This window comes from Panthera pardus, unplaced genomic scaffold (genome assembly GCF_024362965.1).
Source record: "Panthera pardus isolate Hobbes unplaced genomic scaffold, ASM2436296v1 HiC_scaffold_324, whole genome shotgun sequence".
In the NCBI taxonomy this organism is placed as follows: domain Eukaryota; kingdom Metazoa; phylum Chordata; class Mammalia; order Carnivora; family Felidae; genus Panthera; species Panthera pardus.
Window position 1 is genome coordinate 1 of NW_026526904.1, and position 51,386 is coordinate 51,386.

At 48.1% G+C, this 51,386-nt stretch overlaps 3 long non-coding RNA genes across 7 annotated transcripts; all 3 read left to right on the forward strand.

Annotated features, from left to right (window-relative positions):
• The first annotated feature begins 6,198 nt into the window (after positions 1-6,198).
• LOC128774484 (uncharacterized) lies at positions 6,199-10,254 on the forward strand. Its single transcript, XR_008419032.1, has 2 exons — positions 6,199-8,956; positions 10,167-10,254. It is a non-coding gene; the product is annotated as an uncharacterized LOC128774484 (long non-coding RNA).
• A 6,648-nt stretch (positions 10,255-16,902) lies between these two features.
• LOC128774483 (uncharacterized) lies at positions 16,903-22,385 on the forward strand. Of its 3 annotated transcripts, none has more exons than XR_008419030.1 (3): positions 16,903-19,162; positions 19,534-19,671; positions 19,832-22,385. It is a non-coding gene; the product is annotated as an uncharacterized LOC128774483 (long non-coding RNA). The 3 variants fall into 3 exon arrangements; XR_008419031.1 differs by having other exon boundaries at positions 16,903-18,385; XR_008419029.1 differs by having other exon boundaries at positions 16,903-19,671.
• A 5,236-nt stretch (positions 22,386-27,621) lies between these two features.
• LOC128774482 (uncharacterized) lies at positions 27,622-33,114 on the forward strand. Of its 3 annotated transcripts, none has more exons than XR_008419027.1 (3): positions 27,622-29,881; positions 30,253-30,390; positions 30,551-33,114. It is a non-coding gene; the product is annotated as an uncharacterized LOC128774482 (long non-coding RNA). The 3 variants fall into 3 exon arrangements; XR_008419028.1 differs by having other exon boundaries at positions 27,622-29,104; XR_008419026.1 differs by having other exon boundaries at positions 27,622-30,390.
• Positions 33,115-51,386: the final 18,272 nt, after the last annotated feature.

Consider the following 51,386-nt stretch of genomic DNA (forward strand, 5'->3'; position numbering starts at 1 on the left):
CTCTCCTCAACCTACTGTACCTCTCAGATAGCTCTGGTACACTTAACAATTGCCTGGTTCTTGAAAGTGTCCCTCCCTCCCTCCCTTTCTTCTAATTTGTATTTTGGTCTATTTGAAAATTTACTCTTTGGGTGATGTTCTCCCAAACCCAGTGGCCACTGTGCTCCTTGTCAGTGTTTATTGCTCACTCCCTATTCCACAGGGCTTTTAACAGGGCCCTTCCCATCTACACTCTCTCTGTGGGTTGTTTCATCCTTGGTGCCAGCACAGAGCATGGACACAATCGGACCTCCCACATTCTTACCTCATGCATCAACGTGTCCCCTGAGATTCACATTTGTCTGTGTCTTTGCTGGATGACCAGAAGGGAGCAGACACTTAACATGTCCCAAGCATGCCTCTTCATGTGACATGTTCCTTTGGTCTCCACTGCAACCCAGCACCACGTCCTCTGGATTCGATCTTCTGAAAACATCCTGTATCCATCCCGTTCTGTGCTCATCTACTGCTACCCGTTTTCGTATCCAAATAATCTGCTCATCTCTTGTCTTCACGGCAGTAACTCTGGCCTACTCCTGTTCCTTGCACACGCTTCTTCCCTCCTTAGGACATTGGTGATCACAGTTGTCTCTGCCTGGGAGAGTCTCTCCCTGGATCCTTACATGGTGGGTTCCTTCTAACCTTCTGGTTTCTGCTCCATTATTGCCTCCTCAGAGAGGCTCTCCCTGACCCCCTTGTGTAAAGTAGGTTGTTCCTGGCCTAGGACCTGGGTTATTTTCTTCCTAACACTTAGCCCACTAATTTGCTTATTCCTTGGTTGGTTGGTTGGTTGGTATTCTCTCACTCCCCAGATAAGTGCTACGTGACCGGCTTGTACAAGAGCACCACACACCTATTAAGAGAGGCTCTCATTAATGTTATGGAATGCCGAATAAAAGGTCACCTGACACCTGTTGTTGCTTTGTTGTGGGTTACTGAAAGGGTATCACTGAGGTGGGGGAGGGTTCCTGGATAATCTCCCTTTAAACCCACAGGAACACGTGTGCCCCATGGTAACTCCTGCAGGTTTTGAGGTGTTTGTACTAATGACACACAAAAAAACCTTTCTTCTCAGTCGTTAAATTACTTCACTTGCTGCTTAAAATGAGATACCCATGATGAATGAGAGAAAGAAAGAGAAGAGGTCGGCCCATCATAAGGACACCTAGGGTGGGCAGCAGTGCTCTCAAGACTTCATCTAGTGAACTCTCAGGCTGCATAGCAGCAGGCGTGTTCCTTAGTGTCCCTGTGACTTGGTTTCTCCATCTGCACTTAGGACAGTCAGGGCATGTGCCCGTAAGGTGAATGAAACTATTTTCCGAACAAAGCTGGCACCAGGAGTTCTCAAGATGTTTCATAAATCATTGCTTCGCATTGTGAGTGACTGCCTGTGGGAGAATCAGGAGCCTGAGAAGAGCAGCCAGAGTGTTCCCACGTGTATTGTCTGTATGGGACCCACACCCATGGAACTAGCTAGGGAGAAACTGTCCTGGTTAGGACCGAGCCAGGAACCTGTATTGTAACTCCAGCAGGAAGGCCACTAAAGGCATTGTGCCCAGAATGGGAAGTTCTCAAGCAAACACTTTCATTTTGGGGATGTTACCTTTAGGGCAGTTGTTCTTTAATTCTGTTTTCCAGTCATGTAGACTGTGCTTCCCCCGGTAATGAGAAAAGTAGTTACTTTGAACGATTAAACTATGGAGCCAGTCTCCGTGCTGCTGTTTTAATTCATTATGTGGTAAATGGGAGACTGGAAAAAAGGTTGCCAAACCTCCAAATACTCCTGGACTAGTCACCTAGGAAGACACACCCAGATTTGCCCCAGAACTCCTGGAAGACATCACAAGCTTTGGGTAAGTTCATCTCTGCTGCCAAGTATCCAGGTGCTGGTGGGAGCAGAGGACTTAGGATTGAAGCTCTCTGGGTACTGATGTTACAATTGCTGACAAGCATCTCCTAGGACCCTTTTAAAACATGGTGTCTGTCTTTGAACTCTGAGCTTACTTTTATAGATCGTCCCTACTGACAATGGCACAAGGGTTCATGACTGACTGGTAATCCTCTCTCTTTTATGTTTCTTTCTCACTAGCCAATCTCTTTTTGCTTAATAATAATAATAATAATAATAATAATAAAAGCAAATCCTAAAGCTTTCCCTTTGGGATCTGGATATACTATGGGAGTCTTGTCAGCATGAAGGTCAAGCAAAGATGAATGTTGTCTCCCAGTACTGGAGGAGTACGTGACACAAAGAGGTGGCAGATGGAGGTAAGGCTCTCAGGTCAGACTCCCCTGAATGGGAGGGGACAAGCGAGATGTATCAGACAAGTGGAGGAAAGGATTTTGCACCTATTTGCATTTGGGACTCAGAGGAGTTCACTTCGCAGGCTGACCCAGCAGTCTCTTTGGGCAGAGGGATGGCTGAAGTTTAGGAACTTAGCTTACTGGAGCTGATCCTGGCTCCCGCTGTGCTGTCTCACCTCAGGGGCTGCATTCCCAGTAGAGGAAATGTGGAAAGTGACTGAGACCACATGAAAGGGTCCATGAAGGAGGTCTAAATAGGCAAAGGACTAGACCCTGCAGCTGAGGCTGTGAAGCAAAGGCCCTGTCAAGGGTGATGATGGAGGTTGAGACCAAGAATCCGAGAGGTCTACAGATGCCAGTACAGGTGAGCTGAGGCTAGGTGAGCCAGGGGGCATCCTGTGCCCATCAAAAGGAAGACAGGGACATGTAAGTTTCACTAGTGAAATGCACAGATGGTGCAGGTAACTTCACCAGGTGGACCAGGGAGACAAGAATCCTCCTTCCCTAGAAACCACCCAGAACACTGTGAGCAACTTAAGAATTTCAAAACCCCCCCTTCCAACATCACCCAGGAGACTTGTAAACCACAATACACCTTCCCCACCTTGGAGGCAAGTAGGGAGGTTTGGTGGAAATCTGAGAGAGTGAGCATCCTCAACTAGACCAGTCACATGATTGATATCGAACAAGCTTACCAGCTGAGCAATGAAATCTGTGCGCTTTTTGTTCCTTTTCTATGCAGTCCTAAGAGAGGACAGTCACGATAAAGATCACATCAGCCAGAGAGAATAAATTAACCACAGTGCCCTTGTGGTCCAGGAAGCACTAGTGAATATGTGATCCCAGCTCACCATCCCAACAGGTCCTGTCTGTCCACCCTCCAATCAGTCCATGTTAGGGGAGAATGGGGCATCCTTGCCTTTTCCTCTCACTTAACTAGGACAACGTTTCACGTCCATAAATGGATCCCAACAGTGGGGCACAGAAGGAAGAGCAGACCAGACAGACACACAGAGCGGAGTAACTCATGAGAGCTGTCACTGAGCTGAGCAGGTCCGACTCGACTCTGGCATTGTTCTCTCCACGAGCAATGCCAGGTTCCATTTTCCTTTAACAACACAGGCCCTGTTGTCCAGGGCCTGAGCGGTAGAGCTTGTCCTCAAAAAATGGTGTAGCCTCCTGTAGAGCTGGAGAAAATCATAAAAACACATTGGAGCCACTCTGCTTTCATAGCTTTCATAGCCTCCTGAGACCTCAGTGCTTTCTAGGATGGTTTCCTTGGGGCTGTGGTTCCTCCCCCAGTCCCTTCTGAGGGCATCCCAAGTTTACACCTCTCTCTTTGAATCCTCTACTGTACATCTATCCCTTCCCATCTAGCCCAAGCACATTTCCATTCTCGCAGGAGATCTAGCAGGCTGGGAGAGGGAGGGAGAAGGGCCTGTGTGCTGGAAGGGAGTGAAGGATTCTTTTGTCTTGGCAACATTCTTCTGCTCAACCTCAGGCATCAGACCCTCTGAAGGTCCGGTCAGATGAGAAAGCACTTGTCTCCATCCCCCTCTCTTTCTGTGATCAGACATTGAGATGATTAACAAAAACCAAAACCAAAAACAAAACCAGGGTAACTGAAGCTTCATCAATCTGAAGAAAAAAAACCCAAACCAGAAAAAGAAGTAGAAACGAAACCATAGGATGTATTGTCTGAGGCCGCCCCCAGACACCGGGTCCTGACTCCAATAAATGTGCTTGTTCCAAGTGTCCTGTGCACCGACAGACATGTGCACATGTGGATACAGAGGAGCACTGCTTCCAGCCCAGTGCAGCACAGTGACTGGGACAAAAGGTACCTACAGGGGATGAGACAATGAGGAGGGAATGCAGGCCGACCCAGATCAAGCAAGACAAGAGGGGTAATGTACCTTTTCAGTCGTTATCTATAGGTTCTTTCACGGCTTATTTGAAATCTGCATTTCATTTCCACCCATTTGTGCAACTACTTAATTAGACCAAAGTCTATGATTATCACCTTCACCTGAAAGATGTTTTTTCTCGCTTTTGTGGTGGCAAAATATCCGTCACAAAATTTACCATGTTAAGCATGTTTAAATGAACATCGATCGTTTCCACCAGGAAGTTCACGCTGTTGTGTAACTTTGATATCGCCAGTATCATCCATCTTCAGAGTTTTCATCACCCGACCTATATTTTTGTACCCTTTAAATAAAAACCCCCAGTACCGCTTCCCCTGGGTCCCTGTAATCACTACGTGGGAGGAGGGGGCGGGCGGGGGGGGGGGTGGTGAGGCAAAAGCCAGACGACTTAGAGTCGCAGATCCAAGTTGGCGAGGAACCTAGGCAGCAATTTAAGAAAGGCAACTTGAAAGGTAGAAAGATATCCCAGTGCTGCGCATTTTCTGTGGGTCCCTAACACCTAGAAGGAAGCAATTTTAGCAAGGGTAGCCAAACGCGCGCATGCGTAAAGGAAAGGCCTCCTCCCCCCCCCCCCCAAAGAAAATCATTCCGAGTTTTTTCAAACTCGAAGGGCGGGGGTGGAGGCAGTACTAACGGGTACAATGTGCAACACTGCCACCTACTGGTTAGAGAAACAGAGTGACACACATGGCGAAGGAAAATCGATCTTTTCCGCTGTTCGACTGTAACGAGCCCTGCAGATCGGAGCCTAGGGAACGAGGAGGAATGCAGCTGAGGGGCAGAGACAGCTGTAGCACGGTCGATGTGGCTAGGCCTAAGCGTCTTTGGCACAATAGCTTTCCGTGGTTCCGCCCCGGAATTAAGGCAACAAACAGAAGCAGGAAGTCCCGCCTCCGGAAATTCCGGAGTCCGGTAAGGGAAAGGCCGGTCTCAGGGGTTCCTTCCATTTGTAGGGTTTGAGCAGGCTTGTGGTGGCTGAGTGAGGTGTCCAGCAGTCTGTGTGTTGAGTACTGAGGACTCCTTCCATACTGGTCCAAAGCCCCGAACACCTGTTATGCGGGTGCTATTCGTCGATTCCCGGGAGCTCCGACTGTCCCTTGGGCGACCGAGTCCGGATTCCCTGGTCATTGTTCTGTCCACTCCGGCCTGCGTACACGTTCTTCCCGTGGCACAGTTGCTGTAGTCCTGTCAGCCTCCAGGAGACAAACCGGCCACCCCGGTCATCTCCGTCTTTAGTGTAGTTCTTCCCAACCCGGGCATCCCGCTGTCCTCGGACCTCCCCTGTGCCCTGGACTTCTGGAGACCCTGCTCCCCTTGCTGGTGTGACTATCTAGCATTCTCCTCTCTCATCACCACAAACAGGATGCCCTGTTCTCCAGCTCCCTCCCTGGAATGCCTGTACATCCACAGCTGTCAGCCCTTTTGAGAGCCACCAGTTTGAGGGCCACAGGGTTACTTCAGTGTAGATTATCCTCCCCTCATCCCCACGTAATGAGAAAAATTTTGTTTTTGAAAGATTAAAGTATTGAGCCAATCTCAAGTGCTTTTAAAAAAATGTTTATTTATTTTGGGGAGACACAGATAGAGCGCCAGCAGGGGAGGAGCAGAGAGAGGGAGAAAAGGATTCCGAAGCAGTCTCCAGGCTCTGAGCCGTCAGCACAGAGCCCTAAAGCCCCATGCAGGACTCAAACACACAAACCTGAGATCATGACCTCAGCCAAAGTCAGAAGCTTAACTAACTGAGCCACCTGGGCGCCCCAAGTGCTGCTCTTTTAATTGATTATGTGGTAAATAGGAGACTGGAAAAAAGGTTGCCAAACCTCCAAGATACTCCAGGACTGGTCACCTAGGAAGACACACCCAGATTTGCCCCAGAACTCCTGGAAGACATCACAAGCTTTAGGTAAGTTCATCTCTGCTGCCCGAGTATCCTTAATAGTTACCAGGCGCTGGTGGGAGCAGAAGACTTAGGACTGAAGCTTTCTGGGTACTGACGTTACAATTGCTGACAAGCATCTCCTAGGACCCTTTTAACACATAGTGTCTGTCTTCGAACTCTGAGTTTATTTTTATGGATCGTCCCTGCTGACGATGGCACAAGGGTTCATGATTGGTAATCTTCTCTTTTATGTTTCTTTCTCAGCTAGCCAATCTCTTTTTGCTTAATAAAAAAGAAAAAAGCAAATCCTAAAGCTTTCCCTTTGGGATCTGGATATACTATATAGGAGTCTTGTCAGCGTGAAGGTCAAGCAAAGATGAATGTTGTCTCCCAGTACTGGAGGAGTACGTGACACAAAGAGGTGGCAGATGGAGGTAAGGCTCTCAGGTCAGACTCCCCTGAATGGGAGGGGACAAGTGAGATGTATCAGACAAGTGGAGGAAAGGATTTTGCACCTATTTGCGTTTGGGACTCAGAGGAGTTCACTTTGCAGGCTGACCCAGCAGTCTCTTTGGGCAGAGGGATGGCTGAAGTTTAGGAACTTAGCTTACTGGAGCTGATCTTGGCTCTTGCTGTGCTGTGACACCCCAGAGGCTGCATCCCCGGATAAGGAAATGTGGAAAGTGAGTGACTCCCCATCAGGGGTTAATGATGGGGAGCATCAGCAGCATGCAGCAGACTAGGTGACCCTGCAGCTGAGGCTGTGGAGCAACAGCCCTTCCCGCAGAAGTGATGGACGTTGAGACCAAGAATCCAAGAGGTCTCCGCATGCCAACACAGGTGAGCTGAGGCTGGGTCAGCCAGGAAGCAGCAGGTACTGGCCAAGAGGAGAGAGAGGAAAAAGCTGGTTTCACCAGCCACATGCAAGGTGGTGCAGGTCACTTCACCAGGTGGACCAGGGACACAAGAGTCCTCCTTCCCTCAGAAACCACCCAGGAGACTGTGAGCAACATAAGGATTTCATACACCCCATTCCAGCACCACCCGGGGAGACTTGTAAAGCACACATACACCTTCCCCACTTGGAGGCAAGAAGGAAGGTGTGGTGGAAATCTGAGCGACTGAGCACTTCCTCAGCTAGACCAGTCACATGATTGATATCAACGATGCTTGGCAGATCATCAATGAATTCAGTGGGGTTTTTGCTCCTTTTCTGTGTAGTCCTGAGAGTGAATAATCATGAAGATCACATCAGCCAGAGAGAATCAATTACCCACCGTGCCCTTGTGGTCTGAGGAGCACCGGTGAATCTGTGATCCCAGCTCACCATCCCCACAGGCCCCTGCTCTGTCCACCCTCCAATCAGTCCATGTTAGAGGAGGATGGGGCATCCTTGCCTTGTCCTCTCCTTTAACTAGGACAACGTTTCATGTCCCATAAATGGACCCCCAAAGCAGAGCACAGAAGGAAGAGCAGACCAGACAGACACAGCGGAGTAACTCATGAGAGCTGTCACTGAGGTGAGCAGGTCCTTCTCAAGTCTGTCATGCCCTCCACGAGTGATGCCAGGCTCCATTCTCCTTTAACAACACAGGCCCCTTTTTCCAGGGCCTGAGCCATGCATAAAATGCTGTAGCATCCTTTAGGGCTGGAGAAAATCACAAACACATTAGAGCTACTCTGCTTTCATTGCCTCCGTAGCCTTCTGCGACCTCATTGTTGTGCAGGATGGTTTTTTGGGGGGCTGTGGTTCCTCCCCCAGTTCCTTCTGAAGGCATCTCAGGATTATACCTCTCTCCTTCCATCCTCTACGATACACCTATCCCTTCAGTCCTAGCCAAAGCACATTCCCATTCTGAAGTGAGATCTATCAGGCAGTGAGAGGGAGGGAGAAAGGGCTGTGTGCTGGAAGGGGGTGAGCCATTCTGTTGTCATGGCAACATTCTTCTGCAGCTCCTCACTGGGTCACTCAGTCTCAGGCGTCAGCTTGCCTGAAGGTCCAGGATAGATGGGAAAGCACTTGTCTCCCTCTCCTTGTCTTTTTGTGATGAGACGTTGAGATGATGTAAAAAGAGAAAAATGGTTACCAGGGTACCTGAAGCTTCACCCATCTGACTCAAGAGGAAAAAAACCCAAGCCACAAAAGGGAGTAGAAACTAAACCACAGGATGTATTATGGGAGGCCACCCATAGAGAAAGGGTCCTGACTGTCAATAAATGTGCTTGTTACACACGCACACGTAGATACAGAGGAGCACTGCTTCCAGCCCAGAGCAGCACACTGACTGAGGCAATAGGTACCAAGGGGGAGACCTGATGAGACAATGAGGAGGGAATGCAGGCCAACCCAGATCAAGCAAGGCAAGAGGGGCAATGTACCTTTTCAGTAGTTATCTACCGGTTCTTTCACGGCTTATTTGAAATCTGCATTTCATTTCCACCTATTTGTGTAACTACTTATTTAGGACAAACTCTATCCTATGTCACCTGTGTTTTCTCCCTTTTTTGGTACTAAAACCGATCACATAAAATGTACCATGTTAAGCATGTTTAAATGAACATCGATTGGTTCCATCAGGAAGTTCACACTGTTGTGCAACTATCGCCAGTATCATCCATTTCCAAAATTTTCATCATCCGACCTGTATCTTTGTACTCTTTAATTAAGAACCCCCCAGTACCGCTTCCCCTCCGCGCCTGGTAATCACTACGTGTGGGGAAAAGCCAAAAAGCAGACGACTTAGAGACGCAGACATCCAAGTTGGTGAAGAACCTAGGCAGCAGTTTAAGAAAGGCAGGTTGAAAGGTAGAAAGATTTTATCCCAGGGCTGCGTGTTTTATTGGGTCCCTAACACGTAGAAAAAACCTATTTCCAGCCAGGGCAGCCAAAAGCGCGCATGCGTAAAAAGAAGGTCCTGTTGTTGTTGTTGTTGTTGTTGTTGTTGTTGTTGTTGTTGTTTTAAAAGAAAGCAGCTCTGAGTTTTTTTCAAACTCGGAAGGCGGGGGAAGAGGTGGTCCGAGCTGGTACAGTGCGCAACACTGCCACCTACTGGCCAGAGAAACGGAACGACACACATCACAAAGGAAAATCCATCGTTTCCTCTGTTCGCCTGTAAAGAGCCCTGCAGATCATAGCTGAGGTGGCAAAGAGGAATGCTGCTGAGGGGGAGCGAAGGCTGTGGTACAATCGAACTGGCCCGGCCGAACGGTCTTTGGCACAATAGCCTTCTATGGTCCTGCCCCGGAACTAAGCCAACAGAAGCAGGAAGGCCCGCGTCCGGAAGTTCCGGCGCCCGGTAGAGGAAAAGTCAGGCTTCGGGATGCGTTCCAGTTGTGAGGTTCTGAGCCTGGTTCCGGCGACTGAGTGAGGTCCTTGCCAGTCTGTGTGCCCAGTTCTGAAGACGGTTTCCATACTCGTCCAAGGCCCCAAACCCCTGTTATCCGGCTGCTATTCCTCGATCCCCGGACTCTCAGACCGTCCTTTGGGCGACGCGTGTCCGAATCCCCTGGTCATTGTTCTGCCCACTCTAGCCTGTGAACGCTGGTCCCAAGGCACAGTTGCTATCCTCCTCTCAGCCCTCCCTCCCCTGCTGCCTCCAGGTCTATCAAGGCCCTAGAAGACAAACCGGCCACCCCCGGTCCTCTCCGTCCTCGGGGTTGTTCTCCCCAACACGAATATCCAGCTGCCCATGGACCTGCCTTGGACCCCGGACATCAGGAACCCCGCTCCCCTCCCTGGAGTCGCTGTCTAGCATTCCTCTCTCTCATCACCCCCAAAAAGCCTGTTCTCCAGCCCCCTCCCTCTACTGCGTCTACAGCCTAGGCATTAAGCCCTTTAGGGAGCCCCCGGTTCTGTGGCCACTTAGGTCATGTCACATCCTACTAGGCCAGCTTAAGGGGCTATAAATTGTCCCGCGCAAAACAGGTCTTTGCTCCTTCCTCTCTCCTCTCCTGGTACACCCTAATAAAGACGAAATCCTGCAACCTCCTGACCTGTATCTTTTCTCTATCTGCAGTAACCTTCTAGTGCTCCATGACCCACGCTTCTCAAGAAGTTCAATGGCAATACATTAAAAAGAAGAAGAAGAAGAAGAAGAAGAAGAAGAAGAAGAAGAAGAAGAAAAGAAAAAAGAGCAGTTATCAGACAGGAACTCTCACCGCTTCACAGCAACACCTGATCTGCACCTGTATCTCTGCTATCCCTGTGGAATAAGGGACCTTATCCTACCTGAGGCCAGGCCCTTCACCTGGATCCCATGCCCATCTTCTGGAGGAGGAGTAGGACTTTGCAATGATTCCAATTATCACCTATCCATTTATTTATTTCTCCATCATTCTGTTATCTATGATAACAAGAAGCAGTAAAACGTAAAGCCATCCCTTATCCCATATCTTTCTGAGACACTGCCACATTTCGCTTGCTGTAAACAGCAAGTCTTCCCTTGTTCTGTAACCATTTTTTTTTTTTTTTGCTAACTTCTCCAGTCCAGCTTCTATCAACCTGCCCCCCCCCCCCCAGATGAAAACAGCTATCAAGGGCACCAGTGAATCCCTTTGATGATGTCCTCTCCTCAACCTACTGTACCTCTCAGATAGCTCTGGTACACTTAACAATTGCCTGGTTCTTGAAAGTGTCCCTCCCTCCCTCCCTTTCTTCTAATTTGTATTTTGGTCTATTTGAAAATTTACTCTTTGGGTGATGTTCTCCCAAACCCAGTGGCCACTGTGCTCCTTGTCAGTGTTTATTGCTCACTCCCTATTCCACAGGGCTTTTAACAGGGCCCTTCCCATCTACACTCTCTCTGTGGGTTGTTTCATCCTTGGTGCCAGCACAGAGCATGGACACAATCGGACCTCCCACATTCTTACCTCATGCATCAACGTGTCCCCTGAGATTCACATTTGTCTGTGTCTTTGCTGGATGACCAGAAGGGAGCAGACACTTAACATGTCCCAAGCATGCCTCTTCATGTGACATGTTCCTTTGGTCTCCACTGCAACCCAGCACCACGTCCTCTGGATTCGATCTTCTGAAAACATCCTGTATCCATCCCGTTCTGTGCTCATCTACTGCTACTGTTTTCGTATCCAAATAATCTGCTCATCTCTTGTCTTCACGGCAGTAACTCTGGCCTACTCCTGTTCCTTGCACACGCTTCTTCCCTCCTTAGGACATTGGTGATCACAGTTGTCTCTGCCTGGGAGAGTCTCTCCCTGGATCCTTACATGGTGGGTTCCTTCTAACCTTCTGGTTTCTGCTCCATTATTGCCTCCTCAGAGAGGCTCTCCCTGACCCCCTTGTGTAAAGTAGGTTGTTCCTGGCCTAGGACCTGGGTTATTTTCTTCCTAACACTTAGCCCACTAATTTGCTTATTCCTTGGTTGGTTGGTTGGTTGGTTGGTATTCTCTCACTCCCCAGATAAGTGCTACGTGACCGGCTTGTACAAGAGCACCCACCTATTAAGAGAGGCTCTCATTAATGTTATGGAATGCCGAATAAAAGGTCACCTGACACCTGTTGTTGCTTTGTTGTGGGTTACTGAAAGGGTATCACTGAGGTGGGGGAGGGTTCCTGGATAATCTCCCTTTAAACCCACAGGAACACGTGTGCCCCATGGTAACTCCTGCAGGTTTTGAGGTGTTTGTACTAATGACACACAAAAAAACCTTTCTTCTCAGTCGTTAAATTACTTCACTTGCTGCTTAAAATGAGATACCCATGATGAATGAGAGAAAGAAAGAGAAGAGGTCGGCCCATCATAAGGACACCTAGGGTGGGCAGCAGTGCTCTCAAGACTTCATCTAGTGAACTCTCAGGCTGCATAGCAGCAGGCGTGTTCCTTAGTGTCCCTGTGACTTGGTTTCTCCATCTGCACTTAGGACAGTCAGGGCATGTGCCCGTAAGGTGAATGAAACTATTTTCCGAACAAAGCTGGCACCAGGAGTTCTCAAGATGTTTCATAAATCATTGCTTCGCATTGTGAGTGACTGCCTGTGGGAGAATCAGGAGCCTGAGAAGAGCAGCCAGAGTGTTCCCACGTGTATTGTCTGTATGGGACCCACACCCATGGAACTAGCTAGGGAGAAACTGTCCTGGTTAGGACCGAGCCAGGAACCTGTATTGTAACTCCAGCAGGAAGGCCACTAAAGGCATTGTGCCCAGAATGGGAAGTTCTCAAGCAAACACTTTCATTTTGGGGATGTTACCTTTAGGGCAGTTGTTCTTTAATTCTGTTTTCCAGTCATGTAGACTGTGCTTCCCCCGGTAATGAGAAAAGTAGTTACTTTGAACGATTAAACTATGGAGCCAGTCTCCGTGCTGCTGTTTTAATTCATTATGTGGTAAATGGGAGACTGGAAAAAAGGTTGCCAAACCTCCAAATACTCCTGCTGGACTAGTCACCTAGGAAGACACACCCAGATTTGCCCCAGAACTCCTGGAAGACATCACAAGCTTTGGGTAAGTTCATCTCTGCTGCCAAGTATCCAGGTGCTGGTGGGAGCAGAGGACTTAGGATTGAAGCTCTCTGGGTACTGATGTTACAATTGCTGACAAGCATCTCCTAGGACCCTTTTAAAACATGGTGTCTGTCTTTGAACTCTGAGCTTACTTTTATAGATCGTCCCTACTGACAATGGCACAAGGGTTCATGACTGACTGGTAATCCTCTCTCTTTTATGTTTCTTTCTCACTAGCCAATCTCTTTTTGCTTAATAATAATAATAATAATAATAATAAAAGCAAATCCTAAAGCTTTCCCTTTGGGATCTGGATATACTATGGGAGTCTTGTCAGCATGAAGGTCAAGCAAAGATGAATGTTGTCTCCCAGTACTGGAGGAGTACGTGACACAAAGAGGTGGCAGATGGAGGTAAGGCTCTCAGGTCAGACTCCCCTGAATGGGAGGGGACAAGCGAGATGTATCAGACAAGTGGAGGAAAGGATTTTGCACCTATTTGCATTTGGGACTCAGAGGAGTTCACTTCGCAGGCTGACCCAGCAGTCTCTTTGGGCAGAGGGATGGCTGAAGTTTAGGAACTTAGCTTACTGGAGCTGATCCTGGCTCCCGCTGTGCTGTCTCACCTCAGGGGCTGCATTCCCAGTAGAGGAAATGTGGAAAGTGACTGAGACCACATGAAAGGGTCCATGAAGGAGGTCTAAATAGGCAAAGGACTAGACCCTGCAGCTGAGGCTGTGAAGCAAAGGCCCTGTCAAGGGTGATGATGGAGGTTGAGACCAAGAATCCGAGAGGTCTACAGATGCCAGTACAGGTGAGCTGAGGCTAGGTGAGCCAGGGGGCATCCTGTGCCCATCAAAAGGAAGACAGGGACATGTAAGTTTCACTAGTGAAATGCACAGATGGTGCAGGTAACTTCACCAGGTGGACCAGGGAGACAAGAATCCTCCTTCCCTAGAAACCACCCAGAACACTGTGAGCAACTTAAGAATTTCAAAACCCCCCCTTCCAACATCACCCAGGAGACTTGTAAACCACAATACACCTTCCCCACCTTGGAGGCAAGTAGGGAGGTTTGGTGGAAATCTGAGAGAGTGAGCATCCTCAACTAGACCAGTCACATGATTGATATCGAACAAGCTTACCAGCTGAGCAATGAAATCTGTGCGCTTTTTGTTCCTTTTCTATGCAGTCCTAAGAGAGGACAGTCACGATAAAGATCACATCAGCCAGAGAGAATAAATTAACCACAGTGCCCTTGTGGTCCAGGAAGCACTAGTGAATATGTGATCCCAGCTCACCATCCCAACAGGTCCTGTCTGTCCACCCTCCAATCAGTCCATGTTAGGGGAGAATGGGGCATCCTTGCCTTTTCCTCTCACTTAACTAGGACAACGTTTCACGTCCATAAATGGATCCCAACAGTGGGGCACAGAAGGAAGAGCAGACCAGACAGACACACAGAGCGGAGTAACTCATGAGAGCTGTCACTGAGCTGAGCAGGTCCGACTCGACTCTGGCATTGTTCTCTCCACGAGCAATGCCAGGTTCCATTTTCCTTTAACAACACAGGCCCTGTTGTCCAGGGCCTGAGCGGTAGAGCTTGTCCTCAAAAAATGGTGTAGCCTCCTGTAGAGCTGGAGAAAATCATAAAAACACATTGGAGCCACTCTGCTTTCATAGCTTTCATAGCCTCCTGAGACCTCAGTGCTTTCTAGGATGGTTTCCTTGGGGCTGTGGTTCCTCCCCCAGTCCCTTCTGAGGGCATCCCAAGTTTACACCTCTCTCTTTGAATCCTCTACTGTACATCTATCCCTTCCCATCTAGCCCAAGCACATTTCCATTCTCGCAGGAGATCTAGCAGGCTGGGAGAGGGAGGGAGAAGGGCCTGTGTGCTGGAAGGGAGTGAAGGATTCTTTTGTCTTGGCAACATTCTTCTGCTCAACCTCAGGCATCAGACCCTCTGAAGGTCCGGTCAGATGAGAAAGCACTTGTCTCCATCCCCCTCTCTTTCTGTGATCAGACATTGAGATGATTAACAAAAACCAAAACCAAAAACAAAACCAGGGTAACTGAAGCTTCATCAATCTGAAGAAAAAAAACCCAAACCAGAAAAAGAAGTAGAAACGAAACCATAGGATGTATTGTCTGAGGCCGCCCCCAGACACCGGGTCCTGACTCCAATAAATGTGCTTGTTCCAAGTGTCCTGTGCACCGACAGACATGTGCACATGTGGATACAGAGGAGCACTGCTTCCAGCCCAGTGCAGCACAGTGACTGGGACAAAAGGTACCTACAGGGGATGAGACAATGAGGAGGGAATGCAGGCCGACCCAGATCAAGCAAGACAAGAGGGGTAATGTACCTTTTCAGTCGTTATCTATAGGTTCTTTCACGGCTTATTTGAAATCTGCATTTCATTTCCACCCATTTGTGCAACTACTTAATTAGACCAAAGTCTATGATTATCACCTTCACCTGAAAGATGTTTTTTCTCGCTTTTGTGGTGGCAAAATATCCGTCACAAAATTTACCATGTTAAGCATGTTTAAATGAACATCGATCGTTTCCACCAGGAAGTTCACGCTGTTGTGTAACTTTGATATCGCCAGTATCATCCATCTTCAGAGTTTTCATCACCCGACCTATATTTTTGTACCCTTTAAATAAAAACCCCCAGTACCGCTTCCCCTGGGTCCCTGTAATCACTACGTGGGAGGAGGGGGCGGGCGGGGGGGGGGGTGGTGAGGCAAAAGCCAGACGACTTAGAGTCGCAGATCCAAGTTGGCGAGGAACCTAGGCAGCAATTTAAGAAAGGCAACTTGAAAGGTAGAAAGATATCCCAGTGCTGCGCATTTTCTGTGGGTCCCTAACACCTAGAAGGAAGCAATTTTAGCAAGGGTAGCCAAACGCGCGCATGCGTAAAGGAAAGGCCTCCTCCCCCCCCCCCCCAAAGAAAATCATTCCGAGTTTTTTCAAACTCGAAGGGCGGGGGTGGAGGCAGTACTAACGGGTACAATGTGCAACACTGCCACCTACTGGTTAGAGAAACAGAGTGACACACATGGCGAAGGAAAATCGATCTTTTCCGCTGTTCGACTGTAACGAGCCCTGCAGATCGGAGCCTAGGGAACGAGGAGGAATGCAGCTGAGGGGCAGAGACAGCTGTAGCACGGTCGATGTGGCTAGGCCTAAGCGTCTTTGGCACAATAGCTTTCCGTGGTTCCGCCCCGGAATTAAGGCAACAAACAGAAGCAGGAAGTCCCGCCTCCGGAAATTCCGGAGTCCGGTAAGGGAAAGGCCGGTCTCAGGGGTTCCTTCCATTTGTAGGGTTTGAGCAGGCTTGTGGTGGCTGAGTGAGGTGTCCAGCAGTCTGTGTGTTGAGTACTGAGGACTCCTTCCATACTGGTCCAAAGCCCCGAACACCTGTTATGCGGGTGCTATTCGTCGATTCCCGGGAGCTCCGACTGTCCCTTGGGCGACCGAGTCCGGATTCCCTGGTCATTGTTCTGTCCACTCCGGCCTGCGTACACGTTCTTCCCGTGGCACAGTTGCTGTAGTCCTGTCAGCCTCCAGGAGACAAACCGGCCACCCCGGTCATCTCCGTCTTTAGTGTAGTTCTTCCCAACCCGGGCATCCCGCTGTCCTCGGACCTCCCCTGTGCCCTGGACTTCTGGAGACCCTGCTCCCCTTGCTGGTGTGACTATCTAGCATTCTCCTCTCTCATCACCACAAACAGGATGCCCTGTTCTCCAGCTCCCTCCCTGGAATGCCTGTACATCCACAGCTGTCAGCCCTTTTGAGAGCCACCAGTTTGAGGGCCACAGGGTTACTTCAGTGTAGATTATCCTCCCCTCATCCCCACGTAATGAGAAAAATTTTGTTTTTGAAAGATTAAAGTATTGAGCCAATCTCAAGTGCTTTTAAAAAAATGTTTATTTATTTTGGGGAGACACAGATAGAGCGCCAGCAGGGGAGGAGCAGAGAGAGGGAGAAAAGGATTCCGAAGCAGTCTCCAGGCTCTGAGCCGTCAGCACAGAGCCCTAAAGCCCCATGCAGGACTCAAACACACAAACCTGAGATCATGACCTCAGCCAAAGTCAGAAGCTTAACTAACTGAGCCACCTGGGCGCCCCAAGTGCTGCTCTTTTAATTGATTATGTGGTAAATAGGAGACTGGAAAAAAGGTTGCCAAACCTCCAAGATACTCCAGGACTGGTCACCTAGGAAGACACACCCAGATTTGCCCCAGAACTCCTGGAAGACATCACAAGCTTTAGGTAAGTTCATCTCTGCTGCCCGAGTATCCTTAATAGTTACCAGGCGCTGGTGGGAGCAGAAGACTTAGGACTGAAGCTTTCTGGGTACTGACGTTACAATTGCTGACAAGCATCTCCTAGGACCCTTTTAACACATAGTGTCTGTCTTCGAACTCTGAGTTTATTTTTATGGATCGTCCCTGCTGACGATGGCACAAGGGTTCATGATTGGTAATCTTCTCTTTTATGTTTCTTTCTCAGCTAGCCAATCTCTTTTTGCTTAATAAAAAAGAAAAAAGCAAATCCTAAAGCTTTCCCTTTGGGATCTGGATATACTATATAGGAGTCTTGTCAGCGTGAAGGTCAAGCAAAGATGAATGTTGTCTCCCAGTACTGGAGGAGTACGTGACACAAAGAGGTGGCAGATGGAGGTAAGGCTCTCAGGTCAGACTCCCCTGAATGGGAGGGGACAAGTGAGATGTATCAGACAAGTGGAGGAAAGGATTTTGCACCTATTTGCGTTTGGGACTCAGAGGAGTTCACTTTGCAGGCTGACCCAGCAGTCTCTTTGGGCAGAGGGATGGCTGAAGTTTAGGAACTTAGCTTACTGGAGCTGATCTTGGCTCTTGCTGTGCTGTGACACCCCAGAGGCTGCATCCCCGGATAAGGAAATGTGGAAAGTGAGTGACTCCCCATCAGGGGTTAATGATGGGGAGCATCAGCAGCATGCAGCAGACTAGGTGACCCTGCAGCTGAGGCTGTGGAGCAACAGCCCTTCCCGCAGAAGTGATGGACGTTGAGACCAAGAATCCAAGAGGTCTCCGCATGCCAACACAGGTGAGCTGAGGCTGGGTCAGCCAGGAAGCAGCAGGTACTGGCCAAGAGGAGAGAGAGGAAAAAGCTGGTTTCACCAGCCACATGCAAGGTGGTGCAGGTCACTTCACCAGGTGGACCAGGGACACAAGAGTCCTCCTTCCCTCAGAAACCACCCAGGAGACTGTGAGCAACATAAGGATTTCATACACCCCATTCCAGCACCACCCGGGGAGACTTGTAAAGCACACATACACCTTCCCCACTTGGAGGCAAGAAGGAAGGTGTGGTGGAAATCTGAGCGACTGAGCACTTCCTCAGCTAGACCAGTCACATGATTGATATCAACGATGCTTGGCAGATCATCAATGAATTCAGTGGGGTTTTTGCTCCTTTTCTGTGTAGTCCTGAGAGTGAATAATCATGAAGATCACATCAGCCAGAGAGAATCAATTACCCACCGTGCCCTTGTGGTCTGAGGAGCACCGGTGAATCTGTGATCCCAGCTCACCATCCCCACAGGCCCCTGCTCTGTCCACCCTCCAATCAGTCCATGTTAGAGGAGGATGGGGCATCCTTGCCTTGTCCTCTCCTTTAACTAGGACAACGTTTCATGTCCCATAAATGGACCCCCAAAGCAGAGCACAGAAGGAAGAGCAGACCAGACAGACACAGCGGAGTAACTCATGAGAGCTGTCACTGAGGTGAGCAGGTCCTTCTCAAGTCTGTCATGCCCTCCACGAGTGATGCCAGGCTCCATTCTCCTTTAACAACACAGGCCCCTTTTTCCAGGGCCTGAGCCATGCATAAAATGCTGTAGCATCCTTTAGGGCTGGAGAAAATCACAAACACATTAGAGCTACTCTGCTTTCATTGCCTCCGTAGCCTTCTGCGACCTCATTGTTGTGCAGGATGGTTTTTTGGGGGGCTGTGGTTCCTCCCCCAGTTCCTTCTGAAGGCATCTCAGGATTATACCTCTCTCCTTCCATCCTCTACGATACACCTATCCCTTCAGTCCTAGCCAAAGCACATTCCCATTCTGAAGTGAGATCTATCAGGCAGTGAGAGGGAGGGAGAAAGGGCTGTGTGCTGGAAGGGGGTGAGCCATTCTGTTGTCATGGCAACATTCTTCTGCAGCTCCTCACTGGGTCACTCAGTCTCAGGCGTCAGCTTGCCTGAAGGTCCAGGATAGATGGGAAAGCACTTGTCTCCCTCTCCTTGTCTTTTTGTGATGAGACGTTGAGATGATGTAAAAAGAGAAAAATGGTTACCAGGGTACCTGAAGCTTCACCCATCTGACTCAAGAGGAAAAAAACCCAAGCCACAAAAGGGAGTAGAAACTAAACCACAGGATGTATTATGGGAGGCCACCCATAGAGAAAGGGTCCTGACTGTCAATAAATGTGCTTGTTACACACGCACACGTAGATACAGAGGAGCACTGCTTCCAGCCCAGAGCAGCACACTGACTGAGGCAATAGGTACCAAGGGGGAGACCTGATGAGACAATGAGGAGGGAATGCAGGCCAACCCAGATCAAGCAAGGCAAGAGGGGCAATGTACCTTTTCAGTAGTTATCTACCGGTTCTTTCACGGCTTATTTGAAATCTGCATTTCATTTCCACCTATTTGTGTAACTACTTATTTAGGACAAACTCTATCCTATGTCACCTGTGTTTTCTCCCTTTTTTGGTACTAAAACCGATCACATAAAATGTACCATGTTAAGCATGTTTAAATGAACATCGATTGGTTCCATCAGGAAGTTCACACTGTTGTGCAACTATCGCCAGTATCATCCATTTCCAAAATTTTCATCATCCGACCTGTATCTTTGTACTCTTTAATTAAGAACCCCCCAGTACCGCTTCCCCTCCGCGCCTGGTAATCACTACGTGTGGGGAAAAGCCAAAAAGCAGACGACTTAGAGACGCAGACATCCAAGTTGGTGAAGAACCTAGGCAGCAGTTTAAGAAAGGCAGGTTGAAAGGTAGAAAGATTTTATCCCAGGGCTGCGTGTTTTATTGGGTCCCTAACACGTAGAAAAAACCTATTTCCAGCCAGGGCAGCCAAAAGCGCGCATGCGTAAAAAGAAGGTCCTGTTGTTGTTGTTGTTGTTGTTGTTGTTGTTGTTGTTGTTGTTTTAAAAGAAAGCAGCTCTGAGTTTTTTCAAACTCGGAAGGCGGGGGAAGAGGTGGTCCGAGCTGGTACAGTGCGCAACACTGCCACCTACTGGCCAGAGAAACGGAACGACACACATCACAAAGGAAAATCCATCGTTTCCTCTGTTCGCCTGTAAAGAGCCCTGCAGATCATAGCTGAGGTGGCAAAGAGGAATGCTGCTGAGGGGGAGCGAAGGCTGTGGTACAATCGAACTGGCCCGGCCGAACGGTCTTTGGCACAATAGCCTTCTATGGTCCTGCCCCGGAACTAAGCCAACAGAAGCAGGAAGGCCCGCGTCCGGAAGTTCCGGCGCCCGGTAGAGGAAAAGTCAGGGCTTCGGGATGCGTTCCAGTTGTGAGGTTCTGAGCCTGGTTCCGGCGACTGAGTGAGGTCCTTGCCAGTCTGTGTGCCCAGTTCTGAAGACGGTTTCCATACTCGTCCAAGGCCCCAAACCCCTGTTATCCGGCTGCTATTCCTCGATCCCCGGACTCTCAGACCGTCCTTTGGGCGACGCGTGTCCGAATCCCCTGGTCATTGTTCTGCCCACTCTAGCCTGTGAACGCTGGTCCCAAGGCACAGTTGCTATCCTCCTCTCAGCCCTCCCTCCCCTGCTGCCTCCAGGTCTATCAAGGCCCTAGAAGACAAACCGGCCACCCCCGGTCCTCTCCGTCCTCGGGGTTGTTCTCCCCAACACGAATATCCAGCTGCCCATGGACCTGCCTTGGACCCCGGACATCAGGAACCCCGCTCCCCTCCCTGGAGTCGCTGTCTAGCATTCCTCTCTCTCATCACCCCCAAAAAGCCTGTTCTCCAGCCCCCTCCCTCTACTGCGTCTACAGCCTAGGCATTAAGCCCTTTAGGGAGCCCCCGGTTCTGTGGCCACTTAGGTCATGTCACATCCTACTAGGCCAGCTTAAGGGGCTATAAATTGTCCCGCGCAAAACAGGTCTTTGCTCCTTCCTCTCTCCTCTCCTGGTACACCCTAATAAAGACGAAATCCTGCAACCTCCTGACCTGTATCTTTTCTCTATCTGCAGTAACCTTCTAGTGCTCCATGACCCACGCTTCTCAAGAAGTTCAATGGCAATACATTAAAAAGAAGAAGAAGAAGAAGAAGAAGAAGAAGAAGAAGAAGAAGAAGAAGAAGAAGAAAAGAGGCAGTTATCAGACAGGAACTCTCACCGCTTCACAGCAACACCTGATCTGCACCTGTATCTCTGCTATCCCTGTGGAATAAGGGACCTTATCCTACCTGAGGCCAGGCCCTTCACCTGGATCCCATGCCCATCTTCTGGAGGAGGAGTAGGACTTTGCAATGATTCCAATTATCACCTATCCATTTATTTATTTCTCCATCATTCTGTTATCTATGATAACAAGAAGCAGTAAAACGTAAAGCCATCCCTTATCCCATATCTTTCTGAGACACTGCCACATTTCGCTTGCTGTAAACAGCAAGTCTTCCCTTGTTCTGTAACCATTTTTTTTTTTTTTTGCTAACTTCTCCAGTCCAGCTTCTATCAACCTGCCCCCCCCCCCCCAGATGAAAACAGCTATCAAGGGCACCAGTGAATCCCTTTGATGATGTCCTCTCCTCAACCTACTGTACCTCTCAGATAGCTCTGGTACACTTAACAATTGCCTGGTTCTTGAAAGTGTCCCTCCCTCCCTCCCTTTCTTCTAATTTGTATTTTGGTCTATTTGAAAATTTACTCTTTGGGTGATGTTCTCCCAAACCCAGTGGCCACTGTGCTCCTTGTCAGTGTTTATTGCTCACTCCCTATTCCACAGGGCTTTTAACAGGGCCCTTCCCATCTACACTCTCTCTGTGGGTTGTTTCATCCTTGGTGCCAGCACAGAGCATGGACACAATCGGACCTCCCACATTCTTACCTCATGCATCAACGTGTCCCCTGAGATTCACATTTGTCTGTGTCTTTGCTGGATGACCAGAAGGGAGCAGACACTTAACATGTCCCAAGCATGCCTCTTCATGTGACATGTTCCTTTGGTCTCCACTGCAACCCAGCACCACGTCCTCTGGATTCGATCTTCTGAAAACATCCTGTATCCATCCCGTTCTGTGCTCATCTACTGCTACTGTTTTCGTATCCAAATAATCTGCTCATCTCTTGTCTTCACGGCAGTAACTCTGGCCTACTCCTGTTCCTTGCACACGCTTCTTCCCTCCTTAGGACATTGGTGATCACAGTTGTCTCTGCCTGGGAGAGTCTCTCCCTGGATCCTTACATGGTGGGTTCCTTCTAACCTTCTGGTTTCTGCTCCATTATTGCCTCCTCAGAGAGGCTCTCCCTGACCCCCTTGTGTAAAGTAGGTTGTTCCTGGCCTAGGACCTGGGTTATTTTCTTCCTAACACTTAGCCCACTAATTTGCTTATTCCTTGGTTGGTTGGTTGGTTGGTTGGTATTCTCTCACTCCCCAGATAAGTGCTACGTGACCGGCTTGTACAAGAGCACCACACACCTATTAAGAGAGGCTCTCATTAATGTTATGGAATGCCGAATAAAAGGTCACCTGACACCTGTTGTTGCTTTGTTGTGGGTTACTGAAAGGGTATCACTGAGGTGGGGGAGGGTTCCTGGATAATCTCCCTTTAAACCCACAGGAACACGTGTGCCCCATGGTAACTCCTGCAGGTTTTGAGGTGTTTGTACTAATGACACACAAAAAAACCTTTCTTCTCAGTCGTTAAATTACTTCACTTGCTGCTTAAAATGAGATACCCATGATGAATGAGAGAAAGAAAGAGAAGAGGTCGGCCCATCATAAGGACACCTAGGGTGGGCAGCAGTGCTCTCAAGACTTCATCTAGTGAACTCTCAGGCTGCATAGCAGCAGGCGTGTTCCTTAGTGTCCCTGTGACTTGGTTTCTCCATCTGCACTTAGGACAGTCAGGGCATGTGCCCGTAAGGTGAATGAAACTATTTTCCGAACAAAGCTGGCACCAGGAGTTCTCAAGATGTTTCATAAATCATTGCTTCGCATTGTGAGTGACTGCCTGTGGGAGAATCAGGAGCCTGAGAAGAGCAGCCAGAGTGTTCCCACGTGTATTGTCTGTATGGGACCCACACCCATGGAACTAGCTAGGGAGAAACTGTCCTGGTTAGGACCGAGCCAGGAACCTGTATTGTAACTCCAGCAGGAAGGCCACTAAAGGCATTGTGCCCAGAATGGGAAGTTCTCAAGCAAACACTTTCATTTTGGGGATGTTACCTTTAGGGCAGTTGTTCTTTAATTCTGTTTTCCAGTCATGTAGACTGTGCTTCCCCCGGTAATGAGAAAAGTAGTTACTTTGAACGATTAAACTATGGAGCCAGTCTCCGTGCTGCTGTTTTAATTCATTATGTGGTAAATGGGAGACTGGAAAAAAGGTTGCCAAACCTCCAAATACTCCTGGACTAGTCACCTAGGAAGACACACCCAGATTTGCCCCAGAACTCCTGGAAGACATCACAAGCTTTGGGTAAGTTCATCTCTGCTGCCAAGTATCCAGGTGCTGGTGGGAGCAGAGGACTTAGGATTGAAGCTCTCTGGGTACTGATGTTACAATTGCTGACAAGCATCTCCTAGGACCCTTTTAAAACATGGTGTCTGTCTTTGAACTCTGAGCTTACTTTTATAGATCGTCCCTACTGACAATGGCACAAGGGTTCATGACTGACTGGTAATCCTCTCTCTTTTATGTTTCTTTCTCACTAGCCAATCTCTTTTTGCTTAATAATAATAATAATAATAATAATAAAAGCAAATCCTAAAGCTTTCCCTTTGGGATCTGGATATACTATGGGAGTCTTGTCAGCATGAAGGTCAAGCAAAGATGAATGTTGTCTCCCAGTACTGGAGGAGTACGTGACACAAAGAGGTGGCAGATGGAGGTAAGGCTCTCAGGTCAGACTCCCCTGAATGGGAGGGGACAAGCGAGATGTATCAGACAAGTGGAGGAAAGGATTTTGCACCTATTTGCATTTGGGACTCAGAGGAGTTCACTTCGCAGGCTGACCCAGCAGTCTCTTTGGGCAGAGGGATGGCTGAAGTTTAGGAACTTAGCTTACTGGAGCTGATCCTGGCTCCCGCTGTGCTGTCTCACCTCAGGGGCTGCATTCCCAGTAGAGGAAATGTGGAAAGTGACTGAGACCACATGAAAGGGTCCATGAAGGAGGTCTAAATAGGCAAAGGACTAGACCCTGCAGCTGAGGCTGTGAAGCAAAGGCCCTGTCAAGGGTGATGATGGAGGTTGAGACCAAGAATCCGAGAGGTCTACAGATGCCAGTACAGGTGAGCTGAGGCTAGGTGAGCCAGGGGGCATCCTGTGCCCATCAAAAGGAAGACAGGGACATGTAAGTTTCACTAGTGAAATGCACAGATGGTGCAGGTAACTTCACCAGGTGGACCAGGGAGACAAGAATCCTCCTTCCCTAGAAACCACCCAGAACACTGTGAGCAACTTAAGAATTTCAAAACCCCCCCTTCCAACATCACCCAGGAGACTTGTAAACCACAATACACCTTCCCCACCTTGGAGGCAAGTAGGGAGGTTTGGTGGAAATCTGAGAGAGTGAGCATCCTCAACTAGACCAGTCACATGATTGATATCGAACAAGCTTACCAGCTGAGCAATGAAATCTGTGCGCTTTTTGTTCCTTTTCTATGCAGTCCTAAGAGAGGACAGTCACGATAAAGATCACATCAGCCAGAGAGAATAAATTAACCACAGTGCCCTTGTGGTCCAGGAAGCACTAGTGAATATGTGATCCCAGCTCACCATCCCAACAGGTCCTGTCTGTCCACCCTCCAATCAGTCCATGTTAGGGGAGAATGGGGCATCCTTGCCTTTTCCTCTCACTTAACTAGGACAACGTTTCACGTCCATAAATGGATCCCAACAGTGGGGCACAGAAGGAAGAGCAGACCAGACAGACACACAGAGCGGAGTAACTCATGAGAGCTGTCACTGAGCTGAGCAGGTCCGACTCGACTCTGGCATTGTTCTCTCCACGAGCAATGCCAGGTTCCATTTTCCTTTAACAACACAGGCCCTGTTGTCCAGGGCCTGAGCGGTAGAGCTTGTCCTCAAAAAATGGTGTAGCCTCCTGTAGAGCTGGAGAAAATCATAAAAACACATTGGAGCCACTCTGCTTTCATAGCTTTCATAGCCTCCTGAGACCTCAGTGCTTTCTAGGATGGTTTCCTTGGGGCTGTGGTTCCTCCCCCAGTCCCTTCTGAGGGCATCCCAAGTTTACACCTCTCTCTTTGAATCCTCTACTGTACATCTATCCCTTCCCATCTAGCCCAAGCACATTTCCATTCTCGCAGGAGATCTAGCAGGCTGGGAGAGGGAGGGAGAAGGGCCTGTGTGCTGGAAGGGAGTGAAGGATTCTTTTGTCTTGGCAACATTCTTCTGCTCAACCTCAGGCATCAGACCCTCTGAAGGTCCGGTCAGATGAGAAAGCACTTGTCTCCATCCCCCTCTCTTTCTGTGATCAGACATTGAGATGATTAACAAAAACCAAAACCAAAAACAAAACCAGGGTAACTGAAGCTTCATCAATCTGAAGAAAAAAAACCCAAACCAGAAAAAGAAGTAGAAACGAAACCATAGGATGTATTGTCTGAGGCCGCCCCCAGACACCGGGTCCTGACTCCAATAAATGTGCTTGTTCCAAGTGTCCTGTGCACCGACAGACATGTGCACATGTGGATACAGAGGAGCACTGCTTCCAGCCCAGTGCAGCACAGTGACTGGGACAAAAGGTACCTACAGGGGATGAGACAATGAGGAGGGAATGCAGGCCGACCCAGATCAAGCAAGACAAGAGGGGTAATGTACCTTTTCAGTCGTTATCTATAGGTTCTTTCACGGCTTATTTGAAATCTGCATTTCATTTCCACCCATTTGTGCAACTACTTAATTAGACCAAAGTCTATGATTATCACCTTCACCTGAAAGATGTTTTTTCTCGCTTTTGTGGTGGCAAAATATCCGTCACAAAATTTACCATGTTAAGCATGTTTAAATGAACATCGATCGTTTCCACCAGGAAGTTCACGCTGTTGTGTAACTTTGATATCGCCAGTATCATCCATCTTCAGAGTTTTCATCACCCGACCTATATTTTTGTACCCTTTAAATAAAAACCCCCAGTACCGCTTCCCCTGGGTCCCTGTAATCACTACGTGGGAGGAGGGGGCGGGCGGGGGGGGGGGTGGTGAGGCAAAAGCCAGACGACTTAGAGTCGCAGATCCAAGTTGGCGAGGAACCTAGGCAGCAATTTAAGAAAGGCAACTTGAAAGGTAGAAAGATATCCCAGTGCTGCGCATTTTCTGTGGGTCCCTAACACCTAGAAGGAAGCAATTTTAGCAAGGGTAGCCAAACGCGCGCATGCGTAAAGGAAAGGCCTCCTCCCCCCCCCCCCCCAAAGAAAATCATTCCGAGTTTTTTCAAACTCGAAGGGCGGGGGTGGAGGCAGTACTAACGGGTACAATGTGCAACACTGCCACCTACTGGTTAGAGAAACAGAGTGACACACATGGCGAAGGAAAATCGATCTTTTCCGCTGTTCGACTGTAACGAGCCCTGCAGATCGGAGCCTAGGGAACGAGGAGGAATGCAGCTGAGGGGCAGAGACAGCTGTAGCACGGTCGATGTGGCTAGGCCTAAGCGTCTTTGGCACAATAGCTTTCCGTGGTTCCGCCCCGGAATTAAGGCAACAAACAGAAGCAGGAAGTCCCGCCTCCGGAAATTCCGGAGTCCGGTAAGGGAAAGGCCGGTCTCAGGGGTTCCTTCCATTTGTAGGGTTTGAGCAGGCTTGTGGTGGCTGAGTGAGGTGTCCAGCAGTCTGTGTGTTGAGTACTGAGGACTCCTTCCATACTGGTCCAAAGCCCCGAACACCTGTTATGCGGGTGCTATTCGTCGATTCCCGGGAGCTCCGACTGTCCCTTGGGCGACCGAGTCCGGATTCCCTGGTCATTGTTCTGTCCACTCCGGCCTGCGTACACGTTCTTCCCGTGGCACAGTTGCTGTAGTCCTGTCAGCCTCCAGGAGACAAACCGGCCACCCCGGTCATCTCCGTCTTTAGTGTAGTTCTTCCCAACCCGGGCATCCCGCTGTCCTCGGACCTCCCCTGTGCCCTGGACTTCTGGAGACCCTGCTCCCCTTGCTGGTGTGACTATCTAGCATTCTCCTCTCTCATCACCACAAACAGGATGCCCTGTTCTCCAGCTCCCTCCCTGGAATGCCTGTACATCCACAGCTGTCAGCCCTTTTGAGAGCCACCAGTTTGAGGGCCACAGGGTTACTTCAGTGTAGATTATCCTCCCCTCATCCCCACGTAATGAGAAAAATTTTGTTTTTGAAAGATTAAAGTATTGAGCCAATCTCAAGTGCTTTTAAAAAAATGTTTATTTATTTTGGGGAGACACAGATAGAGCGCCAGCAGGGGAGGAGCAGAGAGAGGGAGAAAAGGATTCCGAAGCAGTCTCCAGGCTCTGAGCCGTCAGCACAGAGCCCTAAAGCCCCATGCAGGACTCAAACACACAAACCTGAGATCATGACCTCAGCCAAAGTCAGAAGCTTAACTAACTGAGCCACCTGGGCGCCCCAAGTGCTGCTCTTTTAATTGATTATGTGGTAAATAGGAGACTGGAAAAAAGGTTGCCAAACCTCCAAGATACTCCAGGACTGGTCACCTAGGAAGACACACCCAGATTTGCCCCAGAACTCCTGGAAGACATCACAAGCTTTAGGTAAGTTCATCTCTGCTGCCCGAGTATCCTTAATAGTTACCAGGCGCTGGTGGGAGCAGAAGACTTAGGACTGAAGCTTTCTGGGTACTGACGTTACAATTGCTGACAAGCATCTCCTAGGACCCTTTTAACACATAGTGTCTGTCTTCGAACTCTGAGTTTATTTTTATGGATCGTCCCTGCTGACGATGGCACAAGGGTTCATGATTGGTAATCTTCTCTTTTATGTTTCTTTCTCAGCTAGCCAATCTCTTTTTGCTTAATAAAAAAGAAAAAAGCAAATCCTAAAGCTTTCCCTTTGGGATCTGGATATACTATATAGGAGTCTTGTCAGCGTGAAGGTCAAGCAAAGATGAATGTTGTCTCCCAGTACTGGAGGAGTACGTGACACAAAGAGGTGGCAGATGGAGGTAAGGCTCTCAGGTCAGACTCCCCTGAATGGGAGGGGACAAGTGAGATGTATCAGACAAGTGGAGGAAAGGATTTTGCACCTATTTGCGTTTGGGACTCAGAGGAGTTCACTTTGCAGGCTGACCCAGCAGTCTCTTTGGGCAGAGGGATGGCTGAAGTTTAGGAACTTAGCTTACTGGAGCTGATCTTGGCTCTTGCTGTGCTGTGACACCCCAGAGGCTGCATCCCCGGATAAGGAAATGTGGAAAGTGAGTGACTCCCCATCAGGGGTTAATGATGGGGAGCATCAGCAGCATGCAGCAGACTAGGTGACCCTGCAGCTGAGGCTGTGGAGCAACAGCCCTTCCCGCAGAAGTGATGGACGTTGAGACCAAGAATCCAAGAGGTCTCCGCATGCCAACACAGGTGAGCTGAGGCTGGGTCAGCCAGGAAGCAGCAGGTACTGGCCAAGAGGAGAGAGAGGAAAAAGCTGGTTTCACCAGCCACATGCAAGGTGGTGCAGGTCACTTCACCAGGTGGACCAGGGACACAAGAGTCCTCCTTCCCTCAGAAACCACCCAGGAGACTGTGAGCAACATAAGGATTTCATACACCCCATTCCAGCACCACCCGGGGAGACTTGTAAAGCACACATACACCTTCCCCACTTGGAGGCAAGAAGGAAGGTGTGGTGGAAATCTGAGCGACTGAGCACTTCCTCAGCTAGACCAGTCACATGATTGATATCAACGATGCTTGGCAGATCATCAATGAATTCAGTGGGGTTTTTGCTCCTTTTCTGTGTAGTCCTGAGAGTGAATAATCATGAAGATCACATCAGCCAGAGAGAATCAATTACCCACCGTGCCCTTGTGGTCTGAGGAGCACCGGTGAATCTGTGATCCCAGCTCACCATCCCCACAGGCCCCTGCTCTGTCCACCCTCCAATCAGTCCATGTTAGAGGAGGATGGGGCATCCTTGCCTTGTCCTCTCCTTTAACTAGGACAACGTTTCATGTCCCATAAATGGACCCCCAAAGCAGAGCACAGAAGGAAGAGCAGACCAGACAGACACAGCGGAGTAACTCATGAGAGCTGTCACTGAGGTGAGCAGGTCCTTCTCAAGTCTGTCATGCCCTCCACGAGTGATGCCAGGCTCCATTCTCCTTTAACAACACAGGCCCCTTTTTCCAGGGCCTGAGCCATGCATAAAATGCTGTAGCATCCTTTAGGGCTGGAGAAAATCACAAACACATTAGAGCTACTCTGCTTTCATTGCCTCCGTAGCCTTCTGCGACCTCATTGTTGTGCAGGATGGTTTTTTGGGGGGCTGTGGTTCCTCCCCCAGTTCCTTCTGAAGGCATCTCAGGATTATACCTCTCTCCTTCCATCCTCTACGATACACCTATCCCTTCAGTCCTAGCCAAAGCACATTCCCATTCTGAAGTGAGATCTATCAGGCAGTGAGAGGGAGGGAGAAAGGGCTGTGTGCTGGAAGGGGGTGAGCCATTCTGTTGTCATGGCAACATTCTTCTGCAGCTCCTCACTGGGTCACTCAGTCTCAGGCGTCAGCTTGCCTGAAGGTCCAGGATAGATGGGAAAGCACTTGTCTCCCTCTCCTTGTCTTTTTGTGATGAGACGTTGAGATGATGTAAAAAGAGAAAAATGGTTACCAGGGTACCTGAAGCTTCACCCATCTGACTCAAGAGGAAAAAAACCCAAGCCACAAAAGGGAGTAGAAACTAAACCACAGGATGTATTATGGGAGGCCACCCATAGAGAAAGGGTCCTGACTGTCAATAAATGTGCTTGTTACACACGCACACGTAGATACAGAGGAGCACTGCTTCCAGCCCAGAGCAGCACACTGACTGAGGCAATAGGTACCAAGGGGGAGACCTGATGAGACAATGAGGAGGGAATGCAGGCCAACCCAGATCAAGCAAGGCAAGAGGGGCAATGTACCTTTTCAGTAGTTATCTACCGGTTCTTTCACGGCTTATTTGAAATCTGCATTTCATTTCCACCTATTTGTGTAACTACTTATTTAGGACAAACTCTATCCTATGTCACCTGTGTTTTCTCCCTTTTTTGGTACTAAAACCGATCACATAAAATGTACCATGTTAAGCATGTTTAAATGAACATCGATTGGTTCCATCAGGAAGTTCACACTGTTGTGCAACTATCGCCAGTATCATCCATTTCCAAAATTTTCATCATCCGACCTGTATCTTTGTACTCTTTAATTAAGAACCCCCCAGTACCGCTTCCCCTCCGCGCCTGGTAATCACTACGTGTGGGGAAAAGCCAAAAAGCAGACGACTTAGAGACGCAGACATCCAAGTTGGTGAAGAACCTAGGCAGCAGTTTAAGAAAGGCAGGTTGAAAGGTAGAAAGATTTTATCCCAGGGCTGCGTGTTTTATTGGGTCCCTAACACGTAGAAAAAACCTATTTCCAGCCAGGGCAGCCAAAAGCGCGCATGCGTAAAAAGAAGGTCCTGTTGTTGTTGTTGTTGTTGTTGTTGTTGTTGTTGTTGTTGTTTTAAAAGAAAGCAGCTCTGAGTTTTTTCAAACTCGGAAGGCGGGGGAAGAGGTGGTCCGAGCTGGTACAGTGCGCAACACTGCCACCTACTGGCCAGAGAAACGGAACGACACACATCACAAAGGAAAATCCATCGTTTCCTCTGTTCGCCTGTAAAGAGCCCTGCAGATCATAGCTGAGGTGGCAAAGAGGAATGCTGCTGAGGGGGAGCGAAGGCTGTGGTACAATCGAACTGGCCCGGCCGAACGGTCTTTGGCACAATAGCCTTCTATGGTCCTGCCCCGGAACTAAGCCAACAGAAGCAGGAAGGCCCGCGTCCGGAAGTTCCGGCGCCCGGTAGAGGAAAAGTCAGGGCTTCGGGATGCGTTCCAGTTGTGAGGTTCTGAGCCTGGTTCCGGCGACTGAGTGAGGTCCTTGCCAGTCTGTGTGCCCAGTTCTGAAGACGGTTTCCATACTCGTCCAAGGCCCCAAACCCCTGTTATCCGGCTGCTATTCCTCGATCCCCGGACTCTCAGACCGTCCTTTGGGCGACGCGTGTCCGAATCCCCTGGTCATTGTTCTGCCCACTCTAGCCTGTGAACGCTGGTCCCAAGGCACAGTTGCTATCCTCCTCTCAGCCCTCCCTCCCCTGCTGCCTCCAGGTCTATCAAGGCCCTAGAAGACAAACCGGCCACCCCCGGTCCTCTCCGTCCTCGGGGTTGTTCTCCCCAACACGAATATCCAGCTGCCCATGGACCTGCCTTGGACCCCGGACATCAGGAACCCCGCTCCCCTCCCTGGAGTCGCTGTCTAGCATTCCTCTCTCTCATCACCCCCAAAAAGCCTGTTCTCCAGCCCCCTCCCTCTACTGCGTCTACAGCCTAGGCATTAAGCCCTTTAGGGAGCCCCCGGTTCTGTGGCCACTTAGGTCATGTCACATCCTACTAGGCCAGCTTAAGGGGCTATAAATTGTCCCGCGCAAAACAGGTCTTTGCTCCTTCCTCTCTCCTCTCCTGGTACACCCTAATAAAGACGAAATCCTGCAACCTCCTGACCTGTATCTTTTCTCTATCTGCAGTAACCTTCTAGTGCTCCATGACCCACGCTTCTCAAGAAGTTCAATGGCAATACATTAAAAAGAAGAAGAAGAAGAAGAAGAAGAAGAAGAAGAAGAAGAAGAAGAAGAAGAAGAAGAAAAGAAAAAAGAGCAGTTATCAGACAGGAACTCTCACCGCTTCACAGCAACACCTGATCTGCACCTGTATCTCTGCTATCCCTGTGGAATAAGGGACCTTATCCTACCTGAGGCCAGGCCCTTCACCTGGATCCCATGCCCATCTTCTGGAGGAGGAGTAGGACTTTGCAATGATTCCAATTATCACCTATCCATTTATTTATTTCTCCATCATTCTGTTATCTATGATAACAAGAAGCAGTAAAACGTAAAGCCATCCCTTATCCCATATCTTTCTGAGACACTGCCACATTTCGCTTGCTGTAAACAGCAAGTCTTCCCTTGTTCTGTAACCATTTTTTTTTTTTTTTGCTAACTTCTCCAGTCCAGCTTCTATCAACCTGCCCCCCCCCCCCCCAGATGAAAACAGCTATCAAGGGCACCAGTGAATCCCTTTGATGATGTCCTCTCCTCAACCTACTGTACCTCTCAGATAGCTCTGGTACACTTAACAATTGCCTGGTTCTTGAAAGTGTCCCTCCCTCCCTCCCTTTCTTCTAATTTGTATTTTGGTCTATTTGAAAATTTACTCTTTGGGTGATGTTCTCCCAAACCCAGTGGCCACTGTGCTCCTTGTCAGTGTTTATTGCTCACTCCCTATTCCACAGGGCTTTTAACAGGGCCCTTCCCATCTACACTCTCTCTGTGGGTTGTTTCATCCTTGGTGCCAGCACAGAGCATGGACACAATCGGACCTCCCACATTCTTACCTCATGCATCAACGTGTCCCCTGAGATTCACATTTGTCTGTGTCTTTGCTGGATGACCAGAAGGGAGCAGACACTTAACATGTCCCAAGCATGCCTCTTCATGTGACATGTTCCTTTGGTCTCCACTGCAACCCAGCACCACGTCCTCTGGATTCGATCTTCTGAAAACATCCTGTATCCATCCCGTTCTGTGCTCATCTACTGCTACTGTTTTCGTATCCAAATAATCTGCTCATCTCTTGTCTTCACGGCAGTAACTCTGGCCTACTCCTGTTCCTTGCACACGCTTCTTCCCTCCTTAGGACATTGGTGATCACAGTTGTCTCTGCCTGGGAGAGTCTCTCCCTGGATCCTTACATGGTGGGTTCCTTCTAACCTTCTGGTTTCTGCTCCATTATTGCCTCCTCAGAGAGGCTCTCCCTGACCCCCTTGTGTAAAGTAGGTTGTTCCTGGCCTAGGACCTGGGTTATTTTCTTCCTAACACTTAGCCCACTAATTTGCTTATTCCTTGGTTGGTTGGTTGGTTGGTTGGTATTCTCTCACTCCCCAGATAAGTGCTACGTGACCGGCTTGTACAAGAGCACCACACACCTATTAAGAGAGGCTCTCATTAATGTTATGGAATGCCGAATAAAAGGTCACCTGACACCTGTTGTTGCTTTGTTGTGGGTTACTGAAAGGGTATCACTGAGGTGGGGGAGGGTTCCTGGATAATCTCCCTTTAAACCCACAGGAACACGTGTGCCCCATGGTAACTCCTGCAGGTTTTGAGGTGTTTGTACTAATGACACACAAAAAAACCTTTCTTCTCAGTCGTTAAATTACTTCACTTGCTGCTTAAAATGAGATACCCATGATGAATGAGAGAAAGAAAGAGAAGAGGTCGGCCCATCATAAGGACACCTAGGGTGGGCAGCAGTGCTCTCAAGACTTCATCTAGTGAACTCTCAGGCTGCATAGCAGCAGGCGTGTTCCTTAGTGTCCCTGTGACTTGGTTTCTCCATCTGCACTTAGGACAGTCAGGGCATGTGCCCGTAAGGTGAATGAAACTATTTTCCGAACAAAGCTGGCACCAGGAGTTCTCAAGATGTTTCATAAATCATTGCTTCGCATTGTGAGTGACTGCCTGTGGGAGAATCAGGAGCCTGAGAAGAGCAGCCAGAGTGTTCCCACGTGTATTGTCTGTATGGGACCCACACCCATGGAACTAGCTAGGGAGAAACTGTCCTGGTTAGGACCGAGCCAGGAACCTGTATTGTAACTCCAGCAGGAAGGCCACTAAAGGCATTGTGCCCAGAATGGGAAGTTCTCAAGCAAACACTTTCATTTTGGGGATGTTACCTTTAGGGCAGTTGTTCTTTAATTCTGTTTTCCAGTCATGTAGACTGTGCTTCCCCCGGTAATGAGAAAAGTAGTTACTTTGAACGATTAAACTATGGAGCCAGTCTCCGTGCTGCTGTTTTAATTCATTATGTGGTAAATGGGAGACTGGAAAAAAGGTTGCCAAACCTCCAAATACTCCTGGACTAGTCACCTAGGAAGACACACCCAGATTTGCCCCAGAACTCCTGGAAGACATCACAAGCTTTGGGTAAGTTCATCTCTGCTGCCAAGTATCCAGGTGCTGGTGGGAGCAGAGGACTTAGGATTGAAGCTCTCTGGGTACTGATGTTACAATTGCTGACAAGCATCTCCTAGGACCCTTTTAAAACATGGTGTCTGTCTTTGAACTCTGAGTTTACTTTTATAGATCGTCCCTACTGACAATGGCACAAGGGTTCATGACTGACTGGTAATCCTCTCTCTTTTATGTTTCTTTCTCACTAGCCAATCTCTTTTTGCTTAATAATAATAATAATAATAATAATAATAAAAGCAAATCCTAAAGCTTTCCCTTTGGGATCTGGATATACTATGGGAGTCTTGTCAGCATGAAGGTCAAGCAAAGATGAATGTTGTCTCCCAGTACTGGAGGAGTACGTGACACAAAGAGGTGGCAGATGGAGGTAAGGCTCTCAGGTCAGACTCCCCTGAATGGGAGGGGACAAGCGAGATGTATCAGACAAGTGGAGGAAAGGATTTTGCACCTATTTGCATTTGGGACTCAGAGGAGTTCACTTCGCAGGCTGACCCAGCAGTCTCTTTGGGCAGAGGGATGGCTGAAGTTTAGGAACTTAGCTTACTGGAGCTGATCCTGGCTCCCGCTGTGCTGTCTCACCTCAGGGGCTGCATTCCCAGTAGAGGAAATGTGGAAAGTGACTGAGACCACATGAAAGGGTCCATGAAGGAGGTCTAAATAGGCAAAGGACTAGACCCTGCAGCTGAGGCTGTGAAGCAAAGGCCCTGTCAAGGGTGATGATGGAGGTTGAGACCAAGAATCCGAGAGGTCTACAGATGCCAGTACAGGTGAGCTGAGGCTAGGTGAGCCAGGGGGCATCCTGTGCCCATCAAAAGGAAGACAGGGACATGTAAGTTTCACTAGTGAAATGCACAGATGGTGCAGGTAACTTCACCAGGTGGACCAGGGAGACAAGAATCCTCCTTCCCTAGAAACCACCCAGAACACTGTGAGCAACTTAAGAATTTCAAAACCCCCCCTTCCAACATCACCCAGGAGACTTGTAAACCACAATACACCTTCCCCACCTTGGAGGCAAGTAGGGAGGTGTGGTGGAAATCTGAGTGGGCACTTCCTCAGCTGGACCAGTCACAGTATTATAGAACCAGGCTGGAATGCTGGTCGAAAAACCAAGAGGTACTCGGAGATCTTGGTGGATCAGAGATTTATTTAACAGTTGCAGGCCCAGAGGAGATGATTTGTCCAAAGATCTGAGTCCCTAATGTGAGCGGGAAGGGTAAATTATAGTTGTAAGCGTCCATATTTGTGTGTGTGTGGGAGGTTTCGCAAGTGCAGCAAAGAACAACCCGGGGGAGGGGTCTCTAAGCTAGAGACCAGAGTTTGTTTTAGTCCCATCAGCCATCTTTGGTGTACTCTATTCAGTTCTCCAACATTCCCCCCCTTGATGTCTTTTAAAAAAACTTTTAGTACGCATCACCTTTCAGTTTTACAGGTTGGTACTCTAGGAAGGCTAAGATAGGTGCAGCAGTTTGGCAAGCAACAGTGTTTTCAATAAAACCTACCACAGCATTCAGTATATGGGGGCGGATGGATATAAGTAAAATTATGGAGATGAGGGGCCCCGCCAGGGCAGGAAGCCAGGATGCCCAATCCGAGAGATCCCATCCTTTCCATTTTTTAAAAATATTTTCCTGTTGTCTGTGTGGAATTCTTTCCTTGAGTTCCTTAACCTTAGTTGTAACTATTCCTGACTGGTTTACGAAATAGCAACATTACTCTCCCAGAAAGATGCAAGTTCCTCCTTTTTCTGCAATGAGGAGGTCGAGGGCTCGCTTATTTTGGAGGGTCACTGCCACCAGAGTGTTTATTTGGCTTTGTAAAGTTACCAGAGAATCTGCCACCTCTTCCATTTCTTTATTTAGCTCTTGGGATAGTCTATGGTATAGCACCATGGATGAACCTATGCCCCCATTCCAGTTCCTATTCCTGTCGCAATTCCTGCTCCTATCAGAACGGATATCTCTGGGATTAGGAAGATGGAATAACATATCTAGGTCCAGTTGGCCTCTAAGCATTGGTAGGCCAAATTAGAACACAGATAGAACACCCCAGGGGTTGAACATAGGGTTGTATTTCTCTTTAACATTGTATTTCTTCTGCATAGAGAGGTACCATTCATACCTTCAGGGACTGTACAGATTAGATTGTCAGCATTTGTGAAATGGATCCCAGTGGCCAAGGGTCCAATTAAGACAGAGGTGTTGGTTTTGAGATTTTAAGGAGCTTCCCAGGTCAAAGGGATAGGAGTGGCTAAATAAGCCCTTCAGCTGAGGGGCAAACACATCCAGCAGGTTTGGGTGTGATTACCTATTTTATGGGGGAGTTGTAGAGTAGTGTTGGCCCAACACTGGAGTGGAGAATTGGTAAGCATCTGATCGAGGGCTGAAAGGCTCAAACCCTGGTAGGCTGCTGGGAGAGTGGTCGCCTTTATGGCTTATATTACCCTGTCCTGGGTATTCTTTATAACCTTTTGAAGGGCCCTGTCTTGTACCCCTCCCCTGTCCAAGATCTCCCATTGAGAAAGGTAAGTGTAGTAAGCTCACTTCCCTCTCTGGAGGCCTTGTTGTGACATGGGTTCCTGACATTTTGGGTTATCTCTATGATCCAACACTTAGTTCTTGGGGCATGGGGTGACTGACAGAGAGCGGGTGTTTTTCCCTTGTAGCAATCTTTGTGGGGGGAGGTGAAGGCGCTGAACGCCCTTGACCCCCTTATCGTCATATAACAATCCTGCGGGCAAAGTTGGTAAGTGGCAGTTGTGAGGGTGAGAGAGGTTATCATAATATACAGGCAATACTTAATAATCCTCCCATCCAGAGGAGGTATGTGAGACCTGGCATGCACCTTTTGTCCCATGTCCAGCTTCTTGGTGCAGTCTCTATGGGCCCAACAGTAAGAAGATCAGGGCTATGACACCAGTAAGGGGCAAGGGCTGGCAGAGTTGCATCTAAACCCCTGGTTTCAGTCCACACGTTGATTCCTCAAGCTTCTGCCGTGCGCAGGCCAGCCAGCTTCCGGGGTGTGGCTGGAGCAGGGCTGGAGATCTCAGGGGCCAATGTCTTTTTGAGGGTCAGTTTAAGTGGGTTGACTGGATCTGGATCACTTCACCAGGTTGAGGGTTCCTTTGAGTTGGCCTTCTTAGCTCTGGAGTGATGGACCCATCACTCCATGGGACTCCCCATGGACTCCATGGGATGATACCTGAAACTGAATCCTCCATCCCCATGGACTCCATGGGATGATACCTGAAACTGAATCCTCTATTTGGTTGTATGTCTTGTAAGTCCACCTCCAAGTCTTTGAAAGGGGTGTGTTTCTGATAACTGTCAGATCAGGTTTAGGGAAGATATGGTTTGCATATTTAGAGATACATCCTGTTTTCCAGTTTAAATAATCATATACCCATGGGGTCTTATTATTATCCCCATACTATAACAAGCACAGAAGATTGCCTATATATGAAATACTGTGACAATTTTCTGAAGGTTATCTCAAGTTGTCTAGTTTAGGCAAACAACAAACATTTAAAGGCAATTATAACTAGAATTTAACATCCATAACGGTGCACTGTTGAAACATAGTTGTTCTCTCTAACTCCCCCCCCCCCCTTTCCAGAGATAGCCAAATTGAGACCAATGCATTTGTAGGATAAATCCAGTCTTAACAAATCTGGCCTAATTATTTACATAAGCTCACCAAGAATAGCGATTGATCACGAGGATCTTTTAAAGTTTGCTTTGTTGGAACCTTTTATAAGGAAGCTCTGAGTTGAACTTTTAGTAACCTCTCCAGGCCAGAAGCCAAGCCAAATACTTGCCATCAGACAGGCCTGCAATACCTGTAGAATTGGGCGAATTCCTCTTCATGAGGTCCCCAAGATATCCTGAGGTTCCTGCACCTTCCAGGAAGTGACCTTTTTTACTTACCTGGTGAGGCTGTTGGGAACTCTGTAAGCAAGGCACCAGGCCAACATTTTCAAGGGGCTTTATGGCTCTATGTTTTATAAAGCCAACCCTAATTCCTTAAAGCTGTCTGGTCATATCTGTTTCTATGAATGTCACTCTCAACTATGACATTCCAGTCAAAGCCTTGGTAAAATAACCAGTATTTCCAAATGGTGACCTGTTACAAGATGAACAGATTCTTATTGAACTTATGCAAACAATTGCAATTGCCATGAAAGAAAGAATACTTGTTGAGAGTTTTGAATTTCAGGGGACTTATGTAGAGAGAAAAGATAAATGCTTTAGTTTACAAATGCATACTTTATGAAATTTTTGTATATCATATATATCTTAAGAGAAAGTTTCCTTAATCTGGAAGAGGAAACATTAGGGAACCAGCAATATTTTTAACAAGAATCAGAAAACTATAATCTTCCTCAGTTCATTTAATCCCTTGCTCCTAATTCTTGTTTAATTTGAATGCAGCTTTTAGTTCTGGAAATTCTTACCCATTTTAGTTTTAATCTTAAAGATGCCAAATACCTGCATTTGTCCCCAAAGTCCTTTTTAGAAATCTCCTTGAAGAAGAAACACGTTTTGTGAGAGATAAGAACAATTATAAATGACAAAATCTCAGAAATAGACATCGTTAAAGATCTGGTGGGAGTTCATTATGATGTAATTGACAAAGAAATTCGGTTATTTCTGTGACACATAACATTTCAAATAATCAGAATATTAAGTGATGACCTTATATCAAAACATTAAAACTTTAGGAATTGTATATATTTGGGCACTTACAGTATTTACCTGTGCAATAGAACCTAAGGTTTACCATTGTATGACAGTGCTTTTCTAAGTAACTTAGCATCCTAAATAAAAGGGCCTAATTGGTCAAAAAGAGTTCATTTACTATTCAAATCCTGGGAAGTTTGTAAAAACCCCAGGAAGTCATAAGTGCATTCTAAATAGGATTACAGATCATTACAAATTTTTAAATTTTATTAATTTAACCAAAGTGGCAATAAAAGATTCCAAAGGTGAAAGTATAGCATTATACAGTTGTTATCAAAACCTAGCTCCTTTAACATTGAGAAGTTTTAACTAAGTATTCAAAGACCTGATAAAGATGAAACCTAAAACTTTGATTTTCCTGGAGGATAAACCTTTGTTTACATTGTCTTATAAGAGCAGATCAACAGTTCAAGAAAACTTTGTCATTTGAGTAGAGAGAAAAGCAGAATTTTAACCTTATACCAGCGTACTTTAAAAATTTTTATTTATCTCAACCTTCTACAACATTTTTTTTGCTTTTAAATTTTGTTTCAAAGCCATTTCTTTCCAAATAACCAGTCTCATTTAGGACAAAATTACTTTTTTTTTACCCTTACCAAAACTGTATTTTTATTTCTTATATCTTTTTTATATACCTCTTATTTTCCTATATACAGGGTTGCTTTCTTTATTTTCATCAGTCTTAAGTAAATTTAGCAGAATTTTAACTCTTAGGATATTTGGTCTCCAATTGAGGACTTAGTAACCAATCGAGAGGTGTTTACATCAGAAGTTTTGTAAATTCATGAACCAATTAAGATGGTAAATTCATGAACCAATTAAGTACAAAGCATGTTTTCCAGTAGGTCTTAATAGCCTTAATTTCTCAGCAATAAGAAGTTAAAAACACAAACCTATGTTCAATAATTAAAGCTTTAGCATTACACCATATTTGGAAAGTTTCAGGTTACCAAGGACCTTGAAAGTTATCTTAACAATTATCCATGAAAACTTTGAGACATACAAAATTAACTATCATTAAAAAATTGCAACAGAGATAACATGAGCTTATTTGACCTTTGCTGATAACTTTAAAGACAGGTCCAATAAACTTAAATTAGTTTAAACATTGAAAACGTTTCACCTGAGTCCACCTAAAAGTCAATCAATTTTTCTCCATTGTCAATTTTCATTTGGCGCTCCAGTGAAGATATCTGAAATGGGCGGTCCAAGGGGGGTGCACTTTGCTCCTTGACTTGGAGGGTGGGAGGAGGAACCAATGGTGCCTGAGACACTGGGGATGATATAGGGCCACACCCAAGTTGGTGCAGAAACATGAGGGGGAGGGGGAGGCAGAAGCAGCAACTGCTTGGGAATATTCCTTAAAGTCCCTGTCCTGAGGTAGACAAATCGCAGTTGGCTCCAATTATAGCTGTTAACCTGGGAAATGAAGAAGAATCCCTCACATCTATTAGGCAGAGGAACAGGGAGAGAGAGTCAGTGTCCCCTTTTAGTCTGATTCTATCTTGGCTAGACCGGTAAGGTCCCCTTCTCGAGGTTCCTCCTGATATTGGCTGGGTTTTTGGGACTTTCCCTGGTTGAGACACTTATTCTTTTTAATGTCCTTTCCCCTTGCAGTAGTTTCATTGACCCATTGCTAAGGAGGTTCTGGGCCTCCCTGCTTTTGGAGGCTAGACCTTTCCCCGTCCGTTTGTTGTGGCTCTCTTGTGCCTCTGGAGCAAACAGGGTATAAGCTTTGCATCACCTCTCATAATAATCCCCGTGAGAATCCCCTTGCTGCTGGGCATATTAATGGCCTTCTCAGCCCCCAGCTCTGATCCTCCGGAGTAGAGCCTCTTGATACTGGAGGATGTAAATGGGCATCCGGAGAGAGCCTGTGCCTGGCTGAGGGCAAGGGCGCAATCTGGCCACTGGTCTTTGTGGGGGAGGGTTCTCTGGCCAGGAAGGGGAGGAGAAATGGTGCCAGCAGAGACAGCAGCAAGACAAGGGAGGAGTTTCAAGCTTAGGGGAGGGGGAGGGAGCCTAATGAGTCATGAAAAGGCTGAACACTGGGGAGCAGTGGGTCTCTTCTTTGGATCCCTGGGTGAGTCTCCGGATAAAGCAGCTAAAACCTTTGCCTGGCTCTCCTTGCTCCATCCCAACCCCACAATGCCACAACCCCACAATGCTCCCATGAGGCGGAGTTGCAAAGACAGACAGAGGGACAGGGGAACCCCCTCCCATGAGGAGACCAGCCAGATGCCTGCCTGGCCATGTCCCAAAGGAACCCAGGCAACGCTCAGCCCCACAGGTCCCAGCCCTGCTACCCATGATCAGAAACCACTCTGATATCACCACAGACCAAGTGCCATCCATCATGGAATCGCAGATGGGCCCACTCAGACTCCGTGGGCCCCTGGGGACCCCAAGTGTGCCCGCCCGTGGAGCCACAGAATCGAACTCGGCAGGCAAGCTAGACCGAGTCGCACATTCACACTCACATACACACCAGAGGTTATTACATTCCCTCCCACAGAATTCCTACCTGTGAGACCTCTGAGGTCTCTGGGGAGTGATCAGGTCCCCCTTCCACTCTTGCGAATGGGCCTGACTAGTTTGGGCCCCAGCCTTACCGGTTCCGACGTCAGGTCCAGGCCCTCACCTGCCAAGTCTCCTCGAGTCCAGCCGGAACTGCGGAGCGGGTGCCGGCCTGTGGCAACTGAGCAGGAGACTGCCGAAATTCAGGCAGGGCACGCCTTCTCCCTTGCGATCCTTTATTCCGTCACCGTCTCCCAAACTCGTGGCAACAATGGGCCAGCGCGGTTGGGTTTCCTGGTCAGCGAACCAAATATGTTAAGGAACCAGCTGGTACACTGGCGGAAAAACCAAGCAGCACTCGGAGATCTTGGTGGATCAGAGATTTATTTAACACCGGCAGGCTCAGAGGAGACCATTTCTCCGAAGATCTGAGCCCTGAATGCGAGCGGGAAGGGTAATTTATAGTTGTAAGCCTCCATATTTGTGGGGGGAGAGGGTTTCGCGCGCGCAGCAAAGGAAGAAGAACCAGGAGGAGGGGTCTCTAAGCTAGAGACCAGAGTTTGTTTTAGTCCAATCAGCCATCTTTGGTGTACTTTATCCATTTCTCCAACAACATTATAGATATCGAACACGCTTACCAGCTCAGCAATGAATTCAGTGCGGGTTTTTTTGCTCCCCTTCTATCCAGTCCTGAGAGTGGACAATCATGAAAATCACATCAGCCAGAGAGAATCACTTAACCACCGTGCCCTTGTTGTCTGAGGAGCACTGGTGAATCTGTGATCCCAGCTCACCATCCCCACAGGTCCTGCTCTGTCCACCCTCCAGTCCATCCATGTTAGAGGAGGATGGGTTATCCTTGCCTTGTCCTCTCCTTTAACTAGGACAACGTTTCATGTCCCATAAATGGACCCCCAAAGCAGAGCACAGAAAGAAGAGAAGACCAGACAGACACACAGACTGGAGTAACTCATGAGAACTGTGACTGAGGTGAGCAGGTCCTTCTCAAGTCTGTCATTGTCCTCTCCAAGTGACGCCAGGCTCCATTCTCCTTTAACAACACAGACCCCATTTTCCATGGCCTGAGCTGTGGTGCTTGGCTTCAGAAAATGCTGTAGCATCCTGTAAAGCTGGAGAAAATCACAGAAACACATTAGATCTACTGTGCTTTCATAGCCTTTGTAGCCTCCTGGGACTTCAGTGCTGTACCTGATGCTTTCTTTGGGGCTGTGGTCCCTCCCCCAGGTCCTTCTGAGGGCATCCCAAGATTACACCTCTCTCCTTGCATCCTCTGCTATACATCTATCCCTTCCCTCCTAGCCAAAGCACATTGCTATTCTCAGGTGAGATCAGGCCTTGAGAGGGAGGTAGAAGGGCCTGTGTGCTGGATGGGGGTGAGCTAATCTGTTGTCATGGCAACATTCTTCTGCTCAACCTCACTGGGTCACTCACTCAAAGGCATCAGCGGGGCTAAAGGTCCAGGACAGATGAGAAAGCACTTGTCTCCATCTCCCTCCCTTTCTGTGTTCAGCTGTTTGATGAGGTTTTGGAGTGATGTTGGGCTTCCTGGGGTCTGGAGCACCCACCAGGAAGTCTTTTGTGCAAAAAGGTGATTTTATTAAAGCAGGGGACAGGACCCTTGGGCAGAATGAGTTAAGAGTGCCTCCTTATATACCTTGAAGTTGGGGAGGTAAAGTCAAATGAGAGGCCTCCAGAGAGATTTTGATACTTAAAGAGGACTCCTAAGATACCTGAGGCCTTGCTATTGTCTAGGGAAGGTTGCTTTTCTGTTTAGCAAAGCATTAGCATTAAGACTGCAGGGAGTTCCTGGAGAAATGTTTTACTCTGACTGCCTCAACTATCTGTCAATGGGCTGCATTTTATAACGAAATTTAATTTTACCTGCCATTTCCTTCTTGCCTTTGTTTACCATATCACTGTGGAGGGGAGGGTGATGTTGGGGCTCCAGGGAACTAAGTCTATTGGTTTCTGGAGATTAGGCTATCCATAAGATTGCCATTTTCTTGTAATTTACTAAGATATTTGTAAACTGATGGAGACCCAGGTCCTGTAGGACTGTGATCTCTCTCAGTTGGCCATTTGTTTTCTTTCCTTCCCTTTGTCCTTGGACAGCCACTAGTGCTTGAGGAATATCACACACATCCCCCCTGGCGGTGGGTGGGGGGTGCTGTTACCTTGTACTCTGTCCTCAGCCTGCCCCAAGTGCCCTCATCACTTTGAGATGATTTAAAAAATAAAAAAAAAAAAGGTTACCAGGGTAACTGAAGCTTCATCCTTCTGACTCAAGAGGTAAAAACAAAAAAACAAAAAACCAAAACAAAACACAACACACACACACACACACACACACACACACACACACACAGGAGTAGAAACTAAACCACAGGATGTATTGTGGGAGGCCACCCACAGAGACCGGGGCCTGTCAATGTGCTTGTGTCAAGGGTCCTGTGCATGCAGTCACGTGGATTCTGCAGCGCACACCTTCCAGCCCAGAGCAGCACAGTGACTGCTACATAAGGTACGGGGAGACAGGGGATGAGACAAGGAGGAAAGAATGCAGGCTGACCCAGATCAAGCAAGGTTAGAGGGGCAATTTACCCTTTCAATATTGTTATCTACGGGTTCTCCAAAGGCTTATTTGAAATATTTATTTCATTTCGACCCATCTGTGCAACTGCTTATTTAGAGCAAACTCTATGATAAGTCACCTGCACCTGAAACATGTTTTTCCTCGCTTTTGTGGTGGTAAAATTCCCATCACATAAAATTTACCATGTTAATTATTTTTAAATGAACAGTAGCATCAGGAAATTCACACTGTTGTGCAACTGATGAGGTTTTTTGGGTGATGGGAAGGGTTCGTGGGGTTCGGAGCCCAAGGCCAAAAAACAATTCTGGAGACGTCTTTGGTGCAAAAATGATTTTGTTAAATCAAGGGGACAGGGCCTATGACCAGAAGCACCGCCCAGCACCTAGGGTAGAGACTGGTTGTATATTTGAGATTTGGGGGAGGTAAAGTCAAAGGGAAGTTTCCAGTGAGATTTTCATATGCTAAGGAAAACTCAGAATACTGGAGGCCCAGGTGTGGTCAAGCTATGGTAGTTTTTCCCTCTAGCAAAGTATTAGCATTAAGACTGTAGTGAGTTCCCAGGAGAAATATTTTACTCTTCCGGCTTCCAGTATTTGTCAATGGGCTGCAGGTTATAAAATTTAATTTTATCTGCTATTTCCTTCTTCCTTTGTTTCCCACACCACAACCATCGCCTAATCATCTATGTCCAGAATTTTCATCACCCCAACTGTATCTTTATACCTTTTAGTTAAGAACTCCCCACCAGCGGTTCCCATCCGCACCTGGTAACCACTAGGTGTGCGGGGAAAGCCAATAAACAGAGGACTTAAAGCCAATAAACAAAGATGCAGGAATAAAGTAGCTGAGGAACCCAGTCAGCAATTTAAGAAAAGCAACATGAAAGGCAGAACTTTTTGTACCAGGGTGCCCATTGCTATTGGAGCCCTCACAGAACCTAGAGGAATATTTAGGCCAGGCAGCCTAAACCACACAGGCGCAAAAAGAAGGCCCTGTTTTTTGAGAAGTCGGCTGCGAGTTTTTTTAAGTGCGAAAGGCGGGGTAGGAGGCCAGCCAAATGCCAACATGGCGCAGCACTGCCACCTACTGGCCAGAGAAACTGCGTGTCACACACTGTGATGGAAAATCCATCTTTTCTGCTGTTCTCCAGTTAACATCCCTGCAGATTATAGCTGAGGGAGCAAAGAGGAATGCCGCTGAGTGGCAGAAAAAGCTGTAGTACCACCGAAGTGGTCAATTATGAACCGCCTCCCTTGGTACAGAAGTCTTCCTCTGCCCCGCCCTGGAACTGTGCCGGCAGAAGCAGGAAGTTCCGCTCCCAGAAGTTCCGGCACCGCGGAGGGGTAAAGCCGGGACTCGGCCCTGCGTTCCGATTGGCGGGTTCTAGGCCTGCAGTCGGGGATTGAGGTGTCTGGTAGTCTGTGTTCCTGGATCAGCCCAGGGTTTTTAGACTGCTCCGAAGGGACGTAACCCCTGATATCGGGGTCCTGTCCCCCAATTCCCGGGCATTCCGACCACCTCTCTGGCGACGCGTGAATGTATTCCCTGGTCATTGTCCTTCTGCCTAGTCCAGCCTGTGAACACGCTCTTTCCTTGGCACGCGCGCTGTCTTCTCAGCCCTGACTCGGCTCCCTCTGGGCCTCCTCGTGACTCCAGTAGACCACCAGGCCACTCTGGTCCTCTCTGTCCTCGGGTTTGTTCTCCCCAACCCGAGCATCCCGCTGCCAGCGGACCTGCCCTGGTCATCAGAAAACCCTGTTCCCATCCCTGGTGTCGCATTCTAGCTTTCCCCTCTTTCATCATCTCCAACAGGGAAGCTACCTCTCTAATGCCTCTATATACACAGTATTCAGCCTCTTGGGAACCTCCAGTCCCCGCAACTCACAGCCACTTCATGTTCCACCAGGACGCTTACCCAGGGATATACTTTTCCCCCAGCAAACACAGGTCTTTTGCTCCTTCCTCCCTCCTCGCCTGGTACACCCCAATAAAGAACAAACTCTGCACCCTCCACACCTGTATCTTCTCCCCCCACTACCTGCAGTAGTCTTCCAGAGCTCCAGGGCCCAAGCTTCTCAAGAAGTTCAATGGTAATACATTAAGAGGAAAAGAAAAAAGAAAAAAAGAGAAGCTGTCAGGAACTCTCACCACTTCCAAGCAACACATGATCTGCACCTGTATCTCTGCTATCCCTGTGGGAAAAAATGACCCACTTGAGGCCAGGCCCTTTACCTGGATCCCATGCCCATCTGCAAAGAGTAGGCCTTTGCAATGATCCCGAATTACCACCTGTACATTTATTTCTCCATCATTCTGTTATCTATGAGCACGCTTTTATTTCTCATCCCTGATACAAGATGAAGTAAACGTAAAGCCATCCATTATCCCATATCTTTCTGAGATGCTGCCATATTTCCCTGATGCTGCAAACAGCAAGGCCCCCCTTGCTTGCTCCCTTGCTCCCCAGTGTAATTGTGCTTCTATCAGCCTGCCCCCCAAGAGTAAACTTGATTTGTCAAGGGCACCAGTGACCTTTAGATAACCAACACCTTTGATGATGTCTTCTCATTCACTGTACTTCTCAGATGTCTCTGGTACACTGAACAATTGCCTCATTTTTGAAAATGTCCCTCCCTCCCTTTCTTCTAGTTTGTATTTTGGCCTATTTGACAATTTACTCTTTGGGTGATGTTCTCCCAAACCCAGTGGCCACTGTGCTCCTTGTCAGTGTTTATTGCTCACTCCTCCTATTCCACAGGGCTTTTAACAGGGCCCTTCCCATCTACACTCTCTCTGTGGGTTGTTTCATCCTTGGTGCCAGCACAGAGCATGGACACAATGGGACCTCCCACGTTCGTACCTCATGCATCAACCTGTCCCCTGAGATCCACATTTGTCTGTGTCTTTGCTGGATGACCAGAAGGGAGCAGACACTTAACATGTCCCAAGCATGCCTCTTCATGTGACATGTTCCTTTGGTCTCCACTGCAACCCAGCACCACGTCCTCTGGATTCGATCTTCTGAAAACATCCTGTATCCATCCCGTTCTGTGCTCATCTACTGCTACTGTTTTCATATCCAAATAATCTGCTCATCTCTTGTCTTCATGGCAGTAACTCTGGCCTACTCCTGTTCCTCGAACACGCTTCTTCCCTCCTTAGGACATTGATGATCACAGTTGTCTCTGCCTGGAAGAGTCTCCCTGGATCCTTACATGGTGGGTTCCTTCTAACCTTCTGGTTTCTGCTCCATTATTGCCTCCTCAGAGAGGCTCTCCCTGACCACCCTGTGTAAAGTAGGTTGTTCCTGGCCTAGGACCTGGGTTATTTTCTTCATAACACTCCACCCACTAACTTCTTTATTTGTTGGTTGTTTGGTTGATGTTCTCTCACTCCCCAGATAAGTGCTACGTGACCAGCTTGTACAAGAGCACCACGCACCTCTTAAGAGAGGCTTTCATTAATGTTATGTTGGATAAAAGGTCACCTGACACCTGATGTTGCTTTCTTGCCAGTTACTGAAGGGGCAGTAAGGAGGTGGAAGAGGGTTCCTGGAAAATCCCCTTTAAACCCACAGGAGCATGTGTGTGCCCCATGGTAACTCCTGCAGGTTTTGAGGTGTTTGTGTTTAAGACACAAGGAAAAACTTCCTTCTCAGTGTTTAAATTAGTTCATTGCTACTTAAACTGACATACATATGATAAAGGAGTCACGGCAACATTCTTCTGCTCACCTTCACTGGGCCACTCGTCCTAAGGCATCAACCTGGCTGAAGGTCCAGGGCAGAGGAGAAAGTACTTATCTCCATCTCCCTCTCTGTGATCACACACTGAGATGATTACACACACACACACACACACACACACACACACACACACACACACACACGGTTACCAGGGTAACTGAAGCTTCATCCGACTCAAGAGGAAAAAAACCCCTAACCATACACGGAGTAGAAACTAAACTACAGGATGTTTTGTGGGAGGCCACCCAAAGACACAGTGTCCTGTTAATAAGTGTGCCTGTCCCAAGGATCCTGTGCGTGCACAGAAAGTGCACACGTGGATAATGCAGTGCATTCTTTCCAACCTGCCTCTCTCCCTCTCCCTGCCTGCTAGATCTCACTTGAGAATGGGAATGTGCTCTGGCTAGGAGGGAAGGGATAGATGTATAGTAGAGGATGCAAGGAAAGAGGTGTAATCTTGGGATGCCCTCAGAAAGGCCTGGTGGAGGGACCACAGCCCCAGCAGCACAGTCACTGAGGGAAAAGTACTGAGGGGGAGAGAGGGGATGAGACAATGAGGAGGGAATGCAGGACGATTCAGATCAAACAAGGCAAGAGGGGCAATCTACGTTTTCAGTAGTTACCTACAGGTTCTTTAAAGGCTAATTTGAAATATGCATTTCATTTCGACCCATTTGTGTAATTTATTTAGGACAAACTCTATGGTAAGTCACTTTCACCTAAAAGACGTTTTTTCTCGCTTTTGTGGTGGTAAAATATCCATCACATAAAATTTACCATTTAAGCATGCTTAATTGAACATCGGTTCCATCAGGAAGTTCATACTGTTGTTTAACCATCACCAGTATCATCTATCTCCAGAATTTTCATCACCCGGACTGTATCTTTGTACCCTTTAATTAGGAACCCATCAGTACCGCTTCCCCTCCATGCATGGTAATAACTACCTGCTAATGGCGGGGAGAAGCAAAAAAGCGGACGACTGAGAGACGCAGAAATCCAAATTGCCGAGGAACCTAGGCAACAATTTAAGAAAGGCAACTTGAAAAGTAGAATGGTTTCGTTCCAGTGCTGAGCGTTTTCTGTGGGTCCCTAACACGCAGAAAAAAGGCTAATCTAGCCAGGGCAGCCTAGCACGCATGCGTAAAACGAAGGTCCTGATTTTTGAAGGGAAGGCGGCTCTGCGTTTTTTCAAACTCGGAGGGCGGGGGTGGAGGAGGTCAGATCGGTACAACACTGCCACCTACTGGCCAGAGAAACGGAGTGACACACATCGCGAAGGAAAATCCATCTTTTGCACTGCTCTCCTGTGAAGAGCCTTCTAGATCGTAACTGTGGGAGTGAAGAGGAATGCCCCTGAGGGGCAGAGAAAGCAGAAGTACAATCGAATCATCTTAGGCACTAAAGCCTTCCGCTATCCGCCCCCCCCCCGCCGAACTCCGCCATCAGAGGGAGGAAGTCCCTCTTCTGGGAGGGGAAAAGCCTGGGCTGGGAGTGGCGTTCCTATTGGCGGGCTCTGAGCCTGCGCATGGGGGCTGAGTGAGGCCGTTGCCAGCGTGCGTGGCCATCTGTGGAAGGTTTCCAGATCGTCCTTGGTCCCAAACCGCTGCTATTTGGGTTCTGTTCCCGATCTGGGCGCCCCGACTGTCCTTCGTGTGACATGTATACGGAACAACTGGTCATTGTCCTGCCAAGAGCAGCCTGTGAACACGCAAATCCCGTGGCACATTGGCTGTCCTCCTCTTAGCACTCTCTCTCTAGTCTTGGGACACCTCATTGCTCAGGAAGGTGACTCAGCCATCCCTGATCCTCTCCGTCTCCAGGGAATGTCTCCTTTTCCCCAACCCGAACATTCTGCTGCCCGAGGAGCTTCCCTGGGCATCAGGAAATCCCGCTTCCCTCCCTTGTGTTGCTGATGAGGTAGCGTGGGTCAAACTGAGGGCAAAGTACAGGCTAACAGCACCGCCCTCCGCCCCACAACAGATGGGATATGTGTCATATTCCTCGGACACTCTTGGCTATCCAAATACAACGGAAAAGGATTTAAATGCTTGGCATAGTAATGTGAGAAACTATGGCAAATGAAAAATTACATTTCCTTACTGCCTACAACCCATTGACAAATCCTTGAAACAAGCAGAGTGACCTCCCTCTAGGAGCTCAGCTGCCTTGATGATGATGATTTGCTAGGGGCAAAAGGGAATCTTGGCTTAACATTATCCCAACCTCGAGGATCCTGTAAGTCTACTTTAACATGTAAAAATTCCTTTGGAAACTTCCTTTATCTCAACGGCCTCAAGATATATGCTGGAGATTATACTCCAAGCTTATGGTGTCCCGATACACATCTAAGGGTCTCATGACTGAGGTTTTAAAAAACGGTAATAAGTGGCGTTTTTTTTCTAATAACAGCTAGTCCCTCAAGGTCCTGGAAACCTTGCTTCCAAAATTCCTTAGAGACATACACTGTCCCTAACTCCTTCCCAGCCTGAGAGTATATAATCAGTTACCCTTCACAACCTCCGTGCACCTCTTTCTTCCCACGGGTCCTGTCCCCATACTTTCATAAAATCACCTTTTTGCACCAAAGACGTCTTCAAAAATTCTTTCTTGGAGGTTAGCTCCAAAACCCTCACCAGCACCCCCAAAACCCCATCATTGCTGCCCAGCATTCCTTACTCTCATCACCCTGAATTTGTTGCCCTGGTGCTCCAGCTCCCTCCTTTTAATGCCTCTACACCCACAGCATTCGGCCTTTTGGGGACCACCAGTTCCCGGGGATCCAGGGCCACTTCACGTTCCACCAGGCCACTCCTTCCCTAGCTTACCCAGGGCTATAAACTTCCCCCCACCCCGCAAACACACATCTTTTGCTCCTTGCTCCTTCTTCCCTCCTCTCCTGGTACATCCCAATAAAGAACAAACTCTGCACCCTCCACCCCTGTATCTTCTCTCCCCACTACCTGCAGTAGCCTTCCAGAGCTCCAGCACCCATGCTTCTCAAGATGTTCAATGCTAATACATTAAAAGAAAGAGAGAGAGAGAGAGAGAGAGAGAGAGAGAGAGAGAGAGAGAGTCAGATAGGAACTGTCGCCACTTCCCAGCAACACCTGATCTGCACCTGTGTCTCTGCTATCCCTTTGGGAAAAAGGACCCACTTGAGGCCAGGCCCTTCACCTGGAACCTATGACCATCTTCTGGAGGGGGAGTAGGCCTTTGCAATGATCCCCAATTGTCACCTGTCCATTTATTTCTGGATCATTCTGTTATCTGTGAGTATGCTATTTCTCACCCCTGATACAGGGTGAAGTAAACCTAAAGCCATCCCTTATCCCATATCTTTCTGAGATGCTGCCATATTTCCCTGATGCTGTAAGCAGCAAGTCCCCCCTTGTTCTGTAACCATTTCCCTTGCTGCCCACTTCACTCCTGCTTCTATCAGCCTGCCTCCCCCAAAGGAAAACTGATTTGTCAAGGGCACCAGTGACCTTTATATCGCCAACCCCTTTGATGATGTCCTCTCCTCAACTTACTGTACCTCTCAGATGCCCCTGATACATGTCACAATTGCCTGGTTCTTGAAAATGTCCCTCCCTCCCTTTCTTCTAGTTTGTATTTTGGCCTATTTGAAAATTTACTCTTTGGGTGATGTTCTCCCAAACCCAG